Here is a 71,544-nt window from a genome sequence, read left to right as displayed (position 1 = left end):
TCGCCCCCCACCCCCGCCCCCAACAGCCCAGATCCTGCTCCTCCTGCCAAAAGCCCAGCTGGAGAGTCATAAGGTCACTCAGCTGATTTAATCCTCGGCCCAGGTCATATAAACACACAACACAGGAAGAATGACCAATTTAAATTGTCGTGGATGTTGGGATGATTATTTTGAAGCTGAATTCACAAATCTTTAGCAACTCAAATTGTTTTATTTCAAATACACATAAATAATGGCATGCCTGCATTACAATGTGTTGAAGTCATTCAAATCAAGTCATTCTAAAGAAAAAAGGACATTTCAAAATAATTGTAATGTCTAAACTTGTCTTGTGTGTTATGATAGTCACCAGGACTAAAGGTCACATAGCGTACAAATTTAAAATAGTTTTTGACTCATTGATTGGTGGTGGACCAAAAAAATAGGAATACCTGACAATGATAATATAATTAGCTATAGCCCTCATAGAACTTGCATTTTTTAAATGCAATTAAGCTGTTTTAATCATATTTGGTTTTGCACATTAGTTGCCTTGGACACAGACAGTTACATTTAGTGTGTCAGGGGAGGTTTGAATGAAGACCTGCACTGCTCTTTAGTCCATGGTTACAAACAAGTGGCCACAAGTCCTTCTTTCTTTGATGAACATATCACGTTGTATTGCTTTTTTACTGAAGAATGCAGCTCCGAAAACGATTAACACCAAAAGGATCATATATATATATTTTTTGGTTTGTCTTTAATTTTGCTACACATCATTGTATGTTAAGTTTTTTTAAAACACCATTCATCCGAAAGATGCAGTCAAGGTTTTCATGGAGTTGCATCATTGCATCTTAACTGCATCACACTGTGATCACACCTAATTTCTTGTTGTTTTTCCATCTAAAGGTATAGCAGCACCTGCAATGCACAGACCACTGCAAAACAACTGCAAGGGATTGATGTCTCTGCTCACGTAATACCAAAACTGTTGACAGAAAAATGATGTACTCAGAGAGACAGAGAGAGAGAGAGAGAGAGAGAGAGAGAGAGAGAGAATAATAAAGAGTGATCAGAGGCAAGTTTGTTTTGTACAACTCTTTCTTCTTATCTCATGTGTTTGTCACTTTAAGTATGTGTGTGATGATAAAAGCAACGCTGGGTAGGTGATGCCACCCATGGGACTGAAAACATGATGAGGACTCCCTGTACCTGGACTATGAAGCACAGGAATGCCTCTGACACAGACCTCTTTTTGTGTGTCCTATCTGATCTGAAAAAAAGCAAGAGCTGGCACGAAAAAAAGAGCTCCTACCCCTGATGAATTGAGAAATTAAAAAAAACGTGTTAACTTGCAGATGAAACACTGAACAATCTGAAAACAAAAGCTTTCAGGTTTGGTGTTGCCCCTTCAAATCCTGCAGAGCAGCCTTACATACAGAAGAACCAGCATATGATAAAGCAAGTGGCAAGTGCAGACTTGAAACCCCAAAACAAGTGAGTTGATCCACAACTCTCTGAAACAAAACATGCCACAATTAAGAATAATCTCCATTAAAGAATAAGGTTTCTCAGTTACTTTACACCTTTAAAATAAAAGTGTTCTTCCACAAATTGTGTTTGCAATTTTAATGCATGAAAATCCCACTTGGAAATGTAATCCATGTTAGTCATCATGCATAGTAAGGTATAGACTAATAAAGAAAAGTTAAGGTGGCAATATTGTCCATATCAGGACCATATGGAGTGTATCATCACATCCATAAGGCCACTGATTAAGATAAATCAAAGCAACAATGCACGTTTTCTATTGCCTAAATGAGATACCTGCATAGTTTGTTCGGAATGTAAAAACAACAATGACATAATTATGCCTGATACGATGTGGCGATGATTATACTGTTATGCAAGACTTTAGTTGACAAGGACACAGGTGTCAGTAAGTGTCAATTACTTGGAATACCAGGGAACTATGAGTCCACACACACACACACACACACACACACACACACACACACACACACACACACACACACACACACACACACACACACACACACACACACACACACACACACACACCCTGAGGCTCCACACATTTATGTGTATTAACCATAGGTATTTATTAACATATGGAGGATGTGCGTGACTAACTGTGTGCCAGTGCGTTGGAGGCCTTTCTGCGTGTTTTCTCTTGTTTGGACTGGTGTGTCTGTATTTATCTGTGTGTGTATGTTTTCAGTCCTGTGTGAAAGGTTGCCTGTTAGATTTTCACAATTATTGTGTTGTGTCATGTTTTTAGTTTTGTGTGTTTGTTAGTGGGTGTTTTGCTGTTCTCCTTGTCATGTTTTCCTCCCTGTGGTGTGGTGTGTCCCTCTGGTCTTTCTCCCTGTGTTTCCTCTCTGTCGTTAGTTTCCCTGGTGTGTCTAATTTCCTGATTGTTTTCACCTGTCATCCCTTCTGTGTCTCCTGTGCTCATCAGCGTCAGTCCTACCCCTGATTGTTCCCACCTGTGTCTTATTGTCATGTGTTTAAATTCCCCTGTCTCCCAGTGTTCCTTGTCAGTTCGTTTTTGTCTTTTGCCTTGGTCAGATCTTTGCTCTTGTCTTTTGCCTTGGTCAGGTCTATGCTCTTTTGTACTTTAGAAAAGTTTGTTCCTCACCACGTGAGCGATTATCATTTTGTTCCCAATTTTTGTCATCTCAATTCTGAGATTAGTTAGAAACCTTTTTTTTTGTTCATCGTGTGTATTGAAGAAAATAAAGTATCTTACCAATACTTTACCTCTGTCTCCCGGGTCGTGCAATTGGGTCCTACCTCCTAAGTGTCTGAGTTCTTATCATAGAGTGCCACAGTGACGCGTCCTAAAACCCGGAAGGAAGTTAGCATTTTACCACTTACGGTTTTTTTTTCTAATTTAGATTTATGATTCGAAAATTATAAAAGTATGGTAGACATGTGGAGATTATCCGGCTGAACAAAATGTGATCTGTCTCTTCAATGTGTGTCAACCACAGACCTTATTTCGTGCTATTTTCCAAAATCCTATGGAGAAATTGCATTGGTTTTTGTCGAAGGAACCGGAAGGAGTTTACTTCCGGGTTTTAGGACGCGTCACTGTGGCACTCTGTTGCAGCTTGACAAGTATCAAAGCCACAAGCCATATCTCGCAAAGTTGACGTAATTTAAAGCTAGTGTATGTGTTGCCAGATTTGGATCCACACCTACATTTCACAGACAACCATTTTAATAAATATTTACACAAAAACACAAGAGCATGCAGTGAGCTGTCTATAGCTAAATCCACAGCAACCCTTATAGTGTTTCTAGAGAATGTATGTGCTGTGTTTGCACATCTCAGCTAACTAAGATTCCTTCAAACAACAAACCAGAGTTGCTTTCTAATGAGACTGGCCTGTGGCAGATAGCAACAAAATACAGCTCTGACTTCTGACCCCTATAATGCAGACTGCCTGTATAATTTGTGACCATGAGGTTTAAAGAGATATTACTCTTGACCTCTTTGTAAATGACTCAAAGAAGAGCATAAAGTGGCTAAAATGTCAACAAATTAAGCAGTTAATTTGCTTTGTATGTAATGTTTAGTTGTAATTCATCTCATTTCTTTCCAAGTTCCACACTTCTTTCTAACCCTTACCGTAAAATATAACGCCAGAGGCCTGAATGCTTAAATCTTATGCACAATTTAGCATCATTTGAAAGCAGTAATTTTGCATAGCCTGCCCTACAGACTCTCATATGTGGTGAACTTGAGTTCACTCTTAACCACAGCTCATATTACTGTAAAATTGTCATATTGTGCACATTGTTTCTCTTAATATTACTGGGCTTGCATGTTTTTTATATTTATTTTGTATTTAGCACAAATTAGCTACAAGATTGTTCTTTTATATTTTTATATTTCATAAACTGGTGACATACATCTCCTCATGTTTCTCTATGACAAACAATTCATTGCTTAGTGTTTTCACAAGACTGACATGCTCAAACTAAATATTGAACTGCAAAACTTTCCAAAGCACCGGACAGACTGGCTTTCAGCATTAACCTCAACAACAAAGGGGAAGTGAAACAAAAAACGTGTGTGTGTGTGTGTGTGTGTGTGTGTGTGTGTGTGTGTGTGTGTGTGTGTGTGTGTGTGTGTGTGTGTGTGTGTGTGTGTGTGTGTGTGTGTGTGTGTGTGCGTGTGCGTGTGTGTGTGAGTGAGTGTGTGTTTGTGTCTCAGTTCAGACAGCTGGGAACATCAGGCCCCACCCAGGCACCCACCACTCTCTTCTCATTGGCTGCCGCTGCGCTGTTGTCAAGCAAATTTAAGCACATCTTATCTGTGATGACATCACATGTCCCTTTAAACGGTAGACCGCAGACAAAGTTTAAATGGCTTTATGAGACACAGAGAGCACACCTAGAACAACAACAAGTTTCAGATCTGCCTGTTCGTGGAAGTTTGGTTTACAGTTGGCCTACTTACAGGCTCTTTAAAAAGTTTGTGACAGTGAAACCCTGTGGCAAATTTGCCACAATGCATTTTTTGTTCCAAATGTCTTTTTAGATGTTTACAAATCTCAACAGAGCTTTGCAGTTGTGTTTTTTGGTTATTAAAGAGACTTGTTGGGATTCAAGGGAGACACAGTTGGAGAGGGCAACGAAAAGTCCTTTAGGATTATTTTATGAAAAAGGGAGAAAAGGACTTTCATCTTCTTTAAAAGCAGCTATGCAAAAATAATATTAAGACATATAACATGTCTGGCATGGGGCAGGAGTTCTGTGTACATAGTGTATGTACCACACCAATATTTATGTATATTGTCCTATAAGTATACTCAGAAATCAATTTTGACAATTTCCTGTGTTTATTTTAATTGTTGGAAAGTGGTCATGCAATGCCCCATTCCTATTTAACCATTTTCAGAGTAGGCGATCTTGTTTTGAATCACAATAAGAGCAAAATGAAGAAAAAATAAGGCCAAACTATTTGTAGCCTTTGCATCAGTTGCTGATTGTGGGCTCTTTTTCTACATTTGTGTTAAGTCAAAAATAGTCAGCTCTATATTTTTCCTCGTAAACATGAAATGAATGGGATGGACTTAACTGGCAGAAAAATCCAACATTCTCGTATTTTGAAAAATATGCAGGTTTCAACACTTGGGTGATACAATCTCAACAAAGAAATAAAGAGCTGCGATTTAAGTTACGAGGCGACAGAGCTAACCCCTTGAGCCATTGTGGACAATTATTAAAATCCCTGTGATTAAGTGCTATAAACAGATCATGCCATGATGCAAAACATTGGCAGCCTCTGTCTCATGCCAGTGGAACCACATATCCTATAAACTGAGGTGGCGAGATGGAATCCAGGTGAGAGGGCAGACTGTTAACTCTGGGACATCCAGCCACTGGGTGAGAGGTCACAGTGGAGGGGACCATTGACTGGCATGACAAACTCTGTTGACTCTGCAGCCTTTATTTGTCTGAAGGGATCTACATATGTTTATTCTAGGGCTGATTCTGAAATTATATTAGTTAAACATTGCATTACGGTCAAGAATCAGGCCACTGCATAAATGTTACAATAGACTTTTGAAAATCTGCTGGCACTAATTTGTTCCACTTTTGTAACAATGAGTGCTGCAAGTTATCTCAACCGACCTGCTGCCTGTGTGTTTGATGCAGGTGCAGATCAGATCAGCTGCACGCGCCCCCATGCTCCTGGCAGACGCACACTTCAAAGGCACACAAATCTGCTGTGATGTACGTCGTGCGTGGTTAGAGTTGAAAAGTGTTTCCTGTGTTTCTCAGCTCAGCGGCTGACTGATCACTCCCCACCGCCTCTACATCCTACAGAATTCTTTACTGTACATTTAAACATGCTGCTTTCAGCCATTTGTTTTCCATGTGTTGTGTCTATCGCCATTTGCCAGAGCTTGTCTGACTTTATTTCAGCATGATTCAAAAAAGGCAATCCTGTTAAACAACTACAATAAAATATGCCCCATGCAATTTTACATTACCTTTAGACCAAGCCATCAAACTAGCTATCAATATGATGTTATTTTCAAAATATATTTATCTAAAATGATAAAGATAGTGTTACAAATTAGTTGGGTTTCTTAAATTGTTTTGCTTGAGTATTGGTATATTGGACACAAGAAGGAAAGGTACTATTGATATAACAACCTGCAACAAACTCTTCAATCCTGCAAAGATATACGGCAAAAATGAAAGTACTGACTCGCAGTTAAGGCTTGCTTGAGACAAAAAGCGAACAATAAAGTTCAAGTTTATAAGTTGAAGTTTAAAGAACATTCATATACATGTTCATTTGCTTTAACCCAAAGACTGGGTTAGGCTTGTGCATCTACCTATACATTAGCTAATACTACATGTATTTTTTACAGTGCAGCGGCATCTGCTATTTTGGGGAAGTTTGTCATATTTTCCCTTTTTAACTCCAGAAAAGAAGTCAAGCTAAAAGTTTGTCCTTGAACAGAGTGAGAACTTAATGGGGAGTTGGCTAACCAAATTACCTCACAGTTCCCCAACAACAGGAAACGGCCTTGTAAACTTGGACGTCTCATGGTCACATTTCTTTTTGCTCTCAGAGAAACAAATCTTTGCACTAAATCATGTCACTCCCATACAAATATGCCATTGTATTCAATAGGAATTTTAAAAATAAAGTTTAAATTGCCGAAAAAGTCTGAACAGACACAGCACCCAATCCCACTAAATATGGTTTATTACAAGACACTTTACTTATGTGTCTAAGTGACACTGCTTTCTGGGTTCATCTACTCTAAACAGAAATAAATCAGATTTCTTCCCAGGATTAAAACCCTGATGTTGTACAGGTATACATCTTACTTCTGCTACAGAATGTATACAGCTAGAGATAGTTAGAGCTCAGAGCATGTCTAGCGATAGAGGAGGAAGTCTGTGTGTGAGAGTGTGTGTGTGCACATACGGGAGGAAGAAGTTGAAGGAAGGAGGAGGCGGGGGTGATGGAGCACTGGCTCACGCCGGTTTGCGCTGCTTCTCTCTGGCCCAGCCCCACAGCGAGGTTAGCAGGGAGGCGAATGGATTTGGTGTGGGTAAGACAGGGGAAGTCATTTAGCGCCTCGCCTGCCCTTTGCAGCACACATGCCGGGCAGCTGAAATGCCGCGCAGATATCCGTATCTAAAGAACGCATGCAGAGGCCATCCACCCTCACTGTGTGGAGAACAGATACCAAGGTGTGTCATATGGACACTGGTTTACATTATGAGTACACACATGTGCACACCGACACACACATGTGCAACAAAAGGCATATAAAGGAAGTACTCACTTGCACAAAAACATACATGCCCTGCCCGGTTACTGTCACCGGTTATAACTTTTAATGGATTTCTCTTTTTCATTGAGATTTGAATTCTATTTACACAACACAGAAAAAGCAGAAGCGAAAGAAAAATGAGAGAGACTCTTATGAGTCAGAATATTAAACCATATCAAGCAGAAAATTCTGCATGGATAAGACAAATAAAATGATGATGATCCTATTTTGACACTTCTTAAAGGAGAATTCTGACTCCCATATTACTGAATTGAGTCCATTTCAAACCTTTACAGCAAATGTTATCCATAATCAATGGAATGTAATCAATTTTACACAAGCTTCCCTAAGATGTTGAAACATATACAATATTTCAGTTTTATATACTGGATGCTTGTGCACTTGTTGCAGTCATTTAACCGACTAAGAGCAGGATAATTTACACATGTTTAACTCAAACACCAGCAGAGTTATTTTTGTGTAAAGAGGAAAGAAGCAAAGCCAAGCTTACTGAGAGCTTGGCAGGGACTCTGAGAGTGTGTTTGTTCACACTTTGAGTTTTGGGCCTGCAGTACAACACTGTGCATAACACAATAGACTGATCACTTCAGGCATGTTGAGGGGGGTTTATTTAATGTCTGGAGCATTTACTTCTTCAGTTCATTTGTCTTCCCTAGTGAGAAGAAGGATATTTAAACTATGGTGGCATCCCACAACAACCTTGAAACGCTTAATCTATTAATGTGAAGCATGCAAGGTCGTATTAAACAATGTTTTCAAGAGTTTTTCACTGGACGGAAAACCTCTGACTGTCCGTTGTGCTGAGTTTTGACTCCCTCTTCATGCCAATATTTCAGTCTCTGTCTTGGCGGGATAACCTGATTTCTGCCCAACAAACAGGCTGCTTGTGAATTCTTGAGGCTTAATTTTTACAAGTCCCGGTTCCCTTGTAATATTTACACAAGCCAAAAATTAAAATAAAACAAAGAGATTTGCACTATAGTTGTGGCTGACAACAGACCAGGTGCACGTTATGATCTCAAACCTTACGGCTTTTAAATACAAACAGAACATTTATATTATCAGATTGTAAGTGTGCCTCTCAGGCTTTGGGATCAGATATCAGTGGTTTAACTTTAACGTTTTTGGACTCTTTTCAAGATTTTTGTAAATGAAACTGAATGTTTTGCTAGGATGTCTGAAAGGAAACTGCTTTTCCTGGTGTTAAAAACAACCACTTGGTATTGAATGTACACCCTATTTACATATTCTGTTTTCAGTTCTTCGAGAGGATGCATCTCCCCAGGATTTCTTTCAGCGTTAAATGCTTCAGTGTAAGATGCTCCTCAGAGCTCTGATGAAGGCCCACATGCCTAAACAATAGCATGTTGTTTGACAGGACCATAATAAAGTGGTTCAATGGAGATTGGTCAACTTGGGTGTTCAATGTTGGTTATTTATTTATTTTCTAGGCCTTTTTCCTTATTATAGCAGAAACAACAAAGTACATCTAATGAAACAGCTCTTCAAGAAACTATTACTATAAGGTTTATTTTAAAGTCTGGCAGCTGAAAATATAGAAACTGGGTTTTTCTAAACATTCCCACTGGGAGAATACAGCACACAAAAGACTTTTCTTTCAATAGATACATCTTTATAGAAATGCAATGTCAGGAAAACTGCAATGCATTTGCAAGACTTCTACCTCTCCAGAGGAACAGATCAAATGCAGCTGGAGAGTTATGCAATGGAAAAACTAAAAGTACCGCCTCTATTCTGTCCAGGTGGAAGTGATTTTAAGCTGTGGCAGATGGAGGAAATGTGCCCGACCATGATTCACTTGGATTATGAGGCAAGTTTTTACAATAAATGAGGTGGTAAGGGTTCGATTTGGAGAGAAGACACTCATTAAGGATTTTTGTTTTGGGGCTTTTTTAACATCTAGCTTTCCACCGAGCTTTTAAATTGCAAAAACTAGCTATGCAAATCCTTCCAAACATTCAAACCTGATAAAACTAAATTAAACTAAATGTATCGGTTGGTAAATGTGCTTCAAGTGTCATTCTTAGGGGCATCTTGACTGTCATTTCTGAAGAGTGGGAGAGAGTTTACATTGTTCCATGGGGAAAAGGGGGTTTCACTTTCTGTGAAGCTTCAGAGTTTTTTGGATCAAGAAATAGTAGAAGGGATATAGGATAAATAATAAATAACACCCAAAGTGTTAATCCTTTATCCAGGAAGAGAAGGGTGTGGGGCAAATACAAATGGTTGTTGTGTAACGGAAATATTAGAATCATTGATGTTTGAAAAGCTATAAATAGTACTTTTATGTTTTCCAAACCTGAAACTCCACAAGTATATAGGTAGATAGTTATGTAGGCTCATATTGTATTGAGCACAGCAGCTCTGGGCAGTTACAGCTGTTTACAGCTGCCTTTGGTCACGCATTATAAAACCTGAGTCAGCGCATGTAGTGAGGCTCCTGGCAGAGTTATAGTCTCAGGTCAGAGGTCAGAGGTCAGGAGTTTGACCTTCAGCATCAACGCCTCCTCCCTTGCTTCAGACATGCAATGAGGGCGTTCACAACACTGGGCAGGAGACCCACAAACTGGATCTAGTTGGGGCCACGTTCAATAAATCCTCCAATCTTCCCCGCAGAAAGCAAAGAATGGAAAAGTTAAATAAGAATAATGTGTTTAAGAAGTGTTGCCATTTCCTTCTCAATCATAACTTCAAATGCTGATTTCTTTCTAGTCCTAGATGTCTTTTCAACCGGCACATGGATTTATTTTCAGCCTGAAAAGGATTGACACGAAAAGAAAGGTAGACATTAAAGATCTCCACCATATCTGAAATGGGCATCACTGGCTTATATGGCTCATAAATATCTAAATAAATTATCAAACTTGTTTACAGCATCTGTCTAGCCGCTGAAATAGATTTGGCAGTGATTCACAGTGATCCCATGTTTGCTCTGATGGGTGAAGATATGTATGTAATGTGTATTAATAGAAAGTGTCTGATCTCCACTAAAGGAAGCCACTGGTCTGGGAAAGTACGTTTAGTGTTTGGCAGCTGGCAGAGTCCAGAAATAGTGTCAGTTTGGATGTGCTCTGTGAACGCAGCTTTCATCAGGTTGGGTTCATCCCAGGGATGGAGACACCGCTTCCTCTGACCTCGCTGGCACTTTCCTATCAAGGTTTAATAATAACTCTCACTGACTTAAAAACAAGGACAAATCGCAAAACAACAACGAGGCCCTAGCTAAATTATTTCTCAACGTTGTTTTTACCACCAGTCTTTCTATTTTCCTGCCATAATTTACTCAAAACTCATCAATACTTAAACTACTCTTCCAATCCCAAACCAATAATCAATGCATACAAACCCATTATTTTGTATGTAATCATCATCAGCCTCCTCTTCTCTTTAACAATAATATCATCTGATACCTCGAAGGACTATAGCTTATTTAAATGAATAATTTTACATAAATTGTAAGACATGTTAGGATTAAATATAGAAGCAACATTGGATGTAAATATATAGCATAGTAATGTCATCCTGAGCAGAGACAGACGTCCCACTCCCTCTGTGTGTATTGCAGTCAGAACTGTGCTATGTCTGGGCACACATGCACGCCAGTGGATGTTAGTCTCTGTTTTGGCTCACTTCCTGATTCCTTTTGCAACGTGAATGGTAAAACCTGCCCGTCAGTCCGGGTTCTTCCCAACATCGCCACCACGTTCCTTTGACCTCACTTTTTGGATCCTCTTACACTTCTGGGGAAAGTTTATCCAAAATATTCCTGGTGACAACAAGCGCATGACAGAGCAGTTCAAGAAAAAGTGCAGCCTGAGTCAGAGGAAAGACGAGGAGGAGGAGGAAAGTGAGGAGGGGTATAAAGCCCCGCTAGACTGCCTACGCTGGTTCAGACCGGTTCCTGCCCCCTTCCCTTTCTTCCCGCTTGCTTCTCCTTATATTCCTCCTTTCCTCTAGTCTCACTGCCTTTCCTGTTTTTTCTCCCTCTCTTATTTTAGACTAATTTGATTTAGAGGTATTTTCCTGTATTCTCCTTCCCTCTATTCTTTTCATTACTTTCCCTGTATATTCTTCAACAGAAGTTTGGCTGAAAACTTCCCTCACTATTCCATGATTATGCACAGAAAAACTGGATCTTTATTTTCATTTTTTGTGACGGATATCAATCAAAGTTTGAAGGTGATTGTGTCTCAGCAGTTTGAGTGAGTGAAAAGAAGAAGAAGTGATGAAGAAGCAATTTTATAAAATAAAAGTGTGATGTGTGTGTGAAAGAGAAGAAGGAACTATAGAAAGACCCAGATATAAAGAGCCTTTCTTCTTATGCTTACACTCAAAGTGGAAGGTCCGAAATAAAGATTAGTATACTATGCTGCAGAATCACCTCATGCATATATGGAACAAAGTAGAGCAGTATCAGTTATATGTCAAATCTAAGTTTGTTTCACAGGTGTAGTTGAGAAGAAAACGTCTTTGTCTTGAGGCTAAACAGAGAGGAAATAGTGGTGAAGGTTAACGGCTGACTTCTACTGCCAGCTGTTGATACTGGAACAGAGATGGGTGGGTTTTCATATTTCTCAAGACTTCAGACCCTGGCTTTTCCTCTGAGCTGCAGGCTGTGTTCACCCGGAGGAGGCTGAGACGCAAACACTGTGAGGCTGAACAATGTTTCCGCCTCCAGGCTGCCGGCCAGGCAGATTGGAGACTGTCTGTGGTGAGATCTGACGCAAAGCCAGAGCACAGCCAGCGGAGATGAAATACTGTTGACAGGTTCTTAAACCAAATATATACTTTTGTATCTTCTGTTTTCAGAACAGCGCGTCCGTGCATTATAGTGAAACCCAGATTAGGGCTCGTGTTCACTTCCCAAAAGCATGTCCACAAGTGTTCCCACTTCATTTGGAACTTTTGGGAAGTGCAGAGACACAACAGTAGCAACCATCAAAAAAGGAGACACCACACAGACATTTTACTCTATGTTGCACCTTAACATTGGAGCACACAAATGGATTCAAACAAGCAACAAGTTTTTTCTTTCCAAGTTCTTTATTGGCTCTTCACAAAAACATTGTCAACAAGTCTCAACAAATAAATGCATTCTAAAAGTTGTTAATGAAGTTTTCTTTAATGTAGAATACTGTGCACAAACAAGCAGCTCTGGTGACTAGGAGACATCCGATAGGTTGACTTACTAAACTATGGCTTGTTTACAGTATGTGAGAAAGCAGGCTGATCCACTGAGCATGTTGACTGCATACACAGCATCTGATAATGCAGGTGACCGACATCACTTATTATAGTGCACTGCCTCCCGATGTGAAGTTGATTCTTTCTGTCCATCCATGTTCGTACTTTTATTGGGAGTATCAGTGATAAAACAGAACAGTCTGTTTAATTCAGAAAATGACCTCATCTTACTGTAGTGAAGTCCTTAAAACAAGCAAAAGGCATATTTCCCATCCCTACCTTTAAATGTATTTATTAACTTAATCAATTTAAAGTTTTGAATTTGCACAAACTGTATATTATTGAAAAACTCCAAGTGATGTAAAAAGCAAAAAACAATTCATTCAGGAATTCGAATCTTTCACTTGATATTTCTGGGTATACGCGTTAGCTAAAAAGGTATAAAGAGTAATAAGGGCCGTAGCTGAAGTACTTGACCTAAAGTTTTATCAACAACTCAAAAGTTGCAAACAATCTTAATATGACACACAATCATAGAACTAGAAAAATCCCAGTCATTATCACACTTTGTCATTGTTTCCCATCCAGCACACAGTTGTTATCACAGGTTGTCCTATCGAAAGGAGATTGCTCCACCTGTTGAAACACAGGACCACCAGCACTCTGCAGCTCTATGTTTACCGGACAACATTGATCTCCTTCATTTCCGGGCCCATCTGCGATTTTAAATATTTGTCTTACCAAGATAGGTGTAGACAATATTTTTCTCTATTGTAGACAACAGCGAGTATCGACTGTAATGACACACTGAGTGTTTAAAGGTGAGTCACAGGTAGCACAACAAACAAGAGACAGGGAGCTGACACCAAGCACTTCCTGTCTATACATCAACATCATTAATTGTCTCAACACAACCACCAATTTAACTCCTCCACCCATAAGCAGACTAGGGAGAACTGACAATCATAGTTTGTACTTATTGCGTGTAACCACGACATGTAAGTAATAAACATAACATGTTATCATACAATCCCCTGTAATAATAAAGAGATTTCAACAGATCACAGGCAAAACAAGAAGACAACTTGTCAACGTTTATAATTGCCATTATGAGATTTTTGGCAATTTTATAGAATAAACATTGGAAGAGGGACATTTTCCCCTTAAAATATACAAATTCTACAAAAAACATGTGAAGATCTGTGATTGTAACCGTCACTTTGTTAAAGAACAAACAACCTAAGACTTGCAAGAAAAATCTCAGAATAACTTTAGAGGAGGAGGATCAGTGTTGTTTAATTTGTTGCTTCTAAAAATGTTGTTCATTTGTGTGTATGAATTATACGTTTTTGTTTTTGTATGATTTTAGTAGAATAAATTATATAAAAAATAATAATAAAAAAAAAAAAGTCTTTGATAAAAAATAAAACAACAAAGGACACTTACACTTTAACAGTGAAGAATCATACCTGAGTCATTTCAATCACATGGCCTTTGCCAGCACTAAAACATCAACTGAGACGGATTCAATTACTGGGACACATGTTTTAAAATGGATGAGTCTGAGTGACATCCATGTAAATAATCCGTGGCAGTACACATGCAGTAGGAGTCATCCAAACCACTCAAAGTATCATAAACACTGCAACAGAACATAAAGTACTGGATCAAAGACACATAAACTCTATGTTCTGTATTATACAACACAACAAATGTTACTTTACGGCGAAAGTAGCTCTCTCTAGACATGGAATAAGAAAGTTGCAAGGAGGCAGTAGTAAATCATTCGTTAAGGCAAACACAGTCTGAATGAACCCGCACTGCCATTTCAGTCGTTCATTCTCAGAAACTGGAAAAGCTTTCACAGAATGAAAACAAATCTATGAAACTGAAACTGTGCTCAGTTTATGAGAAGAGCCTTAAATAAAAGGAATTAATATTGGCATTATCTGACATGATGTTGTGGAATTCCAATCTGTGAAGCCCATTCAATATAAGGGGATTGTCAATAAAAATGTACTTCACAAAGTCATAATTTTAAGCTAGTGTTTGGACTACCACAAACATTTTGTGTCTTTGTCAGAACAAAGCTCTATATCCAGCTTTGATCAAAGGTACAGTGGTTGATGTTGAAGAAGAAGAAAGGTGATGCCGCTCTTTCTTAACCGAAACTAGCTTCCATAGCTTCAATACACTGCAACCGTACAATCATTCCCCAAACACCAAATTGATCAGGTGATTACTCAGGTGATTACCTCAGGTGATTACTGATGCCTACACATGGCACTGTAAACATGATCAGAGGCTGTCGGTACAGAACATCGTGCCCTGTCAATCCTTTGGCAAAACTCAAACAATATCCCTGTCACAGAGGTACTTTAAGGGAGTTTATCAGGCAAATGAGTGTGAGTATTACTTAATATAGTAATACAAAAAAGACCAGTCTGCCATCTGTGATCATCTCCATACTTCACCTGAGATGACCTATTTACTAACTGTCTCATCAACCCCTACCAGCTTCACCCAGATCACTGCCGTGCTTCAATGTCAACCCTCACTGCAAGTTCAGCCCATGTGTGTTTGTGTGTGTCGCCCATAGTGCAGACGCTGTGTCACACACTTACATAGTCAGCATAGCTCCCTGTTTAAACAGCTGACCCCCCTCCCTCCCCCACCACCTGCAGCTCTCCGCTCCACAGATATCAGCTGGAGCTACTGAGTCAGAGCAGGAAACCGTCTGAACTTCCTAAAATCACACCTGCAGATGACGATGATAAGGAAGAGCTAAGGAAGAACAAATCATTACCTCTTCACATTATTTATGAGATATAGCCTTAACAAAATTACCAAATGCTGAGAGGACACAAGCATGTACCTGCCACTGCATTGCAGCTCACATGACTGTGACCTGGCAGTCCCAGATATCCCTTACCAGGAAAATCCTTACAAATACCGACTTATTTTTTGAAATCTTTAGCATGGAAGAATCTGTGGTAAAATGGTCTTATAGGCTAATATGACTCTATTTTTCTTTGGTGCAGCAAAAATAAAATGTTGGAGGGTCTTGATAGATGACGAGTGATAATACAGTATGCCATGTGCTGCAATGTCCCGGCCCAGGGTTTGTGCCATGTCATAATACACATATACTGTATAATCTCTTTACACTTACATTAAGCATTGAAAAATACATTTGTCATTTTCTATTACACATGACTGAAATGACCACATAGTATACCCGAGGGACTACAGGTGAGTCTTTTTTTAACAAAACAAAAAAACAACAACATTACTTATCCATGACTGACCTGTAGGACTCATATCATTATGTCACTGATATATCTATTCAAGTTATTTTGGTATACTTTAAACATATTTATGACTACATTCCACCTGTTTTCTGGTTAAAGGATGATAAATTATGAGGTCTGTTTTGGTTTTTGTCTCCACAAATAGCCACCTATAGTGTTTGCTGTCAAGCCATCAACAGTACAATAACCTTTAATGACACCCACTCATAACCTCAAGGCCGCAGCAGGTTGTATTTGTGATTTGGGTGTTGCCCTCAAATAACTAGTCAGTATAACATCAGCTGATGTGTCAAGACTTCTCAAATTGTTGCATGATTCTGTTTGGGAACATTAGGTGTTTCTACTGGTTTTGGATCTCGTTCCTTTTATGTCTCCATACAAACAATGGCTCCATATCTCCCAGACTTTCTACAAGGGGATTCAGATATAAAAATTAGTTTGCTGAAACAACAAAAGCTGGGCACGGCCACAAGGTCATAAAGATAGCTGGGCCTCCTTCTTGCTGGCTGTTATTACGCCTGATCATTCGCAGACTGATAGCCAGAATAGCTGAGTGACAGATAACCAACCTGAAATAACCGGCAAAATTGATTTCATGTTTATTATGCTTTGAGGGGTTATATCGAGTAGGCATTAGGCAAGCTCCATTCCCTATCATAACCTCCATCACTGACAGAAAACTGAGGAGATTTACTCCAATATACATGATTTAGATATGATATAATGTTTTGATTATAGAATAAAGGTTCTTTAGATCCTACCATTTAGCGTTCATACATTTGTTTTGGAGTATTCGAGTGGTGGTGGTAAACACATGGAGATGATGGGGGTCTTACCAAGTGAAGACATTATTGCTGAGACGAACACCATGTCAAAAAGCCCTGAAATGACAGCAGAGAGGAGCCCAGAAAGAATTAATTTCAGAAACTAGCAACATAATGAATTAACAGAGCTCATTCAAAAATCCAACAGGTTTAACTGAATTACAGAGACACCCAAAGTCTGCTGACCTTGATGACCACAGGAGAAATAAGCACAAGTGGAGAAAACACACACACACACACACACACACACACACACACACACACACACACACACACACACACACACACACACACACACACACACACACACACACACACACACACACACACACACACACACACACACACACACACACACACACACACACACACACACACACACACACACACACACACACACACACACACACACACACACACACACACACACACACACACACACTTTTGTATCCAAGGAATAGCAATCACCACCATCAATTACTGATGCATTTTAGATTAGTTATTCGGTTATTAAGAGCTACTGAAAGATGGCAATGACTTTTCCAAGACTGTACAGTAGAAGTTTTCGTTATCAGGCAATGGGGTCTCCATGTGGAGGAAGGAGACTTAAGTGTGGCCACATGTTGACCTCTTCTGTCAGCTAGCAGTTAAGTATCTACAGCTTTGGAAACAAGACTAGAGCTCCCTCTTGTGTACAAAATGAGAGGAAACATTAAGGGTTTAGGGTTCAAAAACCTTAAAAAAATGTATTGTGATATTTTGCCAGTTGATCCTATTAACAGTAACAGTTATCAATCCAAAGTAAAAGAGTTGGTTGAGCATTCCTAGAATACATTTTACATTATGTTTTGACTAATCATTAGACCCTGCAGTGGCCTTCTGACAGGCTATCTAGTACCCTGAAGATGCATTTCATAAACGGACGAAAAGAGCTTTCAACTGATTGCAATGTTTTCCCGTCAGCGGCGGTATTTGACGCTCAGGGAAACACCGCATCCGTCCATGTCGGCGGCAGTTAAAGGCAATGTGAGCTTCCATTCCCATTGGATAACGGAGAATTTTACACCCGGAAGTAAGAATTCTCCTTACTTTCGATTGATTTCACAGTGATATCTGCACTACTCATCAACTCAAAAACACCAGATTATCCTTGTTAATTACACAACATTGATTGGTTTAAATTGTGTACAATGCTTTTGTGTTTTTCCCCTTCCATTCGGAGAAACAAGTATTTGTTCGGAGTTTAGGATGGCAGAAGACACTACACTACCCATAATCCTCAGCTATCGTTTGGGACTACAGCAGCCGCTTTGCTTGACAAACCCTGTGATTATTCCTCAAGCTCTGTGATTGGATGTTGGAGTGGCAGTGCGCCAAGGTTACCCCGAGCGTCAAACTGCACTTTGAAACGGAATCAATCGATCAATCAATAGGATACGGCTGTAGTAGGCCTAGGGCCTTTTAGTCGCTCATAAATACGTAGATCACTGTTCTTTATATACTATGGATGCTGGCAACAGTCACATAGTCCAAAGTGAAAGTGATGTTAGGCCAGTAATAGTCGAGGCAGGACTTGAGACAGTTAACAGTCTTGGATGTGACAACGCTTTCTGGCAGATCATTCCACAAGTCAACCACACGCAGGCTGAACAAGTTGTGGCGGATAGTCAGTCTTGAGTACTTTTTCTTCAACTTGAGGCAGTGTCCACGAGTCCTGGTGTTATAATCCCGTTGTAGTGGGCATGATGTTTTGTAGATGTTGTGGAGTTATTTTAAAACTTCGATCATATCTCCCCTCGCCAGTGGAAAATATTTTAGGTGGGGCTATGGCAATGGTGACCAAACGAAATATTTTTTTCAAAACTTCCAAACACCTTGTCCTGGACATAGTTTCTACAGTATAAACTGTGCAACAGTACAGTAGGCCATAAACTGCAGAACACTGGTGCTTTGGGAACACTCAAATGATTTAATTCCCATTTAAAATCAGGAGACTAAATACGAACATTGCGTGTGTGTGTGTGTGTGTGTGTGTGTGTGTGTGTGTGTGTGTGTGTGTGTGTGTGTGTGTGTGTGTGTGTGTGTGTGTTTGTTTGTGTATTTATCGGCCTGTTCGTTCGTGTGTGTGTGTGGTCTGGCTTTAACTGCCAGACCAAGAAAAAAGTTATGGAAAAATTATTTGTTTGCATTTTTTTTATCAAATGGGCCACAAATAGCCACAAACAATTTTAATTTTTTTTGACTGACAGTTTTGTTTTTATGAGCTTCTGCCAACTGGTCGAGCTGGCCTTTTATGGTAAAAGTGCATTTTCAAGAATCATCATACAGTACAGTATTTCTACGCATCAAACTCAAATAAAACACAAACTCAAATACATGTTTTTTCTTTTATGGAAAATGAGCAATATATACAACCAGATATATTCATAAAAGATAATAAATGATAATTGTAAAAATAAATAAATGGAACAGTAATGAAGTAAAAAAGTAATGTAAAGTGTTTTTCATAATAAAAAAAATACTTGCTCATCTTACTGTATGCTGAATTGGCCTAACAAGAAACCACTGGCCTTACAGCAAATATCTATATCCTGTGTTGGCCTAACTTGCTCATCTCTGTGCAACTTTGGGCTGAATGCCATGCATGAAAGGTGCTATATCAATTATTATCACTCTTTCACTCTGAGACTCATAAGGCAATAGGCTACTAGATGTAGTAATATTACCATATTTTATTGGAAAACATCTCTGAAACTCTGAAAAAGTCATTTTGCTAGTTTACCATAAAAGACCAAATCGACCAGTTGGTTGAGCATATTTTTCCCAAAACTAATTACACCCTTGTTAAAACTTTTTTTGTGGATCATGTTATCTAAATATGTTCAGTTAGTGCTCTGACACTAAAATATGTCAAAATTGATATGGTTACCTGCTTTGACCCTTCCTCTGAAAGTGGAGAGGACTGAGGATTCTTCACTGGGGTGAGGCCATGGATGGGTGAGGCGGGGTCTGTTGTTCCCTCAGCCACCAGAAAACAGCTGCAGTACCCCGGGAAGCCCTCTTCGGAGTCAAAACCCTCCAAGATTTCTCGCCTTCCACTTCCCCGGTAGCCTGTGCCAGCTATCATAAGCTAACAGATGATTGTTTGTATTGCGTTAAGACTATCATAGTTAACGTTTTCTAATCACACTTCATTTCAAGACACCGGAATTGTTTTTAATGTTAAACAAATACAACTTTAAAAGCACTTACTCGCTTTCAGGACCGCAGTCCTAGTAGCTACATGCTACTCAACTAAGGACTAGGCCCAGATCCTTTTTGGTGTGAAACCAAATCTCCCCCCCCTATCGGCATAGTTCCGTCCATCTACTTCCGAACCAAGGGACATTATTTCGTAAAAATTATGTATTGAAGTCAATGGGGAGAGAAAGATTATCTTTCGATCCCGTTTGAATTGTGCCACGAATTACACATATGATGTTTGTCAATCTTAAAAAATAATTTCCATGTAAAAAAAGTCACAGTTTGTCGTAAAACTGTTGAAATATAACACTATGAAAAATACGCAACTAGAAAGACTACAAATCCCAAAATCCCGGTCCCGCATGTTGGTTCTTACGGAACCGACTAACTCCCCTTTTGTGCATGTACAGCTCTCAACATGCCCAGACTTGTAGTGATTTTCACCTCTTTTAATACTTTTCACCTCATTCTGAAAGAGAGAAGTGAAATGTGCCAACATGACGGCCGTCTTGGTGTGTGGTGCGAGACGGGAAATGTAGTTCATTGAGCGGTTTCACACCAAAAAAAGTGTTACTTCACAGTTTTACGACACATTTTCATTTTTTTTGACTTTCAAAATTATCTTTTAAATTGATAAACATTATATGTAATTCGTGGCACAATTCAAACGGGATCGAAAGATAATCTTTCTCTCCCCATTGACTTCAATACATAATTTTTCCGAAATAAGGTCTCATGGAGGCTGGGCGAATTGCAAACCACGCCCCGTAACACTCCGAAAAGTTTTATAAAGCCGACATTTTATTTGTTCGCATAAGCCCAGCGCACCAACGGAGAGATGGCAACTCGAAAGAAATCATGGGAACGGTGGGGCGATGAGGAAGTGTCGGCGCTTCTGTCGATTTGTTCGGAAGACGAGAACCAGCAGCTTCGATTGAAGCCAGGCCACAACTCCAAAGTTTACGAGCGTTATTCGGTAAAGTTACGCGAACTGGGAATCTTCCACGACGCAAGCGCATGCCGGGACAAAATGAAGAAACTGAAGCAGGACTACAAAAAAACAAAGGACCATAACAACAAGTGGGGCAACGACCAAAAGAGTAGCAAATGGTACGATCGCTTGGATGCTCTGCTCGGCCACAGACCTTCATTCTCCGGCACAGCATCGACTACCGATTCGGGCACGCTGGTGTGGGAGGCCGCTGAAACGAAGGATTCACTGGCCTGTGAATTGTACGACGGCGACGAAGGTAAAATAAACGACATGCACACTGGCGAGGTTTTAATCTGCACAATACTGGTCTCAGATGTACTTTTATTTGCTCAGTAGATCGAGCTAGCCGTGCTAGGCTGAACTGGCTAACACTGTTAGCAGGCCCCGAACTGGCTAATAACAATACAGATAGGGACGAGCGGGAAAGACATGTCCCTCTGTGGGCCAAGAGTTGCGCGTATGTTATTGTTTTTATTTTAAGTGGAACCATGAAAAACGAGAATTGCCCATGGAATGCCAAGTTTGTTTCTATGAGTATGGTCAAGTAGAGAGACCACATCCATAAAACTAGTCAAGTTATGACTCTACAGTCCGTGCAGCCTGGGGTCCAGTGAGGTACTTTTCCCTTTTGAAGATCTGGAAAGATTCACCAAAAAACAAACTAGTTTTTTAGTGACCAAATAAACAGCAATGTTCAGATCAATTACTTATTTATGTTTTTAAATAAAGGTGAATGTATTGTATTAATATCACTCTATAACCATAATACGTTATAGTCAGTCTGTTAATTTGGGCTGTCTTTTCAAAACTAAAATGGTCCTGACATCCTTTACAGTGGACATAATGTAACTTTTATAAATTGAATAAAAAAAATCTAAATCGCAAGAGGTTTTTATTTTTTAGCCCTAAATAGGTAGGAAATTAAAAAATAAAGAAGACTGGAACAAAAAAAAAATTCTCGGTTCCCAGGAGGATATACATATGTAGACTGTAAAAAAGATTAAGATTTGCGTGATTATCAAAAACATGTTTTACTTAATCCAGTACAGAAAAATCAGTCTTATCAAATCTTGAGATACTCATAGGGAGGAGAGAGAAGATGCGGAAAATCAGAGAGGAAAGGAGGTAGGTTAACGTAACCTTCTCTCAGGCTTTCTTTCACTCATCCATTTATATGGCTTAACAGAGTTTCCCCCACATTAAATTAACTAAATAGTTTGAAGTATATTAATAATTGAGGAACAAAAACAGGACTGTTTACAAAGTTGATGTTGATGACCTGCCAGATTTCTTTAAAAATGGTGGTATGGAGTATGTGATGGCAAAGCATTGGTATTCAAATAACGTTCATACAAGTTACCTGTAGATAAGACAATTATCATACTGGAACTTGCAACACCACATGTTATAAGGCACATATTTGGGCCTGCACTTTGGGAAAGGAAGTCGGATTCTATGTAAAAGTCAACGTCCTGTCTTGTTTTTGGATTAATGTCATGTGTCAAATCTTTGCAATGTTTTACTTTTATTGAGTTAAAAAAATAATTTCTTTCAGTAGTGCAGTGGAAATTTCCTCCGTAAACTCAACGTGACTCCAAATGTTTTAGTAAACTTACTTCAATGCTTTGTCCATTCAAACAATGTTTTTTTTAGATCACATTTTAGGTCACATATATTTGACTTGCATGTGACTTATATGTGATCGAAATCAGTCACATTGACCCTAAGACACATGAGTTGCATACACACTGTTGGAAAGAGGAGGTTCCTAGCTTTCTAATGATATCAGGATTGTTGTTGTACTCCAAATATTAAGCAAAATGTCACATTATATAATGACTGTTACAGAGTCATCATTTTGAGAAAAAGGCCATCAAAGTTTCCTCTTCTCTGGAATCCATCGATCTGATTGATTATTAGTGGCTAATAAATTACCAAAGTAGTACGGAGGGAACATGTTTTCGTTTGCATTACTGGTCTGGGGGAAGGTCGTTTGTGTGTATTGTGTTTGTTTCCAGGGGAAACACCGGCTGTTATGCCTGCTGTGAGTTAAGTTACTCCGTTCTCCACTTGTAATTATGCCTTTACAAGCTTCACAGTTGTATTTATCATTTGAATTTGCCTATACAAGTTTAATATTCTGAAAGCCAAGACTATGTTTATTTGAAATAAGATGAAAACAAACTGTCCCAGACCCTGTCGTGTTATCTATGATTACTATACGCCTTTACTTCATATTTTCAGCGGGAGGGAGGGGAACCGGCGCTGCAGAAGAGCCGAGTACGATTGAGAGGTGCCTGTCTTCTTCCCTTTACAAGCTTCAAAAATGTATTTATCGTGTGATTTTGGCAATAAAAGTGTCATATTCTGAAAGCCAAGACTTTCTTTAATTAAAATCAAACAAAACACCCGAACCCTGAAAAACTAGTTTTTTACACAAAACCACGTTTATTTTTTTAAATGAGCCGTTGCGACTTCAGACTGATTTCGATAGAGCAGGTCACATATTTTTTCCGGGTGCTTCTTTGTTTCATCTTTTCTTTTAAACTGATGCATGTGATTTTTTCTTCATCAGACCAGTTGGCTTCTCATTTGGTTTGGCCCAAGCTGTTAAAGATCCAACTCCTGCAGCTTTTGCAATTGCAGAGGACATCATAAGTCCTTTCACCCTTTGTTCAAACGTCAGTTCAACGGAGAAAGAAAAGAACACACCTACATATACGTTTCCTGGTAAGCTGCTAAACAGTTCCACACAAAGTAAGAATGATACACAACTGTGTTCCAGTTTTCCCAACAATTTGTAATGCATGTTTCAAGACACTCCATGCAAACACCTTAGATATTGTGAGCAGAAGTGTCATTAGTGAGTATTCTGTAACCCTAACTTGAACCGGATGAAGACTTATCAACTTTTAAACTCTCCTCAGCACTTCAACCTAAGTTGGAATCTCAATGGAGAGAAATGGAGTGGACAGAAGAGTGAGTAAAACATTCAAAATCAAATCATGTTTGCAACTATTTTTATTACTTGCAGTCGAAGTGATAGATCTGGTCATTTAGAGCGAGAAGAATTGAAACCCTATCAACATATTACCTTTATTCCTTCAACTCATGTTCACAGACACTTATCTTTTCAAATGATTCTGAACAGCAAGTATGTCTTCAATATTTTCTAATCTAGGCAAAAGGCGAGTCTGATGAATACCATCAGCTCCTACAGGCCGAGCTGTCACGAGGGGACTCAGGCTCGAGTTCTCCTGCTGGGTCCGGTCGGTTCTGGAAAGTCCAGCTTCATCAGTTCAGTCCAGTCTGTGTTTAATGGAAGAGTCACCAACCGGGCCATGGTGGGCACCTCTTCCACCAGCTTCACCAAGAAGGTACAAGTGGAGCAATAACTGAGTGGGAACAAAAGCGCTGAAATTCATTGTTGCGTTTCTCAAATTAAGGAAGTATTGAATAGAGAGCCTCGTCTGGCCTTTTGGAAAGGCACTGAATAGCTAGTAAATTCAAGCGGTATCTATACACTATCCACGAAAGATGAAAAACAGCTGAACACCATTCAAAGAGACCATCTGTAGTCAAATTATTTTCAGTCATTTCCCATGTTAACTAAACATATCTATAACTAGTTTAGGTAGTTTGAGAGGTAATTAAAATAGCTACGAGTGATATTCTAACCTGAAGTGTGTGATTTGTCCGCTCACCGCTGCATGTGATCATGCAGAGCTGCGTGTCGACTCGTCAGCAGCAGCTGATCTCTCTCTCCCGTCAGATTAGACTTCACTCGCGTTTATGTCCATATCGATCAGATCTAGCTAGTTCTAGCTAATGATAGGACTACCTGCTTATTAAAAGACACCTAAACAATAAGTGTCGCTATGCAACCGGGTGAGGCCACAAAGTATAGCGCAGCATTATGCATTTGTTTACATGCCCACCGGAACCCCGAGGCAGTACCAACAGATTAACGCACAATCAACCTATACAGGACATCTCTTTCTCCACATTAAGTGTTAGACATTAGAATTGTCTGTCACCTAAGTGGCTCAACTGAAGCGGTTTTGCGCTAAAGGGGAATTATTTTGACCGAAGAGATTTAGATTTGCCGGCTAACGGGAACTCTGACGTCGCCATTTTGTGTGCTTCGCGGATGCGCTCGGCTCCCCTCGACTGCTGCTCGGTCAGCTTCCAGATGAGGAGGCATTCGTTCGACCAATTTACAGTAGATAACAATTACAAACATTTTTTACATGGGCCATAATAGTGTAAATAATGTTTGTTTTGGCAGTTACAACTGAATGTAATGTTTTCTACTTTTTTATATCTGGGAAGGCATTCGCCTTCATCAGATGGAAAGTGTCTTGACCAACAACTTAAGTATTTCTTAGCTATGCAGGGCATGCAAGAGAGCAAACACAAACAAGAATAAACAAACAAGTGAAATTAAGAATGAAATTGTATAATATTGTGGTGGTTCATCTTATAATTCAGTCTAGAGAATGCACCAGACAGCCTCTACAGTAAGACCTGCAAAAATAAAAAATTTCTAGGGGAGGCCCCCCAAACCCTTCGTGCCATTTCGTCCGCGCGCATTTTGAGGGCAATCTCTATTGGGCTCAGGGCCATCTGTAAATTAGCTTAGATGGCCCACAGGGCCATCTAAGCTAATTTAAATCCTTAATGTCATGCACTGCTTATATTCAATACCAGTTTCAAGTTTGTTTGAATTCCTTTTGCTTATTCATGATGTTTTACAAAGTTAGACAGTCATCTTTACTCAAAGTCCAATTACTAGCTTTCCTGAAGCTTTCAATTTCATGGAACTTGTCTGTGTAAGAGTTTGCCTGGATGTCATAAAGTTGGCCATGACAAGTCCAATTTTTACGTATTAGATTTAAATATGGATTAAGAAAGACAATATGCGCACACACTCGCACAAATACATTTATCAAAGGTAATAGGTAAGAGCATAAATGTCCAGGGCTCAACGCTAACTTTTAAAAGTGGTTGCCAAGCTGGCAACCAGGCATCAGCTTTTGGTTGCCAAAACTGAAAATAAGGTTGCCATTTTTAGTCACCATATATTTTAAATAATTAAGATACTATACATGTATACATCAACTTAATAATGAACATGGGACACACATTTTTTTTCAAATGCTTTACAATAAGTAATTAAAACAATTATTTGAAACTAAACTGGTAGTAAACTTGTCCATCCTCAATTGCTGGTATACAAAATACCAGTGGTGCAGCTGTTATGTTCTTCACAGATCCCTCAAACATGAATTGAGCAAGTCACTAGTTTCTTGGTCATCCGTTGTCTCCCTTTCAAATGTGGGTTTCTTGACCTTTGTACTGACCCCCACCATAGATCCATTGGCCCTTCAGCATTGAAGTCTTGGATTGGCCAGACTAATACATTTATAATGTTAAATAAATGAAAACCATTCATAGTTAAGAATTAGATATTAATGATTAATGCTGTAAATTACCTTTAATATGTCAAAATATATTTAAAATGTGTTACCTTTTTATAAAAGTGATTACATTTGTATGCCAATATTTTCCCATAGTAAAGTTTTGTTTTGCACTTTTATTTTGGTAGTATGGACAACCTAACGGAGATGAATGTACTATATATTTCACCCCCCAAGACCCATTTCCTCTTTGATTTCGTTCGGGTTAATCTTGCGCTTTATCAGTTGAATCACTTTGAACATTCGTTTGAGATGTTGACGGGTTGGCTGAACTTTTTACCCCACAGTCAAACAACTTAATTTGCTTCGCCATTTTTTTGTAAAACAAACACACGGCGCACCGCTTTCTGGCTCAGTAATCACACCAATGCACGTGAAACTTAAGTATCAGGTTCCGACTGGTCACAGCAATAATTAAATATCACTCTTAATTAGGGATGGGTATCGTTTGAAATGTATCGATTCCGGTTCTGCTTATCGATTCCGGTTCTTATCGATTCCCCGTTTCGATTACAAAATTGTAAAAGAAAGAGGTCAAACGTTTAGATAACAAAAATATCTTTATTTTTTTAAGCTTTAACTGACATTTTTACAAATAAAAAATATAAATGCAATACAAATGTATTGCACAATAGCTGTGCTTTATTTTAACTAAGCTATGCCTGTGGCAAGCTATTAACAGGCATTACACTGTGCCTTGTCTTTTTATTTTTTAGTGTAGTGGAGCATCACTTTAGAGCGTTTACCGCGATCCATCTTTGGTGTTATGAAGTGAATGAGCTCGTGAACTAAGGGTGGTGCCGGCCGTCAGCGTGCCGGCCGTTCTGTGATTCTCCAGAACACACAGATGGCCAGTCCTCCCTTACCCTGGCTGTATGCCACCGGGTCGCCGCGGCGCAGACGGACCCGGTGGAATAAAGGGTCTACCGCGTTTAGGAACCGTTAAGCAGAACCAAAATTGTGTATTTTGTATGGGTACCCGGTACCCGGCATTTTCTTATCGGTTGTCATCTGGAACCGAGTTTCGGTTCCCAACTCTACTCTTAATACAACCAATAATTCCCATTTATCTATTTTGGGGTGCACATGTAGCTTTTTTTAGTTTGCTGTCCTTATTTCTTTGTTAAAAACTGGCTGCCACTGACGGCAACCAAAGGCCAAGAAGTGGTTGACATTTTTTCTGAATGGTTGCCAGTGGCAACCTGGCAATCGTTACTGTCGAGCCCTGATGTCTCAAATGTGTTCATCAGAAGTCACTGTTAATGCAAACCTCCGTTCAGCAGCTTGGATGTTCTCATCTTTTACAACCATCAAATTAACTTTTGTTTCTCTCTGTCTCAGCTGCAGTCTTTCAACATCCATGGTCAGAAAGGAGAGGATCCTACTGGACTGGTGCTGTGTGATATCGTGGGCTTGGGGGGTGGAGAGATGACTGGACTGACCCTCCATGACGTCCTGTCTGTCATTAAAGGTCATGCACCAGAGGGACAAAAAGTAAGCAGGATAAAAATGACATGTTCTAGTTCGTAGCTTGCAGTTTTACCCAATGACCGTTGTTTGGTCAAGATGAAAATATATCACTATTTTTACAGACATTCATAATTTCCCAGAGGATACATCCTTACTCACTTTGTTGATCATCCGACCTGCGCCACCATGAGGTTAACAGTTGGGTTCATAGAGAAGTAACCGACTCAAACCTAAAACCCATGGTTACCGTAATTATTAACAGCCACGTGAATAACAAATCCTGGCACTGAACATGAAATAGCCCAACACAGACCGTGGTTTAATCTTTATTTGCTTTTGTCTTTGCAAAAACTACCTCAACATGAGTTTTTTTTATTTTCTATATATATATATCATCCTCTTTCTCTCTCCCAGTTTAGCCCAGATCAACCAGTGGGGTGTGAGACTGTGGGCTATGTAAAGAAGCCAAGTCTCAAAGACAAGATCCATTGTGTTGCCTTTGTGGTAGATGCCTCTAAAATCCTGACCTACCCCAAAGGCCTCGGCACCACCTTCAGGCTGCTCCGAAAGCACATCAGTGACCTGGGTAAGTCAGGGACACATTATCAGTCCAATACAAAGACATTTTCAGACACGGATGAACTACTTTTAAAGACAAAATGGGCTTTGACTTTTAATATCAATGTTGTAGAGCTGTTCTTCTGTCCCTCTGTCAGTTCCTGCCGAATCTGGATGTTGTTTTAATGCACTGCTTTGAAGTTTCACTGACCTTTTATGTATATATTTTGGGGGATTTTGTTGTGGTTACAATTGTTGGGCACTGATGTTCATAATAACTTTGGGCTTGAAGCCCTCTTTACAGGATTTCCTAAACAAAAGCACTGTTGAAATGTCAACTGTCAGTGATTTCTTTCTCTGCAATGTAACAAATTAAAGCCTTTTTTGTAGTGACATCTTATTGACAGTATTGTATTGTGTCTGCTAGACATTCACCAGGTGGCCCTGCTGACCCAGATAGACCTAATTTGTCCAGAAACGGCCAAAGATGTCACCCTGGTTTACAAGAGCCGCATCATTCAGGACATGGTAGGTTTAAAAAAAATATATGAAATAGACAAAGTATATCCATCATAGAGGAAGGTATGATCACTATGCAGACTACAGGTGGGGAAGTTTTACCAAAATGAGTGTGTGACCAGTTTTAGTTTCCTGTGATCTGTAGCATAATGGAACATTTGACTTTGTGGTGCTTGTTTATAAATATATATATTTTTTAGGTGCAAATCATTAAATTACAAGCTAAAGCAAAGTCACATGAATCACTAGTCACATTAGATTTTTGGACAAAGGGAAAGATCCTTATTGATCTGCCATTCAAACATATACATGTAACATTTAGTTTGGGTACGTTCATACATACATTTAAGGTAAGACACATAAAAAAGCCAAATTTCAGCCTGAAACTATTTTAACGTTCTTGTTTGGACTTTTTTATTATTTTTTCTATGGGCTCAGAACAGTCTCATAATACACACATGCACACAGACGGATTCAAACTTGTATTTCATGTTCCGCAAAAGGATTCATACTTGTATTTCCAGATCCACACTTGTGTTTTTCAATGCACACACAAATGTGTTCCGTTTCATATACATGTAAATAAAATCCAAATACAGAAAAAAGTTGTACATATGTATTTTTGATTCTCACATATTTGTTTTCCGTTTAAAACCTCTGAACCTGCAAACACAAACCGCTTTCTGTGCATGGATCGTTGTGCATTCGTGTGTGGGTTTTTTGAGACTCCCCTGACGCTCACCCGATTCGTACTTGTAATTTTTTCTATCTATAGCCAATCAGATGTCTCCTTAATTCTAAGCCAATCACATGAGCGCGCCCCCACGAGGGTAGATTTCTTGCGTTCATGACGTAGCGCTTCATGCAGGCCTACGCATTTTGCGCAGTCCGGAGCTGACAGGTCCATGGAGCCTGCCTGCAGGCGCTAATCTCAGGACACCGCCACTCTCAGTACATTGCCACTTTCCGAACAGGAAATGCACGCAAATACAAGCCTTTATATTATTAAGGTACAGCGCAACTTTCCGAACCATTGAAACGGCAGGCAAAACCGTTTTAAATGTGTGTTTCCTGTATGGCGAATACAGCTGCTTTTATTTATGTCTGTATGAAGTTGTTGTGAGTGTGGAGGGAGCAGCTACAGGTTAGCTTAGCCTAATCGATCAGTGCACTACGAAGCTTGACTTGAATATCCTACGCATTACCTAACAAATCGAAAAATGAATCGGTGAGCTGGCAGCCTCGTGCATGTGTTGACATCCAACCAGCACTAAAGCTCACATATAAGCCGTTTTATGATTCGTCCCTTGCGTTGGCAAAGAGCCAATAGGATCGGCTGTACTTCTTTTTTGTAATGCCCTCACTACTGTTACCAGGATGCTATGCTGTTTTGGCTCCCGCTGTTGATGAAGAATTCTATTCATGTAGACCAGTGCCGTGCGGTGAGGTTCGTAGCTGGCTTTCAGAGTCAGATAGGCCTATGTGAAAAATATGTGAAGTCAATAGAGTATATTAAAACATACCCTTACTTTTCGGACTATAAGCCGCGCCTTTTTTCCCATTTTTCGATGCTGCGGCTTATATAACGGTGCAGCTAATCTATGGATTTTTAAAGCTAACGGCCACCGCCTTTAACTCTATGGCCGGTCCGCGGACCCCCACTTTTAAGCGGCGGGTTCCAGCAGGAAAAGCTGGAGGTCGGAAAAGAGTGAGACAGGTAGCGCGCAAAAGTAAAAGTGGAACCGAGAGTGGTACGAGAGACAGAACGAGAGCAAGACAGACAGACATTACGAGAGCGAGACAGTTTGTCCCCGTACCACTGGTTGAAAACCGCTGCTCTAGATCACTGCCGGTACGTGCGCTGGGAGCGCACCGTTTAATTTTGAAAGTTGAAAAGTTTGTGTGTCTGAAACACTATGTGATACAGTACAGTTTACACAGCACAGTACATGTTCTGTAGCTACTATTGCAATAAATGCTAACACTTGAATACGTTATGCAAATATGCAACTTGTTTGTTGAAATGTTAATAAATGGGAGCTTCCTCAAACAGCCATCTCTTTCCCGACAATCCCCTCTGTGCACGAACCCTTACATATGGTAATTAAACATTAAAACACCTGCGGCTTATAGTCCAGTGCGGCTTATATATGTACACATCATTCAATTTAGCTGCTGCGGCTTATATTCAGGTGCGCCTTATAGTCCGAAAATTACGGTAATTCAATTGGCAGCTTGCACATTGACTACTGGTTGTTTTTCATATTCTATATAACTAGCTATCATTACATGCGAATTGAACGCTTCCATTTAAATCGTTTAGGTTATTTAAGTCTCTTGAGCTAGCTAGCATAGCAACTAGATAACTATAGCAACCAAAAAACACAACTTTAGCAGCAAAGTTTAATTTCTCAAACTCAGCTCACAAATACATTAAAAAAAAAGATTGTTGGGTTCAAAGTGATCACAATGACGTTGTATGATGTTAAATGGATGACAGACATTAAACAATCCCCTCGGAAACACTCGGATATCAATGTAATCTTGGCTAATAATTAAACGTACTGGTGGCTTTCCATTCTTCTGCATTTGCATTGTTGTATTTTGTGGCAGATTCATCGGGGTAAATCATTATGGTTACATACTGTTACATATATATATCGGGGTAAAACCATCAAGCATCTTTGTAACAGAGCAGGGAGGCATTATACAGGAGGGGATATTTCCTCACTAGCATCTTTGTTACAGAGCAGGGAGGCATTATACAGGAGGTGCTAATTTCTCACTAGCTCCGCTAGCCTTTCTCTTAAATTCAACGGCGCGTGCCGTCTAACATAGACAATCACACTGTGACTGGTCGATCGAGTTATCTTCTGTCCCGTCGTATGAAACAAGCATTTTAGCTCAAGCAATGATCTCAGTAAATCAGGACGTGAAGTGATTAATGGAGTCTAGTGTCCAGGCTTTCGCACGCCCTCCTCATTGAGACAGAGATAGCCTACTGTTTGCCTCCCCTCTGCTTTTTCACCGCGGGTTTATGTCAGATCAGCAAGACTACAACACATAGGCCTACCTAAAATACATTACCTACTCAATGGATAGAAAGGACATAATACGAGTGTCTACAAACATTTCACAGACAATGAGAGAAAAAGGCATGCGTTTAATCCAGTTTGTGAGGGATTGCTCAATCTGACGTGAGGCGCCGCTCTTTGCTGCCTTACCCCGCTTGTCTCCTCTCTGTTTGAACCATAGACTGGTTTGAACAGGTCACGAGCAAATTCAGCTATTTTGGTTATAAAATTATTTAAGATAATTGGAATCATACAAAAATTACATTTATAGCACAGATAAGTAGAAAATATTAATATCTGTTTTATTTCATTATATAATTTAACATATGTGTTGTGTTTTTATTATCTTAATTTCTAATGGACCAATGATAATTCGTGAATACACTATGCCCGCGAAATCGTGGAGCGAGCTGTCAGTTGAAGTCTATCAAAAATGGATGGTGAACGTACTTTTCCTCCGCCGAAAAAGCGGCGAATTTCTGAACAGCGCTTCAAGCTAGAATATAACGCAGAATGGCCGACCATCACCCGGTCGAAGCTGGACGACTTCCACGCTTACTGTATGTTGTGTAAGGCAGATTTTAGCGTGAGGCATGGTGGCCGACACGACGTTGAAAAGCACACCAGGACTGCTAAACACACGTCATACAAGGCGGCAGTGGAAGCTACAAGGCCCATCGCGGGCTTCTTTACGGTTGACAGTGACACCAGTGTCATAAATGCCGAAGTGCTCGCTGTGGACTTTCTGGTGGAACACAACATCCCGATCGCGGTGGCCGACCACATCGGGCCACTGGTGAAAAAGATGTTTCCGGACTCGAAAATCGCTGGTAAGGCTCAAATGACAAATAGCCTCAATTCATCTCAAGCATTCATAGGCATAGATTTATATCTGTATACTGTCACAATACACTCTACAATCTGTACAGACTAGCCTATATAAAACAGTTACAGTACTGCCCTGGTTGATAATCTGATTTAAATCTTGCAAATTAATGATTGCTAATTTATACTGATACTGTATCATTCTGATAAACATTTTTCATTTTATGTAAAGGTGAAAAGAAAATAGCCTAGGCCAACTTACTCTACAGAGGATTAATATCATGATTGTAATTCTGCAATTCTGTGTAATCTAGAGTATAATCATGATAATACAATTCAATATTTTTGTGATTGCAATTGCAGGAAAGTATGGGTCTGGTCGCACAAAGAGCAGCGCCATTGTTGGAGCCCTTGCCAAGGAGGATGCGTCTGTGATCACGGAGGCAATGAGGACAGCTCCATACTCCCTAGCCACGGATGGGAGCACTGACTATGGAGACTGTAAGCTGTATCCTCTTGTTGTGAAGTACTTTGATCGAGGACTTGGGCGTGTTCTGACAGTACTGCTATCTTTGCCAGAGTGTCATGAGGCATCTACTGGGCAGAACATATTCAAACTCATTGACAATGAACTTGAGAAACGTAGCATATCCTGGGACAACTGCATGAGTTTTGGGGCAGATAATGCCATGGTGATGCAGGGACTCAAAGCTGGCACGGCAGGCTACATCAACAAAAAAAACAGTGCAGTATATGTGCTGGGATGCCCGTGCCATCTAATTCATCTAGCTGCAGAAAAAGCTGCTGCTCAGCTTCCAGTGTCCATTGAAGAGCTGCTGGTGGACATATACTTCTACCTAGACAAATCCAGCAAGAGGAAACAGGGACTGAAGAAATTTCAGGATCTGTGTGGAGTGGAAATGAGAAAGATTGTTAAACATGTAAGTACGAGGTGGCTCTCTTTAGATAAATGCATCGCCAGGTTGTTGCAGCAGTGGCCTGCATTGCTGCAATACTTTGAGTCAGAACAGTCTGGGCACAGCAGCAAGAACAAATCCACGCAGAGCAGCAGCAAGGACAAGACCATGCAGAGCAGCAGCAAGGACAAGACCACTCACAGTGTTAGCAAGGACAAGTCCACGCAGAGCAGCAGCAAGGACAAGTCCACCCACAGTGTTAGCAAGGACACATCAACCCACAGTAGCGGCAGCAAGGACAATTCTCAGTTTGATTTGGCAGGCTATCTCTTTCGCCAACAAAACCTAGCCAAATTCAGTCAGGGAAAGAAAACACCAGCAGCTGCAACCACACAGCCCAAGACTGCAACGGCAAAGCCCAACACATCTAGCGCTGCACCCACTCGGCCCAAGACATCTAGCACTGCACCCACTCAGCCCAAGACATCTAGCACTGCACCCACTCAGCCCAAGACATCTACCACTACACCCACTCAGCCCAAGACATCTAGCACTGCACCCACTCAGCCCAAGACAGGGGCACAACAGAGAGTGCAGAGGGCATGTCAACATCTGCAGGACCCAACCTTCCATCTTTACTGCTACTTTCTGAGTGCGGTCCTGCCGATATTTGATGAGGCCAACACTCTGCTACAGCTAGACAAACCCTGCATACAAGTACTACACAGGACTTTGACCACACAGCTGAAGAATCTCTTGAACCGATTTGTGAAGCCTCAGGTGATCAATGCAGCTGCTAAGGTTCACCAGGTACCATTTAGGGAACCAAGCAACCAGAAGAGCAATGAGACCTTGTTCATTGGGCAAAACACCAGAGACTTCATAGCAGATCACCCTGAGCTTGAGGAGCTGCAGCTGGCCCAGGTCTTCAGCGCTGTGCGGGCATTCTACATGAAGGCTGTTGAGTACATGGTGAAGAAGGTTCCCTATGATGACCCAGTGTTACGGAATGCTTCTGTGGCTGACATGTCTGCACGGGACAGCGCAGACTTCAATTCTGTGAGGTACTTCACAGGCAGATTCCCCTGCTTGAAGATGAATGCTGAGGAGATGGACAAGCTTGAGGGTCAATTCATGACCTACCAAACCGATGCTCTGCCAGAAAGCATCACCAGCTGTGACAGACCAGACACACAGTGGCACCTGATGAGTCAGCTGAAGGATGGAAATGGCCATCTCAAGTACCCTTTACTCTGCAAGGTAATGCTGGCTATCCTCTGCATCTTCCATTCCAATGCAGACTGCGAACGCATCTTCAGTCTTGTCACAAAAAACAGAACGGAGTTCAGACCTAGTATGGGAATGGAGACCCTGAGTAACCTCATTACCCACAAACAATTCATGGTGGCAAAGGGGTCTGTTTGCTACAAGCAGGCGTACTCCAAGACAACTCTTGCCAAGGCCAAGTCAGCAACCTATGACCATCTAAAGTGAGAGGTTGATCAGATGGTCATGTCACAGCCAAAGGTTCCCTTGAGTTGAACTCTGTTCTAAAAAAGGCTGTGTACAGGTTTTTCATGTGTTATTGTTCAGTATTGTTTCATGATGAATTCTGTTCGGTTAATAAAAATATTTGTTTGTGTATGTTGGTGTTTAATTGTGTGCAACAGTACAGGGAAAAGGAGAAATTATACACAAAAAATTTACTTTGCAGAAAAACATGTCCTAATATGACCTAGATTGCATCTCAGAGCATGTAAAGTCTCTGGCTTCTGATAAGATAAAATAAGATACATTTTATTAATCCTGTAAGGGAATTGCACATGTTATAGCAGCAGGGTGATAGGAAAAGGAATAGGGAACTATATATACATACAATTTACAGTAAAATAGAAACAGTTGAATACAAAAGATAAATAGAAATAAGTAAAGTAAAAATGAAATAAGGGGGCATTCTGGGGGCTTCGGCGGACCTCGGACCCCCCGCCGGAAAAAAAATTGCCTTCCTCCGCTCGGCATGCTACTACTTTCTATAACACAATGTTGGCAGCTCTGGTGCTCTCTATAAAGGCCGATCAGGAGAGCTGGATCTGATCAATATGGACATAAACGCGAGTGAAGTATAACCGGACGCGAGAGAGAGATCAGATCAGCTGCTGAGTCTGACGGAGACACGCAGCTCTGCATGATCACCTGAAGCTCCGCCCTCTGTTTAGCGAGCTGACTGGACTGCGCAAAATGCGTATATGAAGTGTCATGAACGCAAGAAATCTACCCTCGTGGGGGCGCGCTCATGTGATTGGCTTAGAATTGAGGAGACATCTGATTGGCTATAGATAGAAAAAATTACAAGTACGAATCGGGTGAGCGTCAGGGGAGTCTCAAAAAACCCACACACGAATGCACCGCGATCCATGCACAGAAAGCGGTTTGTGTTTGCAGGTTCAGGGGATTTAAACGGAAAACAAATATGTGAGGATCAAAAATAGATATGTACAACTTTTTTCTGTACTTGGATTTTATTTACATGTATATGAAACGGAACCCATTTTTGTGTGCATTGCAAAACACAAGTGTGGATCTGGAAATAAAAGTGTGAATCCTTTTACGGATCATGAAATACAAGTTTGAATCCTTCTGTGTGCATATGTGTATTATGAGACTGTTCTGAGCCCATATTTTTCAACTGTCAAATTGAGGACTACTTGCCCTGTTTTGATTATTTCCGCCTGGCTTTATAATAATGATATAAAAATAACTTTTGTGAGAGTTATGAACAATGGAACACTCACTCCTTACACTACACAGAGCTTGAGACGATAACTTTTCTTTATTTTAGCCATGGCATTTTCTCTGCTTAGGGAATAAAAATACCGATGGAGTGTAAATCCTAGTAATTTGTTTGTGTGTTTGTAGATGAATAAAGCTGGGGATCTGTTGGGTATGTCCACCTCCTACGTTGTCCCGGTGAAGAACTACTCATCAGAGCTGGACCTGAACGTGAACAACGATGTGCTTCTGCTTAGAGCTGTGGACCACATCCTGCAGTATGCTGACCTGTATTTCCAGGACAATGTACAACACACAGGGCCAAAGAACGATTTGGGGGTTTAGCGTATAAGCATTTTAAAAATTTCGGAGCAGCATTTCAAAGCTACAAAATGTAAATGCTACATCTAATAAATCATGTAACATATAACATTCTCATTATGTTTTTCTTAAAGTAAAACTGAATATAATCAGAAATGTGCGATGTTTTTATTCGTAACTGTGACCTGTTCTTTAATAAAAGGTAAATGGTCCAGGAACAGCATTGTTTTTGAGTGGCACAGAGTGGGTGTAATGGCGCATTTCCACTGCAGCGGGTAGCCCTGTTTAAGCGTCCTCAAGCGGCCAGGCCGGTGGGGGGGGTGCTAGTGCTCATGCTAGTGGATCGCCGGAGCTGTTAGATTAACATTAACATGCTTATTGTAGTTGTAAGTGCACTGCCTGTAGCACCATCCTTGATGGAGCATATGTGTGGGCTGAACCTGTATTTTACAGGAAAGGAGTGAGCAGGGAGTAGAGTAGTTTTCGATTCTTGTTCTGTTTTCTGTGACTATCTGCCTCACCCTCTCAGACTTTGAGTTGCGCGCGCTACTAAAGAGACGTGTTACCATGGAAACCAAACAATGGTGTAGCTGTATTAAAGTCCGAGTGGAAACAGTAGTGTGTAAATCTGATTTTGTCAGAAATGCGGGAGCGATAGGAAACTGGGGGAGGGCAATGAAATCGGGAGGATTGACAAGTATTCGCCCCGCCTACACTGCGTTGCTACCCCAGGTCCTAAACTGTAATGGAAATGCGCCTCGGACGGCCAGCGAGGCAGCCCGAGGCCTGAGCGAGGACGCTTAGGGATGCTTAAACGGGGCTACCCCGCTGCAGTGGAAATGTGCCGTAAGTGAGCTTGCTGCGGACAACATACTTTTTCTTTCTGTAGGTAGAAAGGACATTTAAAGTGGTTGCCTAATCGTGTTCACAATGGCATCATTAGCATGATTTAGCACCTAACTGAGGTTCAATCATTTTGATATAGAGAACTGAGAAAATTCTGGAAAAAAAATCCAATGGCCAAAACATACACTGACTATGCAGGCATGCCAACTTGATGCTCTGCTCACAGATGATCATAAACAACTGTTAAGAGGATGACCTTGTATTTGTGTATATCTTTTTTTTCTTTGTGGGGGTCTGCCCCCAAAAAACTGTTAAGTCCTGAGAAAGTCAAATAAGACGGTGTGGAAAACTACACTGCCCAGCCCAAAAAAAAGTAACCACTTAGATTAACTAGGCCCTCTTGCCACCACATGCATATTTGTCTAGATCCGCCCCTGACTACGAGTGAACTGTTAAAATGTATTCGAAAACGATTTGGAACCAAACAAAGAGAGAAAATGAATCTGATTACTTTTGCAGTATAAGCCAATGTAAACTGAGGTGTGGCAGACAGGGGTGTAGTTCTACTTCTTTAGCTGCCTTTACATCGATTTTGACTGATAATGTGCTGTGACTTAATTTATAACTGTGAATGGCTTTGTCAGAGCTATTTCATAATGTACACCTCTGTTGATTTATATTCACCTTCCCCATATTGCTTTTCTTGCATTACGCTTATGATGATTGGATCTTCAATGCTTAAAACGTGTTGAGATTAATTTCAACCACATTCAATGCAAACTACAAATATTATTTGTTCTTCCTAGATAAAACAATGGCCTTTGCATGCTACTCTGATCCAAAGTTAGCTTTTTCCTTACACTATAAAGTATAAACGTATTTGTGTAAGCTCTTTTCAGAAGGTAGAATTTACATTAATGTTTCCTGCAATTATGACTAGTTGGATAAAAACAAATCTCTTTGAGTTTGTTTAAAAACAATCCATCACCTAACAAATATGACGGGGCAGAGGTTTGAAAAATATTTACTGATTGCCTTTTTATTATTCCATGAGAAACTAGTTTTCCCAACAAGTGCCACAGTTGCATTCAAGGTTCAAGGCTTTTATTGGTCGTATAAACATATAGCTGCTACATGTAGTTATGATGAAAATCTTAGGTCACAGGCTCCTCCAACAGTGCAACACAATAAAAGAGAAAAACAATAGTGCAAGTAAATAGTAAATACAAAAAGAAAAATTGTTTAAAAAAAAGTGAAATAGTGCAATAAGAGTATATACAAGTTATTGGAATATGATATATTAGATAAATAATAGCCAGATTAATGTTATGGATGTTGTTTCAAAGTTCTGGTGTTTATCAGTCTTATGGCCTGTGGGATTAAACGAGGGGTTACTCAGGGGCGGCGGGTACTGTAGGCTAGGGAAGGCTAAGCCTTCCCAAATATTTGTGTCACTGCATCCTGGTAAAAATAAAAAATATAATGTATAATGTTTGTGTCTTTGACATTAGCGCTGCTATGCAGCCACCTGTGCCCTGTACTACGAAGCCAGTTCAACAGATCCTGGATATGTTTGAGTTATCTTAACCATGCCCGGCCCTCCCATTTTACATTCCTGCCCTCCCCCAATAAACACGTTTTTTATTATTTATTAAAAAAAATAAAAAAAATGTTTTTAATTTTTTTTATTATAAATAAACTGTGAACTTTTATGCTACGGTGTATGTGATGTCAGATAGTAACTAAAAAAAAATAATCGCAGGCTACGTCAAATAAATGCATGTGTCTGTTGTGATTCGTCCACATTTAGACCAATCACAGCGTCACACTCTGCCGCCTATTCTGGATTTGTTTATTGGGCATTCTGTAGACTCCCATTTCTGTTTGAATTACAAAATGGACATCAGAAATGGGCTTAAAAGGTCAAAGGATTTATTAAAACGAAATAGCGATGAAAGAACTGCAGCCGATGGTTCTGCTGGCGACCCTGCACCTGCCGTTGCAGCAGCACGCCTTAATGTCACAAGCTTGACCTCCGCAAACCCTGGGTCTGAGTTAGTGAGCCCAAGCCTTGACTCATCAATGCGGCCGCCACCAACGCTGTCCTCCTCCTGAATGAAAAGTCAACTATTAGTCAAATATGAAGAAGTTAAACTTTAAACATCCATGACTTAAATACTTTATCCTGGATAAAAGCCACATAGCTACACCTGCAAGGTGAATACAGCTGGTAAAAGAAAAAGTGTTTGAATGCGTACATTAATAGGTTATCACTGCCCCGTCTAAGACACGAGTGGATCTGACTTTAATTACATTTGACTCGAGTGTTTCGTCAACTAAATGTGTTGCTTAAAATAATACTTCTCCATACAGTTAAAGTGTGACACTGTGAGGGTTGCACGGCCAGATACGGCTCGGCTGACTCAGATAAGGAAATATATGATACGATTATGATGTGATGTGATATGAATGATAATGGGGCACATCGGCAGCTGCCACCTCAGAAAAATGCCCTGCCACCCCAGTTGGCAGCTTTGTTTTGAAAGAAAAGTTGTGGCTCATCGGGCATTTATGAGAGAAAATCTCTAATGTCCGAGTGCAAGTGAATGCAGCACAAGACGCGCCTTGTAACCGCTTGTAACCCCTCCCCCGGCCCTGGCGAGAGCCTGGAAATATGATTGGCGGCGATTTCCTCTCAACGGGGCGACAGCGCAAAACGAGAAGCATTTCGGATCCAAGTAGACGGAAGGAATGAGGTATTTGCGGTCTACAATGACAGAGAAGAGACTGTCAAGTTTGTCTGTAAGGCAAGGCAAGGCAAGTTTATTTATATAGCACTTTTCTGTGCGCGAAAGTGCTTTACAAAACAAATTAAAATACTTTTTAGGAATACATACAGTAAAAACACATATATAATGGCATTTTACAACAGGCATTACAAAGCAAATATAATAAAAATAAACACCATAGGTATACAATACATTTAAAAGGCATACTGTAGTGCGAATATGAGCAGCTCAATTAAAAGCAGCGGCAAAGAGATATGTTTTTAGTCTCGATTTAAAAATAGTAAGCGTTTCTGCGGACGTGCATGATTTGGGTAGTTTGTTCCAGATTGTCGGGGCATAATAGCTAAATGCTGCCTCTCCATGTTTTGTTTTTACTCTTGGAACCGATAGCAGACCCTTCCCAGAAGACCTGAGGCACCTTGATGGCTCGTAATTATGTAGGAGTTCAACAATATACTTTGGTCCTAAACCATGTAATGATTTAAAAACTAGCAATAGTAGCCTACTTTAAAATCAATTATTTGGCCGACTGGAAGCCAATGTAAAGATTTCAGAACCGGAATGATGTGATCCACTCTTTTAATGTTAGTGAGGACACGTGCAGCAGCGTTCTGAATCAGCTGCAGTTTTCTGATGGATTTTTTTGTCAGCCCTGTGAATACACTATTGCAGTAGTCGAGTCTACTAAAGATAAAAGCATGGACAAGCTTTTCTAAGTCCTGTTGTGACATTAGTTGTTTAATCCTCGATATGTTCTTCAGGCTGTACTCAGCATTGAATCAAAATGCACCATAGCTTTTAATCTTAATAAGTTTGTGAGGCGTTTTGCTGAGCAAGATGGTAATAGCCACATTCAGCTGTTATAGGCATGCCAACTTGATGCTCTGCTCACGGATGACTCGATGAGCATAATAAACTGTTAAGATGATGACCTTACGTGTGTAAATATTTTTTTTTTCTGTTTTAAGTCCTGAGAAAGTCAAATAAGACGGTGTGTAAAACTTCACTGCCCAGCCAAAAAAAAGTAACCACTTTGATTTAACTAGGCCAGTAGGTAAGGACTTTCCACTGGAAAATAACTTACTGCAGCGATGTTTATGTTTGAGCTGAATACACGTTTTTTAACCCTAACTGATGCAGTTAATCACTTCTTTAATGTTTGTTCTTTCTGATGTAAAGTCAAGGTTGTAACTGTTTGCAATGAAGTTGTGCGGCGCTGAACTGTTCTTTTGATTATTTTGATATATGATAGTAATTACTTGTCTTTCAAATTTGAAGGAGGGTGAGCAAGCATCTTGTGGAACATTCATCATTAACTCCTCCAAAAAATATAGTTTTTTTAATAATAACACTGAATATGTGAATCATAACAGTGATTGACAGCTAATATCATATTAATTTAGACAAACATCGACGAGACAGTTAATTAATATACTTATTGCAGCAGTCTGCATAGATTTGGTACCCCTGCTGGTCTAAGAGTGAGACAAACTCATTCAGTTATTGTTCAGTTAAAATTCATCAAAACCCTCTATGGTACGCACTATGATGCCATTTGGGAAACAAATGTTTGGAGTGTTTTTTTGTCATATAATAGACCAAATAAACATAATCTAAAGAAATTTTAAATAAATAATTATTTGGGGGTACTTTTTGGGGTGTGTTGTCTTGAAGCAACACTGTACCATAATGGTAAGTTATGAAACAATTATAATAATAATACATGGGACTTTTATAGCACTTTTCATGAAACTAAAAGACGGGTTGACAGAGAATTAAGAAAAGACAACAACAAAAAACAAAGAAATACATAAAGAGATAAACAAAACAGAAAATAGGGGTGGAGGGGGGTGGTCAGTGGTTGAATGCAGTGTTGAAAAGGTGGGTTTTGAGTGATGTTTTGAATGCTGTGAGGGAGGAAGAATCTCTGATGGATTGGGGTTGAAAAGAGAGTTATTGTTTCAAATTTGAACAAAATGTATTTAAAAACATGGAAAATACTAAATAGCCTCAACAGGTTAAATTGCATGCCAATTAAAATGTGAAAATGGTTATTTTTTATATTTTAACAAGATTACATGTCTGAATGTTGCCTGCAGGCAACATTGTACCATTGTGAAACAACCTTTAGGAATAAATACACAAAGAGCTAGGCATCTTTCATCAAACTTTATTGAGCCATTTGACAAAATAGACTCACTATTGTGGAAGTTCATGAAGCAGTTATTGTCAGCAGTGAAGCACAGGTACGTGACACACTTTGATCACTGCACTTTCACCCTTACAGCCAGGGTATTTGCACTGGCCCTTTTTCTCCACCCACACAGGCCATGGTCAGTGTGGTCATGATGCACATGTGTTGATGGCACTGATGAGGAAGAACCTCTGTGCTTCTTCTCAGCCAGGTCTCCATCAACATTATGAGATGGTCTCCCCCTCTTCTTCAAAACGTTCCTCTCGTTGCAAAGGCAACTTGCAACTTCAGCTTTGAATTTAAGCAGGCTGTACACTTCTTTCTTGGGGATGCCGCAGTGCCTGGGGTACAAGAGCCACGCATTCACTAGAGTGAAATCCATCATGTGCAACACGATTTTGTGATGCCACTTCCTTGACCTGATCTTTGTTCTGTAGAGAGCAATCAGCGAGTCTAGAAAATCCACTCCTCCCATATTTTTATTGTATGCATGCACAACACTTGGGCAGGTAACCTGCAATGTTTCTTTCTTTTTCTTATCCCATCTTTGCACAGATCGTTGGGTTGGCTTTAACATCAAATGTATCTTGGTTAAATTGTAGAGATCTATGATGAATGGTATGCTTTTGAACAGTTTATACCTAAACACACAATACCACAATATCATGGTTGCCTCAAGGCAACATTTACAATTGACCATAATGGTACGATGTTGCCTCCAGGCAACATTTGCATTTTAACAAGTTTCCATTACCTAATTAGCAAATTAAGTATATTAAACTATTAGAAATTAAGGTTTACTCACCTATTATTGTGAATACATTTTTTTCCAGACAAGAAATGTGCAAGAAATTACGTTTTTAGACACATTTCTTGGAGAGAAATGGCTGAGCTGATCCTTGTGGGAAGCAAACAGGGCCACTACTATTGGTTCCTTATGGTCCTGCCTCTTTTTTAAAGTATTGCATCATAATTTGAGATGTATTGTGTGAATGCAAAAGGCAAAAAATGGGTATGTTGCCTGGAGGCAACATCATACCATAGAGGGTTAAATTAATTCTGCCACCTTATATACAGTATTTATATTTAAGGCTTTACTGATGTGCCACAATAATGTCACCAAATGTTATTGAGTTAAAATAAATATTGTGGCTTTCCAAGTTAACATTGCAGTAATTGATATGACTGCGATTAAACCAGCATATACTTCTGCCAGGGGATGCCACCCCTGAAATTCTCCTGCCACCCTCTTGCCACCCCATGAATATTTGTCTAGATCCGCCCCTGGTCCGATTGCTCTGAAGATGGGAGGTGATATTCTATTCATTTTCACGTTCACACAGTTGGTGATTTTCAATATGGTCTAGCTGCGGCCGCGGACACTACGGCCCAATCCCAAACCACTCCCTCGACTACCCCTCTGTGACGGAGTGAACTCCGTCTGTAGCCACACTCGCAGCTCAACGAGGCTCCCTCTTGTCAGATAGAGGGAGTAAATACAGCAACAAGCTTTGGGAGGGCCTCCCCTCTCTCCGGCAGAAACAGGAAATGCCGTAACTGTTTGTAACAACGGTTTCAAATCAGCATCTCTTAGACAAAAAGTTTAAATGAATAACTCAAATAAAACTCCAAACATCTTTCATTGTGTTTCAAAGCTCTTTTAGTTTTAAACCTGATGTTTATAAGCTTCTTAGTTTTTGCAACGGTCTGTAAATATACACAACTTTATAATAAAATGCACACATTTACCTTTTTCTAGACTAAACAGGTATGATCCTAAGTTAAAAACATATGAGGTTATCATGTGGTTGTTAACATCGCAATTTATCAGTGGATGTTTGCTGGAACTACTTGTTAACAGCGTGTTTCCTGACGGACGGACACAGCGTGACTCCGGTCAGGTAGAGACCGGTCTCAAGTCAGCACCGCTGCAGACTCGCTGTTTGAGGGCTTGATAGCCCACTCCCCCTCCTAGGGCTGAACGATCTATCGTTTTAGACCGAAAATCGCGATCTCAGACAACACGATTTTGGGATCGTCAAAGCTGCGGTTTTTCTTGGTGCATAATAATAATAATTTCGTCAATAATTTCACATGAATGCCCAAGGCTCTGTGCCAGCTACCAATCAGAAAGCTGCAGCCTGCGCGTGACCAGATGACGTGTTCTCCACCCCAATCAGTGTGTAGCTCGTCATTAAATTTCAAGCATGGCAGAAGCGGGAGCAGAAGCGGAGCCGACTAAATTAATACCAAAAAGAAACAGCACGTCGGTCATTTGGCAGTATTTTGGATTTGAGGATGATGATGAACACCAGAAACAGGTGATGTGCCAAACATGTCGTGTAAAAGTGGCTACATCGGCTGGCAATACCACCAATTTACATCGCCACTTGAGAGTTCACCACCTGAACTTGTATGAGCAGTGCATGGCGAAAAAGAACCGTGAAACATCAAGCAGCAGCCATACTTCGGCAAGTCAGCCAACAATAACATCATCGTTCGCCAGTGTGACGCCTTATGAAAAAACTAGCCGAAGACACAAGGAGATTACCGCTGCCGTAACGACTTACATATCGAAGGACATGGTGTCTGTAAACACAGTGACCAAAGACGCATTTAAAAGTTTGCTACGCACAATGGATAAGAGGTATGTTCTGCCCTCCCGCACATACTTCAATCAAGTTGCCATCCCACAGCTCTACACAGAATGTAAGGCCAAAGTTCTAAATGATCTGGAAAACACGGAGTTTTATGCGTCAACTACTGATCTGTGGTCAAGCAGAACGACCGAGCCCTACATGAGTTTGACCGTGCATTTCGTCAACGCCAACTTCGAGTTGTGTAGCCGCTGCCTGCAGACAGCATACTTCCCCACTGACCATACAGGGGAGAATATTGCCATGGGGCTGAAGGAGTGCTTGGCCAACTGGGGTCTAAAAGAAGAGGCCCAGACGTGCATAACAACAGACAACGCTACAAATATGATCAAAGCAATGGAACTTAACCAATGGACCAGACTGCAGTGCTTCGGACACAGGCTGCATCTTGCAATTGGTAAGTACAAGAATGTGTGTTCGTGCGAGTGTGTATGTTTACAAAGTTACTACAAGTGTGAGAGTTCGTATTATCCTCGCAGAGGCCCTAGTCTCTGCTATATTACTCTGCCCTCAAACACAGTTGGGAGGGGGGAGGGACGAAGCGCCGAGAGGTTTGTTGTCAAGCTGTAGTTAGCTGACCAACTGTTAGCGCAGGGGTCGGCAACCTTTTTGATATGAAGTGCCATTTAAAAAAAAAAATGTTATCAGCGTGCCAACGATCGATAATTATCAACGGGGGGGGGGTTGAGGAGCTTGACACTCGTCAACTATCAGCAGGAGGGCGGGGGAGCCTCGCTGTGGGGAAGCAGTGTGTGGACCTGTCAGCGCAACTTAGATGATGCCGAATTTAACAAATACATTTAAATAATTGGTTTAAACGGCATAATGATAAGGACGATCGTCCGTTCTGTGATTCTCCAGAACACACAAGTTATGATATTAGGGTCATGCAGAGTGAGATGAGATCGCTGTCCCTTTAAGAGAGAGAGAGAGGGGTGTGGCTTGTGCATGTGTGTGTATGTTTCTGGAAGTGAAACGGGAAAGCAGAATAACAGAGGTCTGTGATGTATTTTGTGAAACAGAAGAACAGCTAAATAAATGCAACGTCCTCCCAAGAAGAGCTCGCCTCTCTCCAGTCATTTAAGCTAAAGTGGGTTATTGAACCTGAAGCTTGTTGCTTCTGCCCTCCTCGACTACGGTCTGGGAGCCGACAGGAAAGTTCAACACACAGATGGCCAGTCCACCCCTTTGTAGCATTATTTCGATGAGAGATGAGCAGATCGCCACTGGGCTTTCAACTAAAGAAACACAGCCACGCAAAAACTGCGTCATTTGTACAGCTCCTTATGGGTACTGAAATTAGTGAAGTGCTTTCCTCCGTGGTGAAACGATCAGCACTGCACCACGGAGGAAAGCGGCAGAAAGTCACCTGGAGATAAAGAGAGCGGGACTGCGTTGCGTGCATGACTTCCTTCTGGAGGTAACGGGGAGACGCGCTCTGGCGGCGGTCTCGCGTTCAGGATCCGAAAATTAATTTAAATATTTTGCACACTTATTCCACTTATGCCTAGTGTGCCACTGGTTACGGTGCCGCGTGCCAATGCTGGCACGCGTGCCAGGGGTTGCCGACCCCTGTGTTAGCGCAATGCTACTTTAACATACTGTTTATCCTAGTGAGAAAAATGAACCCTTTCATGGGTAAACTTTAAAACCTCCCAATACTGCTTGCTTCTGTTTAATTGCGGATTGCCGAGAGATGCAAAGGCGGTCTCCCCTATTTTTGAAGCCCTTACTAATGGGTCAATGACGTTTTTGTAGTAGCAGATGTCAGGGTGGTGCCACCACAGCTGATGCCACTATATTACGAATTAAATGATTTTTTGTTTTTTAGTGGAATATCTAAAAAGCATATTCCTTGCTTGTACATTAATTACCAATTACAAATTAATTTATGGGCAATAACTTACTGTGGTAGTACCACCTGACGTCTGCTGCTAAAAAAACGTCATTGAACTTAATACAAGATGACAACAGATGTAATCAATATGTTATGAATTCTGTGTTATGAGCTATCCTTATGGCTTTTCATACTGTAATACATGTAATGTTTTCCACCAGAAAATGCTGTCAAAGATGATCAAAGAATCAAACGGGCCACAGGACTTTGCAAGCAGCTGGTTGCGGTCTTCACTCACAGCTGGAAGAAGAAGAGGGCATTCAAACAGGCACAGCAAGACTTAAACCTACCTCAACAGTCACTGGTCACTGAATGTCCGACACGATGGGGCTCCCGGCAGAAAATGATTGGGAGGGTGTTGGAGCAGAGCAAGGCACTGTGCCAGGTTCTGTCTGAAGACAGGAAGACGCGGCACCTGATCCCCACTTGGCAAGACATAGATGTACTTGAATCTGTAAACAATGCCCTCGGTCCTCTTCAGGAGTTCACAGACGCCCTCTCAGGTGAGGACTACGTAAGCGTGTCATACCTGAAGCCAGTGCTCCATCTCCTCAGAACAGCAACGCTTGCTGAAACTGACCAGGACACGAATCTCACCAAGGAGATCAAATCAAGAGCTCTCCACTACATTGAAGAGAAATACAGCGACCCAGTGACACAGGAGCTCTTGGACATCACATCCTTCCTTGATCCAAGATTCAAGACAAGCTACATAAGCGAAGAGAATGTCCCATACATCAAAGACAGAGTGAAGATGGAAATGGAACAGGTGGCACAAAAGGTAAGCTGTCCTTTTTCTTTGTTGTTTCAAAATAAAACAAAAAGTTGTATTTTTAGTTTTTTTTAACTATACTCTACTGACATTTTAAACTTTTAGACAAAATGCCTCGTTGGTCTTAATCACAACTGATAGCAAAACATTGATGCCTCTTATTACTGTGTGTTGTAGGAGCAGAGGGCTTGTGTCACAACCCATACCATGCCCCTGAGTGCAGAAGAAGAACCACCATCCACCTCTACAAAACGAAAGCGGTCACTGGGCAGCTTTTTTAAGACCAAGGTGGTCCCTGCTTCCTCTACTGTGCAGTTGGAGGATACCATTAAAGCAGAACTGGACAACTACCTCATAACTCCTACCATTGATGGAGAGCAAGATCCACTGGCCTGGTGGAGAGTGCACAATGTCAACTTCCCATGGCTTAGCAAGTTGGCTCGTAAGTACCTTAGCATACCAGCAACGAGTGCACCATCAGAGAGACTGTTCAGTGCCAGTGGCAATATTGTCACATGTCAGCGTGCATGTCTGAAGCCAGCAAAGGTTGACATGTTGGTTTTCTTGGCCAAAAATCTCTGAAGGGATGAAGGGGAAGATTTATTGATTTTTGTTGTTGTTCTTCTGCACTTTGCCCTGAAATCTCTTATCGGCACCTTACCCTGACATGTCTTTGTTCCATCAAAAAAGATGTTCACTCTTTTTTACTTATCTTTTGTATACAGACTAGATGTAAAATAATTTAACCAGTTTGACATCTTTTCTTGATGAGGAAAATGTAGGGTAATTTAAACTTTTTAAATTATTATGATTATTATTATTATTTATTTTTACTACCTTTACATTTCACTTCCTCTTGCCACTTTATTTGAAGAAGAAGCACAGGTTTCTGAATACACGGGTTGAATATCTGTAACTGCTGCTGATGTTGATGTTCATAAGCTAGCTCCTTTGAGCCATTTTGCACTACTTTTAAGGTAAGACTTCTTTTTTTGCTCCACTTTGTTGTTATAATTTATCATTTGTATGTAGCCTACGTTATTTTACAAAAGTGCAATTATTTTGATGCTGCTGAGCCATTGATCTTTTTAATGCTTGATATTTTGTTAATAAACAGTCTTGCATTTGAAATCTGTTGCCAGCCGTTTTCATTCTTGCATTATCTTAATGAAATTCATTGTTTTAATTAATTTACACTGAAACTTGATTTAAAGAAAATAAATCGTGGTTGAAATCGAAACCGCAATCTCTGCCAGAAAAATCGCAATTTCAATTTTTTCTTAAAATCGTTCAGCCCTACCCCGTCCACACCGCTCCACACTAATTGCTTTGGAACAGCCCTCAATATGGCGGACCCTCCGCGTGAACGCGCAAACGGAGGGGTAGGGTGTAGGGGGCGGTTTGGGAATGGGCCTACATGACACTACACGACACTACACGACACGCCCACCTGACACGACACTACGGTGGCTGAGAGGCACTACCGTTAAAAGCGAATTGACGACACTACACGACAGGAGGAGAGGTTTTGGGGTTTGGGAGGGAGGAAGGAAGATTAGGATTAGGTAAAAAGGTAGGGAGTGGTTAGGGTTAGGATGGGGGGATGGGAAGGGTTAGAGATTGAAGGGAGGGAAGATAACTGCTACCCGGGAAACAGGATGCAACGCGTCATCTGTGAAGCTCCACCCACGTTGAGCTCCCGCCCACATCGAGCTCATTGAGGCACTGCGCACTTCAGTGAGGGGCTTCTCGTCCGCAGCTAGACCCTTCTCAGCCACCGTAGTGTCGTGTCAGGTGGGCGTTTCGTGTAGTGTCGTGTAGTGTACTCTACTGTCCGCGGCCGCAGCTAGACCCTTCTCGTGATTTTGGCTGGCCGTCTTTCCTGCAACGGCAGTCTAAACTGTATTTCCTCCGCACACTGAGCTCTGATTGGTCAGCAGGCGTGGTGCTCCTGGGACATATCCTGCTTCGGAGCACAGACTAGGTTCCAGGATAAGTCACCATGGAGATCTAGCCCGCTAAAAAGTGAAACAGCTTCGTAGTACCGGAAATCCCAGAAGTTATCTTGCTAAACAAAAATCCTGCTTCGTAGTATTCGTAGTTCGCAGGTGAAACTGGATCGTTATCCAGGGAGATTGTTTTCAGGAAAGAAGCTCACTTTTGCCACTGCATGGTACAACAACAGACCATGGGTTGAATATTCGTTAAAAACAGACGCAGCCTTTGGTTTCCCCTGTAGACAGCTTAAAGTAAATACGTCTTCATCTGATGCGGCTTTTACTGTCAAAGGTTTTTGCGACTGGAAACACGCATTACAGACTGATAAAGGGCTGCTAAGGCATGCCGCATCAAAAGAACACATTTCATGTGAGAGTTTGTGGAGAGAGAGACAGATACGCGAGGAAACAAATAAGGAAATGAGTAGCCTACTTTGGTGCAGATCAGCTGGCACGGAACCGTTATTATGTGCCAGCTGTCGTTGATATTATAGCTTTTTTAGCTGTCAACCAACTCCCTCTCTGAGGTGACCACGATTCACTCCACAGCATGTCCGAGTCAGGCAGTGGGCTCTTCCTATCGCTGTTTGAGTATACGCTGCACAAAGATGTAGAGTTGGCCAAAATAATGTTCTCAGTTAACTCGGCTGAGCGAAAGGATGCACCTGCAGTGCATAGGAAAATAAACCACGGGCTAAACAGTTCATCGTCTCCGTCTCTACTATTTATTTCTGAGTGCAACGATGAGGAAGCTGCCACCCTCAACCAGTGTGCCTCGCTCGTGATTTACCAGTGTTTGTGCTGCCACGCACACAATGTTTCAAAAGTGGTTTCTATGTTGCCCTTTATTTGTGTATGCATTTGCGCTAAGTGTGCGTCTTTACGCAATGCTGTTGGCCTTGCTGTTTGATATATATTGTGCCGCAGGCCCGCAGCACATGACGGTTTTGTGTGCCCTCCCATGAAAATCATATGCCCTCCCTTTAGATTTGTTCTGGCGCCGGGTCTGATCTTAACTAACCCTAACGAGATCTCGCTAAGCGGTCCTACGACGCTGGTTATCAACTCGGTAAATCAAGCCAGTGTTTCTCTCTCCAGCTGAGAGCGCGTTCACGTGAAAGGGGCGGGGTTAGCTACATTTGACCAATCACAAACAGGGACAAGTGTACTGACAGCGCAGCGTCATACTTCATTAATGAAAATTAAACTGATATAAGACAAATATGAACTTTAAACATCCATGACTTAAACAAATAATCCAGGATACAAGGCACATAGTTGCACCTGCAAGGTGAATATATAACAACTTGTTAAACAATAAATAAACTACAGAGTGTTTGAATGCGTGCAACAGTTTTATGATATCACTGCCCCATCTAAGACATGAGTGGATTTGACTTTAATTACATTTGAGTCAACTTAATGTGTTGCTTAAAATAATAATTCTGCGTTACGTATGGTAACCCTTGTTATATAAGCACAGGCGGAGCCCTCTACTGGACTCTATGGGCACTACCTTATCATGCAACCATTCACCTACTGAGAATTTTATGGACGTAGCCGGCCCCGGCCTGCATGAATGTGCGCGCATCTCACCGTATAAAAGGAGGCCTCGCCTCCTGACCGTCATCCTACACCTCTCTTCAGCGAGCGGTATAGGACAGACAGTGCCCCGAGTAGAGGACTCCGCCTGTGCTTATACAACAACGGTTACCGACCGTAACCCCTCGTTATATCTCTCACAGGCCCGATGAATACACATGTCGTCCAACACACCGTTCCACCTCACTGTCCCTGACCGGCTTTAGCAGCCACTGCGAGACTCACTCAGCTCTCCCTCGGTTGTAACCGTGGAGAAGTCCGGGCTGCGGTTCACAGAGCAGATGCCCACTGACCCACAGCCTCCCTCCTCACCAGTCCTGTGTTGCCCCAGCAAGCACAGACGTGGAGAAAGAGCCAGACATATCCAAGAGATAACACTTTATGAAGGGGCCTGGCATTGACCAAGACGCCGCCGTGCATATATCCTCCACACTCACACCGTTGAATAAGAATGTTGATGCTGAGGGTGCACGGACCCCCGCGGGGCAGGCTCTCCCCGCCTGTCCGTAGGCGTGTGCAATGCCTTCGCAGAGCCAGCCTGCCAGGCGTTTCTTGGACAGAGCTTTCCCAGTCACCCCGCCCCCGAAGCACACAAACAGCTGTTCAGTGCGTCTCCTGTTCTGGCCCCACTATGGGGTGGAAGACTAAAGACCCCTAACTGAATAGTCCTCGACCTGAACACACTCCTTAGGCTCTTGGGCAGAAAGGAGGGGTTCGGTCTGAGTGTCATCCCGCTCCGGTCACCCCAAATCAACAAGCAACTCGGGTGGACCGACAGAGCGGTTAACTCGGACACTCTTGGCTGACGTTAAGGCAAGTAGCAATGCTGTCTTCCACGACAGTGCTTTCAGGGAGGAGAGCTCCAGAGGCTCAAGTGGTTCTGACCCCCTGTAAAAACCGTGACATCAGTGGCTGAGAAAAGGCTGACCTGCCCTCAAATCCCTCATGGCAGGACGAGATGGCTGCTGCATACACCTTCACCGTAGAATGAGCAAGCCCTCTGTCCACCAGTAACTGTAATAAGGACAAAATAGAGCCCAACTCACAAGATAGGGCCTCTATTCTCCGCTCCTCACACCATCGCTGGAATCCCAGCCACTTTGGCCTGTAACAGGCTGTGGTGGATCCCGCTCTAGCTGCCTGGATAGACTGAATAACTCTGTCATACAATCCACCCTGTCTCAGTCTGTTCCTCTCAGGAGCCAAGCCTGGAGAGAGTGGGTAACGTCCCGATTGCACTTGCCCCTTGAGACATCGCCCCCCAGAACTGGGGAATTGCCCAGGGCTGGCCAACCTTCATCTGGGTCATCTCTGAGTACCAAGGTGCCGGCCACCCGTCCCAGTGGAGAACCCCTCCGGAGGTGATCCGGGGACCGACAGAACCGGAGGTTGCCCTCCACTGAGCGGGGGATGGTCACCAGACGTCGTTTGTGCCTCTTGGGATCCAAACGCAGGCTGGAGAACCACCTCACACCTCGCCAACACGCTGAGATTATTGGCCGCAGCCGCCATCTGTGCACGGAGCCTGAACATTTTATCTAAATACTCCAGGGTGTCTCGGTCCCGCGGCAGCGGGGGGCTGAGGTTTCTTCCCCTCTGCCCAGCCAGCTGCCTGCAGAAGCACATGGGCCGCCAGGCTTTCATCGAGGGTGCGCACACCGGGACACGTCGTGTCCGAGCGGCCCTGCACCCTGATGATGCCCTTCATGGCATCTACTGGGGCCTTTGTCCTCAGTGGTCGCTGCCACGTCGCCTCCACACACTGTCAGATATCTGGTAACGGGGGAGAGACGAAGGCCGGCTGGGCCGGAAGCACCGGGCCGTAAAACCCTGCCGAAGGCGGCTTACAGGCCTCGGTGGCAGCGGTGGGGGGAGCGGTAAGCCTACACGCTCCGCCGCCAGGGTCATCACCGCCGGGAAGTCCAGACGCGCAAACCTGTGTGCTGGACCCTCCTGGCCGCCGGAACTGAAGGTGTCAGATAACGAGCCGTCCACCCGGTCCCTCGGGAGGGTGAACTCAAATGGCACCTCATCGAGATCGTCCATGTCGACCACCTCGAGGTCCGGATCCTCCACCTGCGGTCCAAGCTTCCTCCAGAAATGCTCGCCACGATGCCGGCAGTTTAGCTGCGGGATCGTGCGGCAAGCATCACAGGCCGGCGACTTGCCTAGGCCCTCCTCGGTGTGGTTCGGCCCCAGGCTGGAAGCACTGGCGGTGCGGGTCAGCCCCTGCAATCAGGCCAGGGCATGTCGGGCTGTTTCGGTGCTCTAGGAGTGGCTCCATTTTAAATTATTTGATTCTCTTTCTCTCACACATCTTTGCTCAGTATCACTTCTACTCGCTGAAGAGAAAGGGATGACGGTCAGGAGGCGAGAACCAAACCAAAAAACAACAACATTACTTATCATGACTGAATGAGTGACCTGTATGACTAGGGATGGGTATCGTTTGAAATGTATCGATTCCGATTCCGGTTCTGCTTATCGATTCCGGTTCTTATCGATTCCCCGTTTCGATTACAAAATTGTAAAAGAAAGAGGTCAAACGTTTAGATAACAAAAATATCTTTATTCTTTTAAGCTTTAACTGAAATTGTTACAAATAATAAATATACATGCAATACAAATGTATTGCACAATAGCTGTGCCTTGTCGGCCGTCAGCGTGCCGAGCCGGCCGTCAACGGCCCGCTGACGACCGGCCGTTCTGTGATTCTCCAGGTCCGCCCTTTATTCCACCGGGTCACCGCGGCGCCGCGGTGCAGACGGACCTGCTGGAATACAGGGTCTACCACGTTTAGGAACCGTTAAGCAGAACCGAAATTGTGTATTTTGTATGGGTACCCGGTACCCGGCATTTTCTTATCGGTTCTCATCTGGAACCGAGTTTCGGTTCCCAACCTTATGTATGACTCATATCATTATGTCACTGATATCTATTCAGGGCCGGCCCTGAGCAATTTGCTGGGGCTGTCATCTACTTCCAGTGGCCCCCGGCAGAACAGTAGTCGGTGGGACCCCCAACTGCACAGGACATGGAGTTGGCAGGACCCCCGACGAAACAGGTGTCGGCTTGACCCCCAACGGCACAGGACATAGGGTAGGCAGGACCCCCGGCGGAACAGTAGTCGGCGGGACCCCCAACGAAATAGGGCATGGGGTTGGCAGGACCCCCGGCAGAACAGTAGTCGGCGGGACCCCCAACGGGACAGGACCAGGGTTTCCGCTAGGATTTTTTCTCGCCGGTCAAATGTCCGAACAGAATTAATTTTACCGGACAAATTTGAAACTTACCGGTCGTGTTTCAATGTTAATAATAAGAAGTGTGTAGCAGAGTTTCCGTTAGCAGGTAATTACCGGACTAGGACCGGATATGCTGATGTTTAAAACTCAGTTAATGGGGCTCATTTTTATATTGCTTCAGTTTATAATCGTAACAGATCGAAAAATTCAGATTCATTTTTCAATAAATAATTCCACAAACAACAAACAACATAATTATTACATTCAAAGAAACTACTTGTAGTAGATGAAGTACATTATTCAAAAGTTTATATTAACTTTGAATAATAACTTGGGAGAAACGGATCCTCTCTTTTCCCCTCTCACTCCCTCTCTCTTTTGACAGCCCGTCAGTTTCTCATGCAGCGTGCTAAACAGTGGGCGGGGCTTCAGGTGATTATGGAGCAGCTGAACTGATCTCTTTCTCTTGTCCGGTTACACTTCACTCGCGTTTATGTCCATATCGATCAGATCCAGCTCTCCTGATCGGCCTTTATAGAGAGGACAGATCAAACTATTAATAGTGAATATCGGCCAATCGATTGGAGCATCGGACATTTTGACCGGCAGGTTTTGAATTTACCGGTTTTTATTACATTTTACCAACTAAAAAACGGTAATTACCGGCTAACGGAAACCCTGGACAGGACATAGAGTTGGCAGGACCCCCGGCAGAACAGTAGTCGGCGGGACCCCCAACGGCACAGGGCATTGAGTAGGGACTTGAGCAGGGACTAGAGAAGGGACTCGAGTAGGGACTGGAGAGCGGACTTGAGATGGGACTTGAGAGGGAACTTGAGAGGGAACTCGAGAGGTGACTCGAGAGGGGACTCGAGAGGGGACTCGAGAAGAGACTCGAGAGGGGACCTGAGAAGGAACTCGAGAGGGGACTCGAGAGGAGACTCGAGAGGTGACTCGAGAGGGAACTCGAGAGGTGACTTGAAAGGGAACTCAAGAGGAGACTCGAGAGGAGACTCGAGAGAGAACGAGACTCCGTTGACCTCCAAAAGCCAGACGAGTACCCGAGAACGGATCCTGGACAGGAGCAGGAAATGGAGAAGAAGCAGGGGCTGACTCCAGACAAAACAAACCGAGACGTATGGTGTCAGGTAGGGAATTGGGAGGCATATTGGGAGGGGCTAGCATGCCTGGGGCTAGTAGGCCGGGAATCACATGTCGAGAGGAAGTCCAAAATCCAGTCAGGTAAGAACTTCACTAAACATGGCTCCTCTGTTGCCACCTGGTGCGCCTCTGCCAGAGCAGCCTCTTTCTGCTGAACACTGGACGCTCCCCTCCACCTACCATAGCAGCAAGCCAATGAAAAGGTCAAATTAAGTAAATCCAACTCAAATGGATCTGCTGGGCCCATCTCTGGTTAGTTCCTTCTGTCAGGGAGAGTGAAGTAGGCAGGACCCAAATGCAGAATTAAACAGAAAATACCTTTATTTCAAGGCTAATATAACAACAAAACTGACTGAACACAGTCAGGACAAACAGACACAGGAGGGCAAACACAGAGACAGGAATAACAGACAAGACGGGGGTGAACACTTTTCAATATAAAACAGGAAACCAGAGACAGACAAAACACAACACAGACAGACCGTGACAACAATATATGATTTAGATATGATATAATAATGTTTTGATTATAGAATAAAGGATAGATCCTCCCATTTAGCGTGCATACATTTGTTTTGGAGTCTTCGAGTGGTGGTGGTAAACACATGGAGATGATGGGGGTCTTACCAAGTGAAGACATTATTGATGTGATCTAAATCCTTCCTGAACTGAACTGGAGCTGAATCACAATCTGAGGCTGCTGAGACGAACGCCGCATCAAAAAGCCCTGAAATGACAGCAGAGAGCCCAGAAAGAAAAAAAAGTTTAGAAACCAGCAACATAATGAATTAACAGAGATCATTTAAATATCCAACAGGTTTAACTGAATTACAGTGACACTCAAAGTCTGCTTACCTTGATGACCACAGGAGAAATACGCACAAGTGGAGAAAACACACACACGTTTTTGTATCCAAGGAATAGCAATCCCCACCATCAATTACTGATGCATTTCCGATAAGTTATTCGGTTATTAAGAGCTACTGAAAGATGGCAATGACCCTCAGGTACATTTTCCTAGACTGTACAGTAGAAGTTTTTGTTATCAGGCAATGGGGTCTCCATGTGGAGGAAGGAGACAAGCAGAGCTCTCAAGTCTCACGCATTTGGCGTGAGACACACGCATTTCACTCCATTCACACGCTCACACGCCACACCTTGTATTTCTCACGCTGAGATTTCTTTCCAGGGTACTGCCCACCAAGTTGCGCAGCAATTTTGTAAACAAAGTAGGCTTGTTTGAGACGCGTGCACTCCACTAGCACCCAGAGGGATTCATACTCCACTAGCACCCCCCCCCCCCGTTGACATTCGCGGCACAGAGGGCTTCATGGGAACTTTGAGGGGAGCCAGAAGTTGGAGTACCAAACACCGCTGCCAAAATCTCACTCTGAACTCTATTCAAAACTTGAGAGCCCTGCTTAAGTGTGGCCAAATGTTGACCTCTTCTGTCAGCTAGCGGTTAAGCATCTACAGCTTTAGAAACTAGACTAGAGCTCCCTCTTGTGTACAAAATGAGAGGAAACATTAATATAAGGGTTCAAAAATATATATCTTTTTCATTGTGATATTTTGCCAGTTTATCCTATAAACAGTAATATATATCAATCCAAATTAAAAGAGTTGGTTGAGCATTCCTATAATTAATTTTAAAGGATGTTTTGACTTATCATTAGACCCTGCAGTGGACTGAAGATGCATTTCATTTCTACACTCACGAAGGTAGAGCAGATTAGAGGATCAATATCTACATTGCATCTGCTTAGTCTAAACTGTCATTACTGGTTTCACAGGCTTGATTAGGAACATTGATCTGAATGCAATACCCCACTCAGTAGTCAACCTTGACCACCTCTTATTTCACTCCATTAGTCTGCCAAAACATTTCTAGTTGTTTCAGAAACTTCTCCACACCATTTTCTGACCTAAAGCTCCTCTAACATAATTGTTCTTAAAAACACACAGTTTTTTGGTATGTTGAATTCCTCCCCTACATGTCTCTGATGTGATGTAGGCTACTCATCTCAACAAACACACTGTACCTCCATATTTTCTCTCTTTATTAGCAGTATGTGTTCTCTTTAAATCTGTAGAGGGCCTTGCATGTGTTGGACCTGTAAGCTAAATTTGACATAATTTGCACTATAATTTTGAGGATGATGGACCCATGAGCTACCTCATTTAAAACCCTGTTGAAACTTACACTTTTGGTATTATCCTCTTTCTATAAAGTCGACAATAAGCAATCATCCAAAGGTCGAAAGTGGAGGTTTTACAAGAAAAAGCAAACTTAAAACCTAGGATATCAGAGAGCATTTCAATATTTCGAGTTGGTTTTTTTGGGGACAACAAGCTTGCATTGTGCAAAGAAAGTGTGCGTATGCCACACACCTCTCTGACAGTTTAAGTTTCACTTTCCTTTCCTCTGAAAAGTATCACTCTTGTTTTCTATTCTCCTCTATCCTTTTGCAGCTGTTATTCGCCACGTAGCCTATACAGCAGCGGTTATCATGCAAAATCTAACTGAAGAAAAAACAAGGTAAAAACCTATGTTGACGCAACGTTAGGTTGTAAGTAAACGGAGCAAAGTTCAGTTTCATAACAGGTGGCGGTTAGGTTGAAACTTAATTACCTACCGTTTTTGACTTTCTTCTGTTTGGTTTGTGTCCTTTTAGGCTATCTATTGGCCACCAACTTTCTTAATTTCGTTCAAGCCTGCGGGTAGACGGGATATTCCAGAAAGAAAACGTGTGTTAGCTAGTTTAGTGTTAGCTAATTGTTCAAGTTATCTTCTAACTGTGGAAATGACGTTACAGTGTTTATATGGACAAACAATACTTCTCCCATTTTCACAAGACATAACTTCCTTACAATCTGACGATACTGTTGCATTTTTAACACATTGAAAAACACTATGTGTCTGTTTTGGGATAGTGATAGTGATCTATCTCGCAGGATCTGATAGAGAAGTTATGTCAACCTTGTTAACTGACGTTCACAAATGCCCTGGCTCAGTAACTTTTGTTACAGTAATGTGTCTTAGCACCGTAAATATTTTATGTTTGACAAATAAAATAGACACATTATTAGACTGTGTCCACCTGGAGACAGGAAGCGTACAGGCTACCTTTGTTTATCAGGGGCGGACGATGTAGGCCGGTCGGATAAGTCACTACACACCGCTTTTAATACGTCAACTTCAGAAAGCCTACAGTGCATCTTTGCTTTAGAAAACTCGGACACACACAAACCAATATTTTGCATATTTTGATGAATAGATGTAAAGGAGGTCGGCATTGCTTTTTTAAAACTGCGAAACTAGCTTATTTAAACACATCTGTAAGCGAACTCTCACAAAGTGCGGTTAATTTAAGTCAAAACCTTATATTTGAAACACAGGGGCTGGATGTTCTGTGCATGTCTGAGACTGTTATGCTGACGTTCTCTATTTTTTTTATTCAATTAATGTTTTAAAATTAGAAAGGGGAAATTCCTGATTTCCAACTGAGCAATTTCACACTGGAGTTTTGAATAATAATCATTGGTAAAATGTGTTTGTGTATCCACAATCATTTGAACAGTTTAAAAGTTGAACTACATATGTTACTGTGGTAAATGGTTTGCCGGATGGAGAAAACACATCCATTCATAGTGAACAAATGAGGACCAAGTTTTCTCCATAGCCTATACATATACAGACTGTATCAAAGATTAAGATTGGCGTAATTATCTAAAATATGTTTTACTTAATCCAGTACAGAAAAATAAGTCTTGAGATACTCATAGGGAGGAGAGAGAAGATGGGAGAATCAGGGAGGAAAGGAGGTAGGTTATTAACCTTCTCTCATGCTTTCTTTCACTCATCCATTTATAAGGCTTAACATATTTTTTCCCACTTTAAATTAAATAAATAGTTTGAAGTATATTAATAATTGAGCTAACAGGGCTGTTTACAAAGTTGATGTTGATGACCTTCCGAAGAGGAATATGTGAAAGCAAAGCATTGGTTTTCAAATAACGTGCATACAAGTTACCTGTAGATACATAAATTATCATACAGGAACTTGCAACACCACATGTTATAAGACACAGATTGTGGCCTGCACTTTGAGAAAGGAAGTTGGATTCTATGTATCCTGTTGTGATTAAGGATTAATGTCGTGTGTGAAATGTTTCAGACGCATTTTCCCTTTTGCAATGTTTTACTTTTATTGAGTTCTATTCAAATCACTTTCTTTCAGTAGTGCTCAACTCAAATGTCGCCCCAAAACTCACCGTGGCTCAAAATGTTTTAATAAACTCACTTCAATGCTTTGTCCATTCAAACAATGCTGCTTTTTTTAGATCAGATTTTAGGTCACATATGTTTTCCAGTGCTTCTTTGTTTCATTTTTTCATTTAAACTGATGCATGTGATTTTTTCCTCATCAGACCATTCTTTTCATTTGGTTCGGCCCCATTTGAATGTCCAGCTCCTGTAGCTAAACCGGCTTTTGCGATTGCAGAGGACGTCAATAGTCCTTTCACCCTTGGTTCAAACGTCAGTTCAACAGAGAATAAAAAAAAGAAAACATCTACATATACATTTCCTGGTAAGCTACTAAACATTTTCAAATGAAGAAAGAATGATATACAACTGTGTTCCAGTTTTCCCAACAGTTTAATGCATGCTTCAAGAAGCTCCATGCAAACATCTTAGATATTGTGAGCAGAAATGTCATTAGTGAGTATTCTGTAACCCTAACTTGAACCGGATGAAGACTTATCAACTTTTAAACTCTCCTCAGCACTTAAACTCTCCTCAGCACCTCAACCTAAGTTGGAATCTCAATGGAGAGAAATGGAGTGGACAGAAGAGTGAGTAAAACATTCAAAATCAAGTCATGTTTGCAACTTTTTTAATTACGTCAGAGTGATAGAACTGGTCATTTAGAGCAAGAAGATAGAACATAATTGAAACCCTATCAACATATTACCTTTATTCCTTTAACTCATGTTCACAGACACTTATCTTTTCAAATGATTTAAACAGCAAGTATGTTGTTCAATATTTTCGAATCTAGGCAAAAGGCGAGTCTGATGAAGACCATCAGCTCCTACAGGCCGAGCTGTCACGAGAGGACTCAGGCTCGAGTTCTCCTCCTGGGTCCGGTCGGTTCTGGAAAGTCCAGCTTCATCAGTTCAGTCCAGTCTGTGTTTAATGGAAGAGTCACCAACCGGGCCATGGTGGGCACCTCTTCCACCAGCTTCACCAAGAAGGTACAAGTGGAGCAATAACTGAGTGGGAACAAAAGGGCTGAAATTCATTGTTGCGTTTCTCAAATTAAGGAAGTATTGAATAGAGAGCCTCGTCTGGCCTTTTGAAAAAGGCACTGAATAGCTAGTAGATTCAAGCGGTATCTATACACTATCCACGAAAGATGAAAAACAGCTGAGCACCATTCAAAGAGACCATCTGTAGTCAAAGTATTGTCAGTCATTTCCCATGTTAAATAAAAGACTAATGTTATCTCCAATTCATCAACTTATTATATCATTATATTCAATACCAGTTTCAAGTTTGTTTGTAAAACATCACAAATAAGCAAAAATTATAAAAAGTTAGACAGTCATCTTTACACAAAGTCCAATTACTAGCTTTCCTGAAGCTTTCGATTTCATGGATTTTGTCTGTGTAAGAGTTTGCCTGGATTGGCCATGACAAGTTCAATTATTACGTATTAGATTTAAATATAGATTAGGACAGACACTATGCGCACATACACACAAATACATGTATCAACGGTGAACAAAAATGTCTCAAATTTGTTCATCAGAAGACACTGTTCATGCAAACCTCCGTTCACAGCTTGGATGTTCCCATCTTTTACAACCATCCAATTAACTTTTGTTTCTCTCTGTCTCAGCTGCAGTCCTTCAACATCCATGGTCAGAAAGGAGAGGATCCTACTGGACTGGTGCTGTGTGATATTGTGGGCTTGGGGGGTGGAGAGATGACTGGACTGACCCTCCATGACATCCTGTCTGTCATTAAAGGTCATGCACCAGAGGGGCACAAAGTAAGCAGGATAAAAATGACATGTTCTAGTTCGTAGCTTGCAGCTTTACCCAATGACCGTTGTTTGGTCAAGATGAAAATATCTCACTATTTGTACAGACATTCATAATTTCCCAGAGGATACATCCTTACTCACTTTGTTGATCGTCCGAACTGCGCCACCATGAGGTTAACAGTTGGGTTCATAGAGACGTAACCGACTCCAACCTAAAACCCATGGTTACCGTAATCATTAACAGCCACGTGAATAACAAATCCTGGCACTGAACATGAAATAGCTTTTGCTTTTGTCTCATGTTGAGGTAGTTTTTCTACCTCAACATGAGTTTTTTCTTTTTTTTTTTAAATGTAACATCCTCTTTTCTCTCTCCCAGTTTAGCGCAGATCAACCAGTGCGGTCTGAGACTGTGGGCTATATAAAGAAGCCAGGACTCAAAGACAAGATCCATTGTGTTGCCTTTGTGGTAGATGCCTCTAAAATCCTGACCTACCCCAAAGGCCTCGGCACCACCTTCAGGCTGCTCCGAAAGCACATCAGTGACCTGGGTAAGTCAGGGACACATTATCAGTCCAATACAAAGACATTTTCAAACACAGATGAACTACTTTTAAAGACAAAATGGGCTTTGACTTTTAATATGAATGTTGTAGAGCTGTTCTTCTGTCCCTCTGTCAGTTCCTGTCGAATCTGGATGTTATTTTATCGCACTGCTTTGAAGTTTCACTGACCTTTTATGTATATATTTTTGGGGATTTTGTTGTTGCAGAGGCACTGATGTTCATAATAACTTTGGGCTTGAAACCCTCTTTACAGGATTAACTAAACAAAAGCACTGTTGAAATGTCAACTGTCAGTGATTTCTTTCTCTGCAATGTAACAAATTAAAGCCTTTTTTGTAGTGACATCTTATTGACAGTATTGTATTGTGTCTGCTAGACATTCACCAGGTGGCCCTGCTGACCAAGATAGACCAAATTTGTCCAGAAACGGCCGAAGACGTCACCCAGGTTTACAAGAGCCGCATCATTCAGGACATGGTAGGTTTAAAAAATATGAAATAGACAAAGTATATCCATCATAGAGGAAGGTGTGATCACTATGCAGACTACAGGTGGGGAAGTTTTACCAAAATGAGTATGTGACCAGTTTTAGTTTCCTGTGATCTGTAGCATAAGGGAACATTTGACTTTGTGGTGCTTGTTTATAAATATATATTTTTTTCTTTTTCGGTGCACATCATTAAATTACAAGCTAAAGCAAAGTCACATGACTCACTAGTCACAATAGATTTTTGGATAAAGGGAAATATCATTATTGATCTGCCATTCAAACATACAGTATACATGTACAATGTAGTTTGGGTACATACATACATTTAAGGTAAGACACATAAAAAAGCCAAATTACAGCCTGAAACTATTTTAACGTTCTTGTTTGGGCTTTTTTTATTATTTTGCTATTTTTCAACTGTCAAATTGAGGACTACTTGCCCTGTTTTGATTATTTCTGTCTGGCTTTATAATAATGATATAAAAATAACTTTTGTGAGAGTTAAGAACAATGGAACACTCACTCCTTACACACCACAGAGCTTGAGATGATAACTTTTCTTTATTTTAGCCATGGCATTTTCTCTGCTTAAGGAATAAAAATACCGATGGAGTGTAAATCCTAGTCATTTGTGTGTGTGTTTGTAGATGAATAAAGCTGGGGATCTGTTGGGTATGTCCACCTCCTACGTTGTCCCGGTGAAGAACTACTCATCAGAGCTGGAACTGAACGTGAACAACGATGTGCTTCTGCTTAGAGCTGTGGACCACATCCTGCAGTATGCTGACCTGTATTTCCAGGACAATGCACCACAACACACAGGGCCAAAGAACGATTTGGGGGTTTAGCGTATAAGCATTTTAAATATTTCGGAGCAGCATTTCAAAGCTACAAAATGTAAATGCTACATCTAATAAATCATGTAACATATAACATTCTCATTATGTTTTTCTTAAATTAAAACTGAATATAATCAGAAATGTGTGATGTTTTTATTTGTAAGTGTGATCTGTTCTTTAATAAAAGGTAAATGGTCCAGCAACAGCATTGTTTTTGAGTGGCACAGAGTGGGTGTAAGTGAGCTTGCCGCGGACAACATACTTACAGTGGTTGCCTAATCGTGTTCACCATGGTATCATTAGCATGGTTTAGCACCTAACTGAGGTTTAATCATTTTGATTTAGAGAGTTGAGAAAACTCTGAAAAAAAAATCCAATGGTCAAAACATACACTGACCATACAGGCATGCCAACTTTAATGCTCTGCTCACAGATGATCATAAACAACTGTTAAGAGGATGACCTTGTATGTGTGTATAACTTTTTTTTCTTTGTGGGGGTCCCAAAAAACTGAAGTCCTGAGAAAGTCAAATAAGACGGTGTTTAAAACTACACTGCCCAGCCAAAAAAACACTTAGATTAACTAGGCCCTCTTGCCACCACATGCATATTTGTCTAGATCCGCCCCTGACCACGAGTGAACTGTTAAAATGTATTCGAAAATGATTTGGAACCAACAAAGAGAGAAAATGAATCTGATTACTTTTGCAGTATAAGCCAATGTAAACCGAGGTGTGACAGACAGGGGTGTAGTTCTACTTCTTTAGCTTCCTTTACATCGATTTCGACTGATAATGTGCTGTGACTTAATTTATAACTGTGAATGGCTTTGTCAGAGCTATTTAATAATGTACACCTCTGCTGATTTATATTCACCTTCCCCATATTGCTTTTCTTGCATTACACTTATGATGATTGGATCTTCAATGCTTAAAACGTGTTGAAATGAATTTCAACCACATTCAATGCAAACTGCAAATATTATTTTTTCTTGCTCGATAAAACAACAATGGCTTTTGCATGCTACTCTGATCCAAAGTTAGCTTTTTCCTTACACTATAAAGTATAAATGTATTTGTGTAAGCTCTTTTCAGAAGGTAGAATTTAAATTAATGTCTTGATTGATTTCCTGCAATTATGACTAGTTGGATAAAAATAAATCTCTTTGAGTTTGTTTGAAAACAATCCATCACCTAACAAATATGACAGGGCAGAGGTTTGAAAAATATTTACAGATTGCCTTTTTATTATTCCACGAGAAACTAGTTTTCCCAACAAGTGCCACAGTTGCATTCAAGGTTTAAGGCTTTTATTGGTCATACGAACATATTGCCGCTACAGTGTAGTTATGATGAAAATCTTAGGTCACAGGCTCCTCCAACAGTGCAACACAATAAAACAGAAAAACAAAAAACAATAGTGCAAGTAAATAGTAAATACCAAAAGAAAAATTGTAAAAAAAAAAGTGAAATAGTGCAATAAGAGTCTATATACAAGTTATTGGAATATGATATATTAGATAAATAATAGCCAGATTAATGTTATGGATGTTGTTTCAAAGTTCTGGTGTTTAACAGTCTTATGGCCTGTGGGATTAAACGAGGGGTTACGCTACACGCTATATATAGCCTATATATATATAAGCACAGGCGGAGCCCTCTACTGGACTCTATGGGTACTACCTTATCATGCAAGCATTCACCTACTGAGACTTGTATAGACATAGCTGGCCCCGGCCTGCATGAATGTATACCGTATAAAAGCAGGCCTCGCCTCCTGACCGTCATCCTACACCTCTCTTCAGCGAGCGGTATAGGACAGACAGTGCCCCGAGTAGAGGGCTCCGCCTGTGCTTATGCAACAACGGTTACCGACCGTAACCCCTCGTTATATCTCTCACAGGCCCGATGAATCCACGCACTGTCGTCCAACACACCGTTCCACCTCACTGTCCCTGACAGGCTTTAGCAGCCGCTGCGAGACTCACTCAGCTCTCCCTCGGTTGTAACCGTGGAGAAGTCCGGGCTGCGGCTCACAGAGCAGATGCCCACTGACCCACAGCCTCCCTCCTCACCAGTCCTGTGTTGCCCCAGCAAGCACAGATGTGGAGAAAGAGCCAGACATATCCAAGAGATAACACTTTATCAAGGGGCCTGGCGTTGACCAAGACGCCGCTGTGCATATATCCTCCACACTCACACCGTTGAATAAGGCTGTTGATGCTGAGGGTGCACGGACCCCCACGGGGCAGGCTCTCCCCGCTTGTCCGTAGGCGTGTGCAATACCTTCGCACAGCCTTTCTTGGACAGAGCTTTCCCAGTCAACCCGCCCCCGAAGCACACAAACAGCTGTTCAGTGCGTCTCCTGTTCTGGCCCCACTATGGGGTGGAAGACTACAAAACCCTAACTGAATAGCCCTCGACCTGAACGCACTACTTAGGCTCTTGGGCACAAAGGAGGGGTTCTGTCTGAGTGTCGTCCCGCTCCGGTCACCCCAAATCAACAAGCAACTCGGGTGCACCGACAGAGCGGTTAACTCGGACACTCTTTTGGCTGACGTTAAGGCAAGTAGCAATGCTGTCTTCCACGACAGTGCTTTCAGGGAGGAGAGCTCCAGAGGCTCAAATGGTTCTGACCCCCTGTAAAAACCGTGACATCAGTGGCTGAGAAAAGGCTGACCTGCCCTCAAATCCCTCATGGCAGGACGAGATGGCTGCTACATACACCTTCAACGTAGAATGAGCAAGGCCTCTGTCCACCAGTAACTGTAAGAAGGACAAAATAGAACCCAACTCACAAGATAGGGGCTTTATTCTCCGCTCCTCACACCATCGCTGGAATCCCAGCCACTTCGCCCCCCAGAACTGGGGAATTGCCCAGGGCTGGCCAACCTTCATCTGGGTCATCTCTGAGTACCACGGTGCTGGTCACCCATCCCAGTGGAGAACCCCTCCGGATGGGATCCGGGGACCGACAGAACCGGAGGTTGCCCTCCACTGAGTGGGGGATTGTCACCAGACGTCGTTTGTGCCTCTTGGGATCCAAACGCAGGCTGTAGAACCACCTCACACCTCGCCAACACGCTGAGATTATTGGACGCAGCCGCCATCTGTGCACGGAGCCTGAACATTTTATCTAAATACTCCAGGGTGTCTCGGTCCCGCGGCAGCAGGGGGCAGAGGTTTCTTCCCCTCCGCCCAGCCAGCTGTCTGCGGAAGCAGATGGGCCGCCAGGCTTTCATCGAGGGGGGGCATACCGGGACACGCCGTGTCCGAGCGGCCCTACACCCTGATGATGCCCGTCATGGCATCTACCGGGGCCTTTGTCCTTAGTGGTCGCTGCCACGTCGCCTCAACACACTGTCAGATATCTGGCAACGGGGGAGAGACGAAGGCCGGCTGCGCCGGAAGCACCGGGCCGTAAAACCCTGCCGAAGGCGGCTTACAGGCCTCGGTGGCAGCGGTGGGGGGAGCGGTAAGCCTACACGCTCCGCCGCCAGGGTCATCACCGCCGGGAAGTCCAGACGCGCAGACCTGTGTGCTGGACCCTCTTGGCCGCCGGAACCGAAGGTGTCAGATAACGAGGCGTCCACCCGTTCTCTCGGGAGGGTGAACTCATTATCAATTCCGCTCGCTGAAGAGAAAGGGATGATGGTCAGGAGACGAGAACCAAACCAAAAAACAACAACATTACTTATCATGACTGAATGAGTGACCTGTATGACTAGGGATGGGTATCGTTTGAAATGTATCGATTCCGATTCCGGTTCTGCTTATCGATTCCGGTTCTTATCGATTCCCCGTTTCGATTCCAAAATTGTAAAAGAAAGAGGTCAAACGTTTAGATAACAAAAATATCTTTATTCTTTTAAGCTTTAACTGAAATTGTTACAAATAAAAAATATACATGCAATACAAATGTATTGCACAATAACTGTGATTCTCCAGGTCCACCCTGTATTCCACCGGGTCACCGCGGCGGCGCGGTGCAGACTGTTGGAGCGCCACCCAATGGTGGTGGTGGAAGGTTCACCTCTGCTCCGCGCCGTCCGCTGATGAGTGTTCAGTTAAAGGAAGAAGGATTCAAACATCGGGATAAAGGATAAAACAATAATCTGTTTTAATGGTAAAAGCAACAATACAAAATACAGAGCACTCGGCAACAGTACAAAATATAGAGTACTCCGGACTCAAGTCCTACCACCGACCGTGTGATATACGTACCACGACAGCCAGTCAGAACAAGAGTGCCGAGCATGAACATTGGACAGCTTATATACAGTTTCTGGGGGAGGAGTTGTGTCGGTTGCTCCTCCCTTCATATTGCCCTAGACAGTGAGTTGGTAGTTCTCCATTGGTCGGTTTCACTTCTGGGCGATCCCTAGGCAGCGAATCAAAGTGAGTCAGCTATTGCTGCCCAGGAACAGAGTCTTCCACTCCTGAACAGAGAGTGAGAAATTCGGAGTCTGGCGCTGATAAGTCCAAGGCCGTTTTCATGGAGTCAACATTGGGTGAACATAACAATCTTTATCTTTGCACCTGGCGCTACTCCCTCTTTTTCCCAAGCATACATTTTACACAGACTCCCTCCTTTTCCCAAGACTATTGGCTCCTAAGATATGTCGGGCTGATGTTATAGTTGTTGAAGCAGTTTATATAAAAACAGGTTATACTGGTTACTTTAAGACGGACCCGCTGGAATACAGGGTCTACCACGTTTAGGAACCGTTAAGCAGAACCGAAATTGTGTATTTTGTATGGGTACCCGGTACCCGGCATATTCTTATCGGTTCTCATGTGGAACCGAGTTTCGGTTCCCAACCTTATGTATGACTCATATCATTATGTCACTGATATCTATTCAGGGCCGGCCCTGACCAATTTGCTGCCCTAGGTAAGATTTTAGCTGGTGCCCCCCGGCCTCCTAAACCTCATCCCTCCTTCCTCTCCGATTTCACTGAGTTCCTCACACTTGCCTCATCCCTGTCTCAACGTCTGTTACTACTTGGTGACCTCAACATTCACATTGACTCACCCACCTGCAAGCTGGCATCCGAATTCACAACCCTACTGGACAATTTCTCTATCACCCAACATGTCACCTTCCCCACCTATGAGAAAGGACACATTCTTGATCTCGTCTGCTCTACCAACCTCCCAGTGATTGACCTCCACCCTTGCCCATTTCCCCTCTCCGACCACAAACTCATACAATTCAACATTGCCCCCCTCACCCGAAACCCCTGCCCACCCAGAAACATCACCTTCCGTAATCTACATTCCATTGACCATAACCATCTCTCTGAACTGCTATCGTCTAATCTCCCCCTGGATGCAACCCTCAGCTCACCTGACGATCTGCTCAACCACCTCAACTCCACCCTACTCACCTCCCTCAACACTTTAGCCCCCCTCAAAAATAAAACTGTTACTTTCAAGACCTCCTCACCCTGGTTCACACCCGCACTGCGTAAAATGAAGCAGCGAGGCCGCCAACTTGAACGTCTTTCAAAGAAATCATCCCTCACAGTCCATTACATAAGCTACAAACTCCATCTCAATGCATACAGAGATGCTCTTATTGCCGCTAAATCTGCCTACCTCTCCAACATCTTCACTGACCCCTCCCGTAACCCCAGGACCCTCTTCTCCACAGTTAACAAGCTCTTCAAACCTCGTGCTGATAACCTCCCTACTTCTACTTCCGCTACTTGCAGCTCATTCCTCCAGTTTTTCGCAGACAAAATTAACGCCATTAACCACTCCTTCTCAGCTCCATCTGATATACAAGCATCTCCCCCAACCTCCACCGCTACCATTTCTCCCCCCATCTCCCTTGACCTCCTGACTCCTCCTCCCCAGCGCCGCCTTTCCCAGTTCAACCTCGTTACCCCAATTGAAATACTCCATCTGATCGGTTCCTCAAATCCCACAACCTGCTTCCTTGACCCTCTACCCACTCCTCTCCTGAAGTCCTGTCTCCCCGTCCTCTGCCCCTATCTTGCTAACCTTTTCAACTCCTCGCTGTCCCATGGAACCGTCCCCTCTGCCTTCAAAACTGCTGCCGTTACTCCAATCCTCAAAAAACCTGGTCTTGATCCCTCCTCCCTCACTAATTACCGCCCCATCTCCAACCTACCATTCCTCTCAAAAACTCTAGAACGCATTGTAGCCAATCAAATTCACTGCCATCTCCAAACCAACCAGCTTTATGAACCCCTTCAGTCTGGATTTCGTCCTCACCACAGTACAGAAACTGCACTCGTCAAAGTCCTCAATGGCCTCCTCACCTCTGCTGACACTGGTTCCCTCAATATTCTCATCCTCCTCGACCTGAGTGCAGCCTTCGATACCGTGAGCCACAACATCCTGCTCACCCGACTCAGGGACATTGGTATTGAAGGTATTGCACTCAGATGGCTCCAGTCCTACCTCACTGAACGATCCCACTTCATCTCCCTCCCCAACCACTCCTCTGCCACAGCTTCAGTCACCCAAGGTGTTCCTCAAGGATCAGTACTTGGACCCCTCCTCTTCATCATTTACATCCTGCCCCTCGGTCAGATACTCCGCCACTTCAACCTGGACTTCCACTGCTATGCTGATGACACTCAGATCTACCTCAGCACCAAATCCCTCCATAACCCACCCCTTACCCACATCGATTCCTGTCTGACAGCTATTAAAACTTGGATGCAACATAACCTCCTCAAACTGAACAGCAACAAAACAGAACTCCTCCTAATTGGCTCCAAATCCACCCTCAGCAAGGTCACTAACATAACACTCACCATCGATGGCACCATTGTTTCCCCCTCCAATCAGGCACGCAACCTTGGCGTAATCTTTGACCCCACCCTCTCCCTCGAACCTCACATCCGCCAAACAGTCAAAACCTAATTTTTCCACCTCCGCAATATTGCAAAAATCCTACCCTCTCTCACCCGCCCCGCAGCCGAACGACTAATCCATGCCTTCATTTCCTCCCGCCTTGACTACTGCAACTCACTTCTTTACGGCATCAGCACTACATCCCTCAACAGACTCCAACGGGTTCAAAATGCAGCTGCACGTCTCCTCACACATACCAAATCAGTCCTCAAAGAGCTCCACTGGCTTCCTGTCTCCCATTGCATCAATTACAAAACTATGGTCCTCACCTACAAAGCACTCCACCATTTGGCCCCCCCTTATCTCACAAACCTTCTCACTCCTTATCAACCCCCACGGTCCCTCAGATCCACCGCAGCCGGACTCCTATCCATTCCCACATCCACACTCTGCAGCTTTGGGGACAGAGCCTTCTCAGTGGCAGCTACTAGGCTCTGGAATTCCCTCCCCCAAGATCTCCGTGACTCTGAGTCCCTCACAGTCTTTCAGTCCCGCCTCAAAACACATCTTTTCAACTCTGCCTACCCATAAGCCCCCCTCCTCTCAATCAATTTCCTCTTGACTGCCTTTTTATTTATTTGACTATACTTACTTGTTTGCCTGTCCTTGTTTGTCTACCCTCCCTCATATTGTAAAGCGTCTTTGATTCGTGAAAAGCGCTATATAAATAAAATGCATTATTATTATTATTATTACTGC

General features: G+C 42.1%; 4 protein-coding genes and 2 long non-coding RNA genes across 11 annotated transcripts; 4 read left to right on the top strand and 2 right to left on the bottom strand.

Moving 5' to 3' along the window:
* Nucleotides 1–12,412: 12,412 nt before the first annotated feature.
* Nucleotides 12,413–20,449, bottom strand: LOC307015861. Its single transcript, XR_013801661.1, has 3 exons — nt 19,933–20,449; nt 19,610–19,810; nt 12,413–16,737 (listed from the first exon to the last, which is right to left on the bottom strand). It is a non-coding gene; the product is annotated as an uncharacterized lncRNA (long non-coding RNA).
* Nucleotides 20,450–20,708: 259 nt separating this feature from the next.
* Nucleotides 20,709–37,062, top strand: LOC307023744 (interferon-induced protein 44-like). Of its 3 annotated transcripts, none has more exons than XM_079657249.1 (9): nt 20,709–21,173; nt 23,162–23,210; nt 23,493–23,674; nt 23,845–23,896; nt 24,099–24,294; nt 27,739–27,891; nt 28,282–28,453; nt 28,853–28,953; nt 36,677–37,062. In XM_079657249.1, the coding sequence occupies exons 1-9, from the start codon at nt 20,762–20,764 to the stop codon at nt 36,872–36,874; spliced, it is 1,515 nt and encodes a 504-aa protein (XP_079513375.1). In that variant the 5' UTR covers nt 20,709–20,761; the 3' UTR covers nt 36,875–37,062. The 3 variants fall into 3 exon arrangements, with proteins under 3 accessions (XP_079513375.1, XP_079513377.1, XP_079513376.1); XM_079657250.1 differs by having other exon boundaries at nt 20,710–21,173; nt 23,493–23,647; XM_079657251.1 differs by lacking the exon at nt 23,162–23,210 and having other exon boundaries at nt 23,498–23,674.
* Nucleotides 28,967–36,665, top strand: LOC307023739 (uncharacterized protein). Its single transcript, XM_079657241.1, has 2 exons — nt 28,967–32,848; nt 33,207–36,665. Exons 1-2 carry the CDS (start codon nt 32,452–32,454, stop codon nt 35,252–35,254), a joined length of 2,445 nt encoding a protein of 814 aa, XP_079513367.1. The 5' UTR covers nt 28,967–32,451; the 3' UTR covers nt 35,255–36,665.
* Nucleotides 37,063–39,611: 2,549 nt separating the features above from the next.
* On the bottom strand, nt 39,612–59,756 carry LOC307023798. Of its 2 annotated transcripts, none has more exons than XR_013803775.1 (3): nt 58,644–59,756; nt 56,635–56,734; nt 39,612–39,807 (listed from the first exon to the last, which is right to left on the bottom strand). It is a non-coding gene; the product is annotated as an uncharacterized lncRNA (long non-coding RNA). The 2 variants fall into 2 exon arrangements; XR_013803776.1 differs by lacking the exon at nt 58,644–59,756 and adding an exon at nt 56,863–57,088.
* LOC307023784 (E3 SUMO-protein ligase ZBED1-like) lies at nt 46,286–49,310 on the top strand. The gene is made up of 2 exons (XM_079657354.1): nt 46,286–48,014; nt 48,183–49,310. Exons 1-2 carry the CDS (start codon nt 47,577–47,579, stop codon nt 48,585–48,587), a joined length of 843 nt encoding a protein of 280 aa, XP_079513480.1. The 5' UTR covers nt 46,286–47,576; the 3' UTR covers nt 48,588–49,310.
* On the top strand, nt 58,390–64,152 carry LOC307023771 (interferon-induced protein 44-like). 3 transcript variants are annotated; one of them, XM_079657324.1, is made up of 9 exons: nt 58,425–58,546; nt 59,763–59,832; nt 60,439–60,599; nt 60,795–60,864; nt 61,071–61,266; nt 61,914–62,066; nt 62,440–62,611; nt 63,003–63,103; nt 63,764–64,152. In XM_079657324.1, the coding sequence occupies exons 4-9, from the start codon at nt 60,848–60,850 to the stop codon at nt 63,962–63,964; spliced, it is 840 nt and encodes a 279-aa protein (XP_079513450.1). In that variant the 5' UTR covers nt 58,425–58,546; nt 59,763–59,832; nt 60,439–60,599; nt 60,795–60,847; the 3' UTR covers nt 63,965–64,152. The 3 variants fall into 3 exon arrangements, with proteins under 3 accessions (XP_079513449.1, XP_079513448.1, XP_079513450.1); XM_079657323.1 differs by lacking the exon at nt 59,763–59,832 and having other exon boundaries at nt 58,390–58,546; nt 60,813–60,864; XM_079657322.1 differs by lacking the exon at nt 59,763–59,832 and having other exon boundaries at nt 58,390–58,546.
* The last annotated feature ends 7,392 nt before the right edge of the window (nt 64,153–71,544 follow it).

This window comes from Notothenia rossii, assembly GCF_949606895.1.
Source record: "Notothenia rossii genome assembly, chromosome: 1".
In the NCBI taxonomy this organism is placed as follows: Eukaryota; Metazoa; Chordata; class Actinopteri; order Perciformes; family Nototheniidae; genus Notothenia; species Notothenia rossii.
The sequence above is the reverse complement of the archived record's forward strand: the minus strand, read 5'-3'. Positions and strand labels throughout refer to the sequence as shown.

Bases quoted from the DNA above. Each gene is read 5' to 3' on its own strand.
- LOC307023744 (XM_079657249.1), top strand. From the start codon at position 20,762: ATGGCAACTCGAAAGAAATCATGGGAACGGTGGGGCGATGAGGAAGTG. The intron at 23,211-23,492 runs GTGCCTGTCTTC...TTTCTTCATCAG, and splicing joins GAGCCGAGTACGATTGAGAG to ACCAGTTGGCTTCTCATTTG. The intron at 23,675-23,844 runs GTAAGAATGATA...AACTCTCCTCAG, and splicing joins GCTAAACAGTTCCACACAAA to CACTTCAACCTAAGTTGGAA.
- LOC307023739 (XM_079657241.1), top strand. From the start codon at position 32,452: ATGGATGGTGAACGTACTTTTCCTCCGCCGAAAAAGCGGCGAATTTCT. The intron at 32,849-33,206 runs GTAAGGCTCAAA...TTGCAATTGCAG, and splicing joins TCCGGACTCGAAAATCGCTG to GAAAGTATGGGTCTGGTCGC.
- LOC307023784 (XM_079657354.1), top strand. From the start codon at position 47,577: ATGATTGGGAGGGTGTTGGAGCAGAGCAAGGCACTGTGCCAGGTTCTG. The intron at 48,015-48,182 runs GTAAGCTGTCCT...TGTGTGTTGTAG, and splicing joins TGGAACAGGTGGCACAAAAG to GAGCAGAGGGCTTGTGTCAC.
- LOC307023771 (XM_079657322.1), top strand. From the start codon at position 58,518: ATGCAAAATCTAACTGAAGAAAAAACAAG. The intron at 60,600-60,794 runs GTAAGCTACTAA...AACTCTCCTCAG, and splicing joins ATCTACATATACATTTCCTG to CACTTAAACTCTCCTCAGCA. The intron at 62,612-63,002 runs GTAAGTCAGGGA...TGTGTCTGCTAG, and splicing joins AAAGCACATCAGTGACCTGG to ACATTCACCAGGTGGCCCTG.